This window comes from Larus michahellis, unplaced genomic scaffold, assembly GCF_964199755.1.
Source record: "Larus michahellis unplaced genomic scaffold, bLarMic1.1 SCAFFOLD_34, whole genome shotgun sequence".
NCBI classification, from domain to species: domain Eukaryota; kingdom Metazoa; phylum Chordata; class Aves; order Charadriiformes; family Laridae; genus Larus; species Larus michahellis.
In genome coordinates this window covers 844,577-907,500 of record NW_027436399.1, presented here as the reverse complement: position 1 = coordinate 907,500, position 62,924 = coordinate 844,577, and the positions used below count along the sequence as shown (strand labels likewise).

The 62,924-nt window shown below is 52.4% G+C and overlaps 2 protein-coding genes across 2 annotated transcripts; one reads left to right on the top strand and one right to left on the bottom strand.

Moving 5' to 3' along the window:
• Window positions 1–4,529: 4,529 nt before the first annotated feature.
• On the bottom strand, window positions 4,530–6,064 carry LOC141737370 (olfactory receptor 14A16-like). Its single transcript, XM_074572057.1, has one exon. It carries the CDS (start codon window positions 6,062–6,064, stop codon window positions 5,054–5,056), a length of 1,011 nt encoding a protein of 336 aa, XP_074428158.1. The 3' UTR covers window positions 4,530–5,053.
• Window positions 6,065–37,468: 31,404 nt separating this feature from the next.
• On the top strand, window positions 37,469–38,437 carry LOC141737350 (olfactory receptor 14A16-like). Its single transcript, XM_074572035.1, has one exon. It carries the CDS (start codon window positions 37,469–37,471, stop codon window positions 38,435–38,437), a length of 969 nt encoding a protein of 322 aa, XP_074428136.1.
• Window positions 38,438–62,924: the final 24,487 nt, after the last annotated feature.

Below are 62,924 nucleotides of genomic sequence, written 5' to 3'. Positions count from 1 at the left end.
CTTATCACTTCCCACAGTTTTTTTCCAACAGCCTCCCATATTTCTGGTTTAAAAGCTGTCTGGGGCTCTGGTGCGAATCCGTTCTCTCTGCACCAGGTTAACAACCTTCGGAGCATACGCTCATCGTATTTCACCCTTCTCTTAGAGAGGATATGCAGGAGAAGTCTTAATATAGCCCCTTCTTCTTTTGTTACTTTTTGTCCCATCTCCTGCCCCGGCTTAATCAGTTTGAGCAACAGTTTCGCTGGTGTTTCAATCCCTCTCTTGGAGAGGATCCCAGCGAGTAGCGTGGCCGCAGCTTCTGTTTCCATAGCTGCACCTGGGAGGTGAGGAGCGACCTCACGCCGTTGTCTGCTCCCGCTGATGCGCCCAAGCAGCACGTCTCCCAGCCGAAGTTTCCCACTCCCCTCCTCTAGCTGCTTACCACAGTCTCGGAGAACTCAGTTGCGCTGAACCATCCTCTGCTACCAGATGTCGGAGGATGTCGGAGTGGGAGACGGACCCGGAGTAACGATGGAATCTCAATATGAGTATGATCGTTCTCCCTTTATTCAACTTTTCACAGAGTATATATAGACAGGCAATAAGAGCACGCGCTAGCAGCAGCTATATGATTGGCTTACAGTCTCTGTTCACGCACTGTCCATGCAGTTCATTCACAGACCAGATTGGTTACAAGAATTCACATAGTAAATTACTTAGTCATTAGCACAACATGTTTTCTACCTTCTCAGTTCCTGTTTTTACCATGTACTAATTCCATCTTCTACCACCTGTTTTGCTCTTAATCTAATCTCTCATAGTAGGGAGGCTGGCTCACGTGATCATTTTCTCTCAGACACATTCCTACAGGGACACACTGTGGCCCCTCAGTCACCACAGCTGGGGCACCTCCTGCAGCCACCAGCCGGCAGCTGTTGGGCTGCCCCAGGCACTGCTGGCCAAGGGCTGCTCATCTGCCCACAGAGCTCCCACCTCTGCCTGGAGCCGCACCAGCCCCAGGAATAAAAACCTGCCCAGGGCTGTCAGCGAGCCCCTTCACAGCTTTGGCTGGCACAGTCGGGGGGCTGAGGGCTTTATTTTCCACTCTTCCCAGGTACAGGACTGTGTCTGTGAGACTCCTGCAGCAAAGCACCTGGTGTCTGACAGGTTCAGAACTTCTTGACTTCAAGGGTGGCAGAGCACGGGGACAGGCTGCCCAGAGAGGTGCTGTAGCCTCTGTATCTGGAGATATTCAAACCCCACCTGGACGCATTCCTGTGCAACCTGCTCTAGCTCAACCTGCTCTGGCAGGGGAGGTGGACTAGATGATTTCCAGAGGTCCCTTACAACCCCTATCATTCCGTGATTCTGTGATTTTATCTACCCCAGAAGATCCAGCCACAGGCTGACTGAAGGAGTGCTACAAAAGCACCACCTTGAGCAACTGCGCTGGGTGTACCTTGGGTGGCTGCCAGGCCCCCACCCAGCTGCTCTCCCACCCTGCAGCTCCAATAGCCATTTGTGGGTGGCTTTTTAGCATCTGGTTTAACCCCACGACCTGCCTGGAGGGCAATGAGTGCTGCCTCTGCCCCAAGAAGGCAGCTGGTTGCTATTCCTGCCCCCCTTGAGCTCACCAGTTGGGCCCCTGCACCGCCTGCGTCCTCTAGTTTTCCCCACTCTTGCTCAGGGCACTGAGTTCCTCCTGCTCATCTCAGGGAAGGGAATTTTTCTCCTGCTCCACTTGGGGAGGCTTTCTTCTTTATATCCTTCCCTTGGGGCATCCAGTGTGGCCTCAGCCTTGCTTGGGTGGCTTCTTTTCATCGTGTCCCCCTCAGGACAGCTGGTTTTTCCCCTCTCTTGCCTGGGGAGGCTCCATTTGCCCCTGCCCTACACCAGGTGCCTGGATTTACTCCTGCCCCGCTCAAGGTGGCTCTTTGTGCCTCTGCTGAAATCGGGGTGACTCGCTTTGCTCCTGCCCCACTTGGGCCATTTAGTTTTTTCCCTCTCCGGCTCAGGGCATCTCCTCCTGCCCCTGCCCCCGCCACGCTCGCAGGGGCCATTAATGTCCTGGCCACAGCAGGACCACTGGGGCTCCAGCGCCATTTGCCTGGGACCAGCCCCTGGTCAAGTGCTGCCCTGAATTGTCACATCACAACCACGCTTTTGCTTCCCAGCCTCCCCTAGCACCGCTCCTCCAGCTGGCATCTGACATTGAAAAAAAAGCCTGAGCCCTGTGATCCCTCAGCTTTTATACTGAGCAAGATGCAGGTGGGATGGAGTACTCTGTTAGTCAGCTTTGGGTCACCTCTCCTGTCCACTCCTCCCCAAAGGTGCCATCCCTCTGCGCTTCTCCCTTCTGACCCTCCGTGCCCTGCCATGTTTAACCCACCACAGTCATCCTTCCCAACTCTCCTGCCACCAACAGTGCTAACAGGGTGGGATTCCTCAAGGGCTCCCCCAGCTTGGCATCATCTACAAAGGAGGTGAAAGTGCATTGTCTGCCATCATACGGAGAGGTAATAATGTTCCATAGTAGTTGTCAAGGGCTGGTCTTTGATGGATGCCACTAGTAAGTGGGTTCCAGAAGGACTTTGTACCACAGATGATGTCCCTCCGTCATTGCTCAGACAGCTTTCCACCAACCACATCGTCCACTTCTTCAGCCCGGCTGTCAACAACCTGGCCATAAGGAGACTACAGGAGACCATGTCAAAGGCCTTGCTAAAGTCCGGGTACACAACATCCCCTTCTTTTCCCTCCCACATGTCTTCTGCCATCCCTTTCTTGTTCTTCAAACGCCTGCAGATGGCTGCAGGAGGACTTGTCATATCCCCTGCCCTGGTGAGGCTGGCCAGTCTGTCATTGTCCCAATCCTCCTTCCTGCTTTTTTGAAAACTGGTTTCATTTCTGCTTTTTCCAAGGCTCTCAGATGGCTCTGGCCTTTCCAAGGTGTTGGAGAGAGGTCTCACAATGGCACTGGACAGCCTTCTCCATCTCCATGACACCAAAAGCCTTCTCACTATGACACGCTGCCAGAGGAGTGCCCAGGACACAATACTCGCTGTCCAGATCCTTGGGGGCCGCTTCAGAAGAAAACCAGAAGTGATTTCTTCCTACAAGCCCACGACTCCAACGGGATCTCTCTGCAGCCGACAGCTTTCCTAAGCTGTTTCTGTCAGTTCCTCCCAACCCCCATCCTTCCTTCTCCTCAGGCTGTAGATGAGAGGATCGAGCAGGGGTGAGGTGCGTGTTGAAACAGGGCTTTGTTAAACTCTCTCAGGAGGGCTGTTCTGGGCATCCCACTGACAGTGGTGGGGGTGCCATAGAAAGGAGTGGCTCCAGGGAGGGCAGAGGAGCCGGTGGAGAAGGCCTTCTGCCTGCCCATGCTGGGCAGGAGAGCTGCCCCCAAGTGCAGCTCTGCTGCACGCACAGGATTCCAGCATGAACAGGAAGGGGAAGAATGGGTCTAAAAAGAGGTTATGAAAACAAAGTCCATGATGAATGTAATGGTTTCACGTCAGGAGAGTTTCAGCATTGGTGCAAACAGCCCAGCCCACCTATTTCTGAAGACATTTGCTTCTCTGTCAGGTGCTTAAAAAATCGTGAAGGATGTTCAGAGAGGTGAAACATGGAGAGTGTGTGCCTCTCACTGCATTCCTACTCCCTAGACGTGCTCTGTGAGAGGTGAGAGGTGAGAAATGCCATCTTCTAGAGGGCAATGCCGCTCACGCCTGCAGAACCTTTTCGGACTGCACAGGGGAGATGCTCCACAGAGGTGCTTCTGTCACACTGTGTAATCAAAGGGACAGGCCATGAAGAGAGGGGAGGGTGAGGTAGCACACAGGCTGTTCCTGGAGACACACACGGCACTGTCAGGGCGCTGGCAGGGCTGTTCAGAGACACGAGTCCTTCCCTGGCACGGGCAGAGGCCCTGCAGCAGACTCCATGGCCTCCTGTTGCCACTCCCAGAGGCCGGCAGCACCTCAGCCCCGCGCTGTGTCTCCCTGCTCGGCACCTCTCTGAGATGCCCCACGGCGTGAGGAATGGACACAGGGACCTGGGGTCAAGGAAGCCCATCCCAGTGCTGCATTCAGGGGGTTTCCCAGGGGACGTTACTCTCCAATGAAGGGACACTGCCTGTCCCACAGCACTTTTGGGCATTTCTAAGAACAGCTGCTGGTGTTTGTGCTCTCTCGGGTTCATGTCCCCACATGCACACGGTGTGCATGCCGAAATCTCCTCTGAACCATGCAAACAGGGACTTCTGACCTCGTTATTCGGTGTCTCTCCACAGGCAGACAAACATCCTCTCTGGGTTTGCGTAGGCGTCCAGTTCTGCAAATGGTGGTTTCAGGTGTCTGTTCTGTGACGATTGCCCTGGGACAGCTTCCCCGGGGTGTCCAGCAAACAAAGGCACAGACCAGACCCCGCTCTGCTGGTCCTTCAGTTCTGTCCCTGGAGGTGTGGCTGTGCAAGGACACTGTTGTGTGTGCCCTCACCCTGCACACGCACACTCTTTACCTCTTTACTGGGCATCCCTCACCAGGGCACGTTTGAAGGAACGCTCTTGACAGCAACTGTGGAAGAAGACCTGATCCTTCCTGCGCTGCCCTGAGCAGATCCCCTTTCATGGTGGAAACTCTGTTATGCAGACGAGCTTTTTCTCAGAGGTGCCCATTGCTTCTCCTTGCCTGTGATCACAGAGCTGCTACACAGCAGCACCATGACCAAGCTGCCAGAGCACTCAGGCCTTAGATCAACACAGGGGCTCAGAAGGCGAGTGTGGAAGTGAAAATAGAGCAGCCCCGCAAAGAACAAGTGCTGGTGCTCTGCAAGTACTGGGATTCTTTCCCCTCCTCCTCGGCGCTCAGGCTCTACCCCTGCAGCTCCAGAAAAGGCCTGAGAAGAAGGATTTTGGGCATGACTCTGTGAGTCTCAGAAATTTGGATAGATAGGTAGTAAAAAAAAAATCACAAATAATGACATTTATTTGAGGACAAAAGTATATAATTTAAAAAAAAAAAAAGGTAAGAAAAGCCAAAACCCTCAACCAAACCTAACACACAGTTACCTAACCCCTAACCAAAGCTACAGAAGACGGGCTTGGCGTATAATGAATTACATTATGAGTGATTTGCAGGAGACAGTTTATTGCTGCAGAAAATAACCTGGTCATTAATTTCCAGAGGGCATCCTTGAGCTCCTGGTTCCTCATGCTGTAGATGAGGGGGTTCATGGCTGGAGGCACCACGGAGTACAGCACAGCCACCACCACATCCAGCGATGGGGAGGAGATGGAGGGGGGCTTCACGTAGGCAAACACGGCAGTGCTGACAAACAGGGAGACCACGGCCAGGTGAGGGAGGCACGTGGAAAAGGCTTTGTGCCGTCCCTGCTCAGAGGGGATCCTCAGCACAGCCCTGAAGATCTGCACATAGGACAGCAGGATGAACACAAAACACAGAAAAGCTAAAAAACACCCTAATACAAGAAGCCCAACTTCCCTGAGGTAGGAGTCTGAGCAGGAGAGCTTGAGGATCTGGGGGATTTCACAGAAGAACTGGTCCAGGGCATTGCCCTGGCAGAGGGGCAGGGAAAATGTATTGGCCGTGTGCAGGAGAGCATGGAGAAACCCACTGCCCCAGGCAGCTGCTGCCATGTGGACACAAGCTCTGCTGCCCAGGAGGGTCCCGTAGTGCAGGGGTTTGCAGATGGCAACGTAGCGGTCATAGGACATGATGGTGAGAAGATAAAACTCTGCTACAGCACAGAAAAAGAAAAAAAAGACTTGTGCAACACATCCCAAGTAGGAAATGGCCCTGGTGTCCCAGAGGGAATTGGCCATGGATTTGGGAAGAGTAGTAGAGATGGAGCCCAGGTCAAGGAGGGAGAGGTTGAGGAGGAAGAAGTACATGGGGGTGTGGAGGCGGTGGTCACAGGCGATGGTGGTGATGATGAGGCCGTTGCCCAGGAGGGCAGCCAGGTAGATGCCCAGGAAGAGCCCGAAGTGCAAGAGCTGCAGCTCCCGTGTGTCTGCGAATGCCAGGAGGAGGAACTGGGTGATGGAGCTGCTGTTGGACATTTGCTCTTTCTTAGCATGGGGGCCTTGTCCAAAGGAGGAAAAAAACAGAAAAAAAATTAGGACAGACGCCTTATAGCAAAGACAGTCTCCTTTTCTGTGTGTTTTTGATTTTCTACCATCACGTCTGGTAACTGTTCTTTTTAGGGGAAGAAATCCTCATTTTTATGACTGAAAATGTGGAAAATGTGGAGTCTTAAGACAGGACAGGACACAGGGCTCTAATCTCTGTGGTTTAGTGCAGAGTCAGGAGAGCTGCAGTGTCCCTCAGTCTTTTTTCCGTCTGCCCTGCGCTTCTGCTTGTGCTGCCTTGAAGATGACTTCACACACAAATTCCTCTTAAAAAACAAACCCAAACAAATAACTGAACTCATATGGGAACAGCGGAGCACTGTTTGAACGGACAAATATACAAATTCTTCTCTTTCCCAAACCAGAGTTAGAGCTGTGATGGAGAGAGCAGGACACAACCCCTCACAGAGACAATCAAAGGACTCTGCGAGGAGAGTGCCGACCCCCAGGGAAAGGCTCAGCCCTCCCTAGGATCCCACAGGAGAGCTCTGCCTTTCTGGGGGCAGCTGGCAAGCCCAGCAGGACAGGCAAAGCAGAGAGTCTGGGGTCCCGGAGACGAGGTGTTCTGAGGGGAGAGTCAGCTCATTGCCCACCAAAGAACACCCAGAAGACGTCTCCAGTGAAGGACCAACAGAGAGATGCCTGAACGCCCCCTCCCCAGTGCGTGTTGGCAGTTTCCCCCAGCCCTTGCCCATGTCTCTGCTGCCTGGAGCTGCCCCTGCCAGGAGCTGCTGCTCTGTGCCCACGTCTCCTCCCTGTCCCTGCTCCCACAGCCCATCCCACCCGCTGGGGGCTCAGCTCTGCCCTGCAGACCCCTCCTGGCAGCAGGGCACTGCCCAGGGCCATCTCCCTCTTTGTGGCTCCTCAGGAGGAGAGGAGAGAAAGCCTGATGCTGGAAGCAAAGGTGCTGCTGGTGCTGTGTGTAGGGAGAGGAGGGGCTGAAGGCACTTTGTGAGCTTTCTGGCAGATCTGCTGATCCCTCAGTGGACCAGTGACAGCTCCTTTCCCTCAGGAGACAGCTGAGAGCACAGACCCTGCAATGTCTTCATCTTCCAGGCAGCCCCTGCCTTGTCTTTCCTCTGGAAATGCTGCCTCTGCCAGTGCTCTGGGGGAGATCTGCAGCTGTGGGCAGCCCTGACCCACACAGCACACACTCGAAAAAGAGCCAAAGGACCCTGCCCTGAGGGGAGTCTCTCCTTTTCCCCACAGCTTCTCCCCACAGACGCTCGGGGGGGAACTCCTTGGGCAGGCTGAGAGCTGACCCTGGCAAGCAGCAGAGTCCCTGCCCCGGCACACAGAGCCCTGGGCTGCAGGGACCCTGCTCTCAAGGACAGCCCTGGGCACCCCTGCCTGCACACCCACCTGTCTTCAAAACCCTGCCACAGTCCCTCACAGAAGGCAGCCCTCCTTCCTTGTCGCTGCGATGGTGCAGCAGGGCATCCCTGCTCGGAAGCACGGCCTCCTTCTCCACACCAGAGAAGCCAGGAGAGAACGAGCTCAGAACTCTCCTCCCACTCCCAGCTGCCTTTATCCTCTCTGTGCCTGGCTCCTCTCGGGTGCCTGCAGGCAGTGCCCTCAGCCCTGCTGCGCTTGGCAGAGGAGCTGCTCCTGGGCAGAGCTGTCTCTCTGCAGCGCTGCCCGCTTGCCATCAGCTCCCTCCATGCCAGGAGCCCAGCCCAGCTCAGCAGCAGAGGACCAGCCCAAGGCAGCCCTTTCTCTGCCCCCTCGGGGCTCCCTCCAGGTGTCCCTGGGGCTCCAGGGGAACCTGCTGGGAAACAGGATGAAGTCACCACTGAGGTTCCCTCCCTCAGCTGGGCAGAGACACTTCTTTCCAGAACTTTTAATTCTCCTCTCAAAGTTACATCAAAATATCACCTTTTTTGGTCTTATTATTAGATAACCGCAAGCTCTGCTGGAGCCGTTCATAGAGACAGGGCATCGTCTCAGGGATCCTGAATGAGCCTGGTGGGAAAGCCCTTTGGCCAAGTGAAATGACAGCTGATGCCTAAACAAGGGCCATAAGAATCTTCTCCTCTTTGTGTTCATGGCAGTTTTTAGAGGAATTCCTATGTACAACTGCCGTCCTGGGCCATAGGGAGAGCTTGGTCTCTCTCTTTTCCATCAGCTCAATTTACCAGATCTCCAGTGCCTCTAATGGCATCGCAGAGAGTGCAGCTGGGTGTCTGTTCCCTTCACTGGTGCCTTCAGTCAGAGGCATCAGTCATCAGGTGTCATCAGAGAGGCGAGGGCTGTCCCTTCTCCACACAACAGCTGCAGGCATTGCATGGACATGGAGCACGTCACACGGGGATCTTTACTCACTGCCCTGATGATACAATCAATGAAAAGACCAATAGATTTCACAGTGTCCCTGGATACATCTTGTCCTCAAGGGCAGCATCCCTCAGATCCAGCAGTGGTGCATATCAAAACTCAACTGAAACTCAAATAGGAATTCCAGGGCACCGAGATGAGCTTTAGGTAATTCAGGAACAGTTAAACGAAGAAAAGGGAATAATGTAGGAGCACTGTCGAATTTAGTAGGAGTAGGACTAGATCTGAGATATTCAATGTCCTCTTTGCCTCAGTTACCAGCAGCGAGGTCTCCCAGGCCTTGGTGCTTTGAGGCAGGACTCTGGAGGAGAACAACCAGCAGTGGGTGGGGATCAAGCCAAGGGTTACTGGAGCAAACTACACCCTTATCAGTCCTTGGGTCCAGAGGTTTGCATCCAGGGGTGCTGAGAGAGTGATTTTTCACTAGGAAGTGTTGGTCTGTTATGACCCCAGTAAGAAAGGCACTCCCACTTCATAATGTATGTTTTGAAACACTGTTCATGTGGTCTAGCACTGTACAGAGAGTATCCCAGGGGCAATCCTATGACATTTTAGCTGGTGGGAACTCCAGGATGTGTGCATTAAATGGGCCTTTGAACTGAACACAGCACACCATGCAGACCCCATCCACAGAAGACAGTCTCCTGTTTTTCTCTTTCAAGCTACTGTAGGATTTTCTTACAGGGAACAACACTATTCACCATCTCTACACTCAAACAGAAAGGAAGTTTCCATGAGAACCTCCTGCTGCAGGGTCGCATACAGGCAAGGCCTCGCAGGAGGCGTAATGTCCGGTAGAGAGTGGGACCTGTCTGCGGGCTCCTGTGTGACAACATGCTGCTGAGGTTGTCCTGCAGCCAAGGGACCTGTGCAGCACAGCCGGGGTGTGAAGGCCACACTGTACGTGCAGCACAGCCCAGCCCAGCACAAACTGCTCGATGGACAATGGTTGTTCTGGTCAGGATCGGTGCTCAGGTTTCCCTGTGAGGAGTCTGCGCTCCACCCTGGTGCCACAGCTGAGCTGCTGCCGCCCAATTGTGCCCTTCCAGGAGGTTCCCCGTGTCTTGTCCCAGCCCTGTGATGATTTTGGATTCAATGAGATGTGGTGGCACAGCTTGCTGAGCTGTGGTGCTGCAATGGAAGGACACGGGCTCTGCTGGAAGGAGAGGCAGGGAGGATGAGGATGGGGGGATGCCGCCTGTGTGAAGGAGCAGCTCAGATCTATGGAGCTCCTCTATGAGATGGGCAATAGGGTGAGTAGCTTGTGTGAGTGAGGATGGGAGGAGAAGCCAGCAAGGGTGACCCTGTCTTGCCAGTTATAAACTACTTGATCAGGCACAGTAGGCAGAACAAGTCTTAAATAGGAATGCGAAGAAGTCTCCAGGTAAATGAGGAGATTCCTGTGGGGAACAGTAATTGCCCAGGCATTCACTGGCCAGGCAGAGAAACAAGGTGCCAGCAGCCTGGAGCATCTTGAGACGACTTCTTAGCAGAGCTGCCTGGTGGGCCAGGAAGGGCGATGCTCACCTAGACCTGGTCCTGGCCAACAAGGAACAGCTGGTCAGGGATGTGACAATTAGTGTCAGCCTTGCTGGAGTGACCAGGAAATAGCGGGGTCCCAGAGGCCAAAGAGGAGTGAGGAAGGCCAGCAGAGGAACACACGTGGGTGGCTCCAGAGGAGAAGACTTTGATGTACTCGGGGGACTGATGCAAGTGGTGTCATGGCAAGGAGTTTTGAAGGGGGAAGGAGCTCGGGAAATCATATAGGCATTATGGCACAGCCTCCTCCAAGCACAGGAATGATGTCTTGGAATACCATGAAGAGAAACATCTCAGGAGGCTGCTGGTATAAACGGACTGGGCTGCAGGGCAAAAAGGCAGCACACAGGAGGTGGAAGGCGGGGAAGCTGCAGAGGAGGCATTTAGAAACCTGGCCCCAGGATGTCGGGAGGATGCCAAAGCCAAAGCTCCCAGAGGCTTGAGAGTTGCAGGGATGCGGAGAGGAAGCACAATGAGCTGACAGAGGCTCAGAGGGTCATGTGGAATGAGTCACACTCTGCCTGGAGGCCTGTAACAAGTGGGCACTGCAGAGGTTTGCATGTTGACTGCGTGCCTCAGCCTAGGAGATGGGGATTCCCCCTGCTGGGGGTGGCTGTGCCAGTCCATCCACATGGGTCTAGATGGGGCAGACTCTTCCCGAAGACATTTCTGTTACCCAAATGTGTTGGGATTAATGCAGAACTGGCTCTTCAAAATCAAGCGTTAAATTGACTTGGCCTCTTTGCTTGGACATCTTTTCATTTTGACTGCACTCCTGAAATCCCTCTAATGAGCCAGAGAAGAGCTGAAGACTAAAGGAAACTTATGCCCAGACTTGGCGCCTTCGTGTGTTTTTTGTGGTAATGAGCGCTCTGGTGCCGAGTTCCTGAAGTGCAGATCCTGAAAGATTGACTAGTCCTCTTGAGAAGTAAAAGCAGCAAACCCCCAGGTTTCTGAGGGTGTTATCAGACCCTGCTGAAGTCCCTCACTGCAGAGACCATGCAGGGAAGGAGCCGACAAAGTTCCTGTCCCTGTGGTGTGGTGAAGCAGGAAGTCGGAGACACATGGGCCGGGAAGAAATTTAAATGTGGAAATCACTGTGAAAGGCCTTGATGTGCTTCACCAAACAGGATGGCCAAGCCTGGACTCGCATCCCCTGGGGAGGGATGTCCATTGCCTCTTGAGATGCTCTGGGCTCTGTTTGGGTGATGTGGCAGTGATGAGGTGCCAGGTGCAGGTCAGCAGTAGGAACCTCCCAGGCTCTGGGGAGGGTGGGTGAGGAGGCAACAAGGCGCTGGAGCTGTAAGGACTTGGTGTCCTCTCATTGAGCTCAATGGAAGAGACAGAAGCCACAGCTGAGCAGACAAGGGTCTCCATTCTCTTGGGGTGTCAAAGCCCCACCAAGGCCCTTGGCCATCCCCAAAACCCAGCTACACTCTCCTGTGCCTGGGTCTGCTCCCTTGCTTCCAACACCAAGCTGTGGGTTTCTGAGGATTTGCCAGTGCCTGTGAGCTCCCCACAACCCATTCGGTTTCTTCCAAAGCCTTGCTAATGCTCACTTATTATGCAAGATTTCCAAGCCCCAGAGTTCCTGGAATCCCGTATGTAGCTCCACATCCCAGCACCAAACAGCACATCCCCTTTCTTCTTAATGATGGTTCATGCGAGAGGAGGTAGACACAGCGGGTGTTGGTGGGCACCGGTCAGCGGCACGGTGCCGAGGGCTGGGGCTTCCCTTGCGGCATCTCGGGGAGGGGAGGCACCCAATGTAGAAGTGAGGGCTGTGCTGCTGGGACGCGTGGTGTGGCAGGGAAAGGACGACTGGGCCGCCAGCAGAGCTAGCGCAGAGAGCAGGGTGGGCATGGGCAGAAAGGTCACCTGCAAGCACGCGGGGTCCCGAGGGAAGCATTTCTCTCCTGCCCTCGTCGCTAGGCTGGGCCTGCGGGACGCCTCAGCATGCAGGGGCGTGAGCGCTTGTCCAGACAACAGTGAACGCCAAACCGGTGTTACCTTTCAGAAAAAGCTCTGGCAAGACCCGGCCAAATTAGACGATGCCCCTGAACTGCCGGGAAGGATTGACGTTTCTTGCCTGTGAGAGTGGCTGCTGCAGGAGGAGAGAAAGAGTTTGCCAGGTGGAGAGAGGAGGAGGAAGCAGAGGTGAGAAAAGGCCAAGTAACGCTTGCTCTTGAAGGGGGCCCGTGGTCCCCAAGAGAAGTCCTGGAGCCTCATGGCCCAGTGAACAGACAAAGCCCGGCGGTGGAAGGAGCCGGTGCCGGATGCAAACACGTTGGCACAGTCTGTCTTTGGAGCCTTGGGCAGGCAGCTGGAAGCTGCTGCCGGGGCTCCTGGAGCAAAGCAGCTGGGAGCAGGATGACGGGAGCGGCTGAGCGGAAAACAGCCTGGCCCAGATGGACAGAGCGGCTCCTTCTCAGCTGCCTTCCTTTCTCTTGACAGGCACCTCACGGTGATCAAGCAGCGGATTGAAAGACTGGAGGCTCTTCAAAAAGAGCAAGACCTCCTCCAGCAGGCCAAGAGCCAACAGCAGCACAGATGCCACACACACAGATGCAGCTCCTTGGGGAGGAGATGGGGAGAGCACCTTGGGGTGTGGGGACACTGCGGGGAGGGGGACACACGTGCCACATTCAGCCCCCTGACTTCCCCGTGTGGGAGCGCAGAGGAGAGGCAGGTGTACAACCTGCAGCTGACCCTATCCCTGACCCAGTGTCATCCCTGAAGATGCCATGTCCCCATCGCTGTCCCCACAGGTGTCCTGGCCACACCACTGTCCCCAGCCCTGTCTCTGTCCCTCCAGGTCTCTGGTCCCCCTCCCTGTCCCCACACCCCAAGGTGTGGGGCCTCTTGCTCCAGAGGCACCCAGCTGCGGCCACCACAGCCAGTCTCCCAGCAAGCGGCTCTAGAGAGCAGACGCACATTGTTGCATCGTCACGTTGCCGCGACACCGCACTGCACATCGTCATGTTGCCACGCCGCTGCCCGGCTGCTGCCCAGCCACCCCGGGGCCCACCTGGAGGCCCGTCTGGACACGCGTGTCGGCCACGCGCTCTCGCTTTGGACAGTCACGATGTGGCTTGGTCTCTAAAAATGACTGGCTGGATCCTAAAAATGCTTGTTTAGAGCTTGACAATGGGTCTTTGAATCTTAAAATGGGCTTTGGAACTTGTAAATGAGGGTTTGTACCTAAAAATGAGGCTTTGGGTTCAAAAGCATGATAATTTGGTCCCTAAAAGAGGGGTTTGGACCATAAAAATTAGGGTTTTGATATTCAAGATGCATCTTGGACCCTAAAACTGACTGGCTTAACCTTAAAAATGCCTTTTTGGAGCCTGAAATAGAAGCTTTGGAAACAAAAAATGCGTTTTTGTACTCTTGAAAGGAGACTTTACAAAACACAACTGAGCCTGGGGGCCCCTCTCCAGCCCCCAGTGTGGTCGACAGTGTCCCCTGGTCTCACTGTGACACAGAGGTGGACAAAACTGATGCTGCCATGGAACCAGCCCAGCAGGCGTCCGTGTGTCCGGGTGCTGGGGCAATGTGCCCTTCTGGCTCATCCAGCAGCATCGGGCTGGGCTCCTGGGCACACTTGAGGGAGAATCATAGAATCATAGAATTGCCTAGCTTGGAAGGGATATTTCAGATCGTCTAGTCCAACCATCAGCCTCACTCTGACAAAAACCATCATTAAACCAAAGGTCTCTCAGCACTCTGTCTACCCGTCTTTTAATTACCTCCAGGGATGGTGCCTCAGCCACTTCCCTGTGCAGCCTGTTCCAATGCCTGAAAAACCTTTCAGGGGAAAGATTGTTCCTAATATCCAGTCTAAACCTCTGCTGGGGCAACTCGCGGCCATTTCCTCTTCTCCTGTTGCTTGTTTCCTGGGAGAAGAGACCGACCCCCACCTCTGTACACCCTCCTTTCAGGGAGTTGCAGAGAGCGAGAAGGTCTCCCCTCAGCCTCCTTTTCTCCAGGCTAAACAGCCCCAGCTCCCTCAGCTGCTCCTCATCAGACTTGTTCTCCAGACTCCTCACCAGCTTCATTGCTCTTCTCTGGACCTGCTCCAGCCCCTCAGTGTCTTTTTTGTGGTGAGGGGCGCAAAACTGGACACGGCAATCAAGGTGGGCCAAGTGCAAGGTCCTACACTTGGGTCAGGACAACCCTCGTTACCAATACAGGCCGGGGGATGACTTGATAGAGAGCAGCCCTGTGGAAAAGGACTTGGGGGTCCTGGTGGATGAAAAGCTGGACATGAGCTAACAGTGTGCTCATATAAGGCTCCGGGGAGATCTTATAGTGGCCTTCCAGTACCTGAAGGGGCCCTGTCAGAAAGCTGTTGCAAGGCTGTTTGCAAGGGCATGTAGCCTTAGGACGAGGGACAATGGTTTTAAACTAGAGCAGGGCAGGTTTAGATTAGAGTTTAGGAAGAAGTTCTTTCCACTGAGGGTGGTGAGACAGTGGCACAGGTTGCCCAGAGACGGGATGGAGGCCCCATCCCTGGAGACATTCAAGGCCAGGTTTGATGAGCCTCTGAGCAACCTGATCTAGTTGTCGGTGTCCCTGCTTACTGCAGGGGGGTTGGACTAGATGACCTTTCAAGGTCCCTTCCAACCCCACACATTCTATCATTCTGTTATTCCATGATTTGTCCAAAAGCTTGTTGCTGCTCAGGGCCCCCTTTAGGCAGATTTGTGTGTTCAAAAGACCATTTGATTTTCTTTGTCTCTTTGCTTCTCTCTGCGAATCGAGGGAGCTCGTGACGTGAGTGTAAGCCTCACTGCCTGCAAAGAACAATTATGGACAAAGAAAGAAAGTCCAGGACAGGGAATCTTTTGGGAAGTCTTGGGATCTGTGATTTAACAAAAATTATGTTTTCTGTTGGTCTAAGGTTAGCCACTGTAGGAAGCAGATTTCGGTGGGGGTAATGTGGACTTTACACATTGCTGAGGAATGTCTCGTTTTTTTACTGAACTATGCACTCCTTTGTTTCCATTTGTTGGCAAGTGACAAACACCCTTCTGTGTCCGTGTGCTGCTCGTTCTCCAAGTAACCCAGGTGGGAACCGGTGCCAATGGGCTGAACCGTGCAGCTTCAGTGGAGGAAGCTCAGATTTGAACAGGGCTGCTGTAAGTCCCAGGGGGCTGATGAGAGAAATGCTGGGTTGGGGGCAGGATGAAGACTGGCCATAGGTTGTGGAACACAAAGGGTCTTGATTTTCATATCTGTTCAGGCTGCATTAGCAGACGCTCAGGATCAGTATCACGTAGAGACTGCTGATTTCCATTCATGTATAAGCAGAAAAATAAAGTAGGAAAAAGAAAAAAGAAACCCTTTCTTCTTGTTGTTTAGTAATCATATTATTTCACTTTGATTACATTCCTGAAACTTCTCTAATTAAGCACATGAGAATTGAAGACTTTAAGGAAAAATATGCCCAGAGACTTGACTTGTTAGGGCGTTTTGCATGTTAATGAGCCCTCTGGTGCCAAGTGCCTGAACTGCAGATCCTGAAAGACTGAACAAGCCTCAAGACAAGTAAAAGTCAGCAGCAAACCTCCAAGAGTTTCCGAGAGTCCTTGGAGGCTGGTGAAGCAGGAAGTCAGAGGTGCTGCTTCGAGGTGGAAAATCAAACGTGGCATGTGGTTGTGAAAGCCCTTGATGTGTGTCACCAAGCAGGACAGCCAAGCCCTGACCCCATCTGCTGGGAAAGGGGATCCGTCAACTCACGGGATGCTCACACCTCAAGCCCTGCTCCCCCGGACACTGCTTCAAGGCTTCTAACAGAGATGCAGACTGCTGCATTGGACATATGTATGTTTATATTTTTTTTAATAGGTACTGATACTCCTTGGGAAATCAAACAAACTCCTGAAGGAGTACTGAAGGATTCTTGATATGGTCAGGGCTGTATAAGGGCACATGTAAAGCATCCCTGCACCTGATGCGAATTAATTCGGTGGCCATGGAAGCTCTGATGCACACACAAGATGCCGGTGTGACCAGGAAGGGGAAGACTGGATCTAAACAGCACGTTTCCAAAGCTGAGAGCATGAGCGTCATGGTGTCACTGCAGGAGAGCTCCAGCCTTGGGGCAAAATCACAAAAGTGGTCTAGTACATCAGGGCCAGCAAATGTGTCTGGGACAAGAAGGAAATGATTACTGCAGATGACAGAAATCCCCCCAGCCAAGGTGCAGCTGTCTTCTAGCGACAACCCTTCCAGTTCAGGAGTCTTGCAGAGAGCAGGGGGTGGCACAGAGCCAAGTACTGTTCATAGCATGTGGCCACCAGCAGGAGCCACTCTGTACCTGCCAAAGGTGCAGGAAATAGCCCTAAGAGCGCTGTGAGCAGAGATGGTGCTGTGCCCAGTGGGAGGACAGTCAGGGTGGCGGAGCTGTAGCAGGTTTCCAGGTTTTCCACCAGCAGCCCTGACCTACTTGAAGATGTCCCTGCCGATGGCGGCCCCACCACTGCGGGCAGCACATCAGCGGTTGCCATGCCACCACCGCCAGACACTCAGCGCTGGCCCTGCCACCCTCATGTCACAATGGCTGCCTGACACGCCCATGCAGGGGTAAAAATCAAACCCCAAAATTCCAACCAACAACCCATAATTAAACCCAAAATCCAACCCCAAAACGTGAACCCCAAAAAACAACTTAAATAAATGAAAAAAACAACCCCAAAAATCTAACACGAACAATCCAACCCAAAGAATCCAGTCCAGGAAACTCAACATCCAATCCAAAAGCCAAATCCAAAAACCCAAAATCCACCCCAAACTCCAACCCAACAAACCCAGAATCCCGGGGCACAAGGCCAGGTTGGACTAACAGCGTTCTGACCTCTATCAGGAACAGTGGGGCCAGCAGGACTAGAGAAGTGACCGTCCCCCTGTACTGGGCACTGGTGAGGCCCCACCTCGAGTGCTGTGTCCAGTTTTGCGCCCCTCACCACAAAAAAGACACTGAGGGGCTGGAGCAGGTCCAGAGAAGAGCAATGAAGCTGGTGAGGAGTCTGGAGAACAAGTCTGATGAGGAGCAGCTGAGGGAGCTGGGGCTGTTTAGCCTGGAGAAAAGGAGGCTGAGGGGAGACCTTCTTGCTCTCTACAACTCCCTGAAAGGAGGGTGTACAGAGGTGGGGGTCGGTCTCTTCTCCCAAGAAACAAGCAACAGGAGAAGAGGAAACGGCCGCAAGATGCCCCAGCAGAGGTTTAGACTGGATATTAGGAACAATCTTTCCCCTGAAAGGTTTTTCAGGCATTGGAACAGGCTGCACAGGGAAGTGTCCGAGGCACCATCCCTGGAGGTAATTAAAAGACGGGTAGACAGAGTGCTGAGAGACCTTTGGTTTAATGATGGTTCATGCGAGAGGAGGCAGACACAGCGGGGTGTTGGTGGGCACCGGTCAGCGGCACGGTGCCGAGGGCTGGGGCTTCCCTTGCGGCATCTCGGGGAGGGGAGGCACCCAATGCAGAAGTGAGGGCTGTGCTGCTGGGACGCGTGGTGTGGCAGGGAAAGGACGACTGGGCCGCCAGCAGAGCTAGCGCAGAGAGCAGGGTGGGCATGGGCAGAAAGGTCACCTGCAAGCACGCGGGGTCCCGAGGGAAGCATTTCTCTCCTGCCCTCGTCGCTAGGCTGGGCCTGCGGGACGCCTCAGCATGCAGGGGCGTGAGCGCTTGTCCAGGCAACAGTGAACGCCAAACCGGTGTTACCTTTCAGAAAAAGCTCTGGCAAGACCCGGCCAAATTAGACGATGCCCCTGAACTGCCGGGAAGGACTGACGTTTCTTGCCTGTGAGAGTGGCTGCTGCAGGAGGAGAGAAAGAGTTTGCCAGGTGGAGAGAGGAGGAGGAAGCAGAGGTGAGAAAAGGCCAAGTAACGCTTGCTCTTGAAGGGGGCCCGTGGTCCCCAAGAGAAGTCCTGGAGCCTCATGGCCCAGTGAACAGACAAAGCCCGGTGGTGGAAGGAGCCGGTGCCGGATGCAAACACGTTGGCACAGTCTGTCTTTGGAGCCTTGGGCAGGCAGCTGGAAGCTGCTGCCGGGGCTCCTGGAGCAAAGCAGCTGGGAGCAGGATGACGGGAGCGGCTGAGCGGAAAACAGCCCGGCCCAGATGGACAGAGCGGCTCCTTCTCAGCTGCCTTCCTTTCTCTTGACAGGCACCTCACGGTGATCAAGCAGCGGATTGAAAGACTGGAGGCTCTTCAAAAAGAGCAAGACCTCCTCCAGCAGGCCGAGAGCCAACAGCAGCAGCAGCAGCAGCTTGCAAAGAGGAGACAGCCAGGCACCCAGAGCAGCTCCAAAAAGTCCGCTCTCGCAGGGAAGCTGGTGAGTAGGAGCCGCGTGGGTGCTGGGGGCCGCCTCCGCTGTGCGCTAGTGCCTTGGTACCCGGGCCTTGGGAGAGGGTGCTGCCACACACACAGATGCAGCTCCTCGGGGCTTGTGAGCCGTGCTTGGTTGCTGAGGAAGTGGTGCCTGGCTGGTGTGTGTCCTGATGTCGTTTGAAGGTGGCTGTCAGAGACCAAGAAGTGGGCGCTTTCCTTCCCGTGTATCTCGGACAGGAGGCACTAGCCCCTTCTGACACAAAAGTGTGCCTGGGCACTCTCAGTGGCCACTTCTGCGCCTGGACTCGCACATTTAGCACGAACCTGTGAGCTGCACTAAATGGCCGCACGGTTCATGGTGCTGGTTTCGCGTCTGGTTGAAAACCTCTGGTTTTCATCCAAAGATGCAGCGTCCCTGAACCTGACAGTGCCGGTGCTTGGCCATTTGTGGGTTGGTTTTCTCTTCAAGGAGGTCTTTGATTAGCCCAGTTCTCATTAGTAGGGGGCCCATTAAATGCTGCCGGCCTTCCGTCCCCTGCAGCAACCTCTCGGGAAGTGTTTCCGGATAGTGTGGGGTGGTATCTATGCCCGGGTGAAGGGTAAATCTCCCTCGGCCATGGCAGTCAGGCTGTCAAGCTGCCAAAGAGCAAATGACGGGAGACGATGGTTTCAGGCTGTTGCCTGTCTCTGTTCTTGGCTTGCGAGTTCTTCCCCACTTTGCCCGAGGCTGGACTTTCAGACTGCCTCCTGTCCCAAGGACATTTCCTTGGGCTGTCAGACAACAGCCAGGTGCCAAAAGAAAAGGGATTGTTTCCTTTTCTGCTCTCAAAAAAACTCTTCTTGGCATTGGGCCTTGAAAAGGGGCAAACTGGTCCCCTGATACAGGGCAGCAGTGCCCCGTGAGCGGCTGGGACCTGTGGCAGAAGAGACCGGAGCAAGGAGCCTGGTCCAGTACCTTCCACCACTTTCCCTCCGCTCTGCAATGCTGCCCAGCGCCTCCCGCGGCTGGAGCCAATGAGCCCGCTGGAAGTACCAGCCTGTGCGGGGGCTCGCTGTGCCCTGGGGCCTGTCCTCCAGACACGACCTGCGGTACTCAGGCAGCCACTAGCTTGCAGTGGAGGGCCGGCCCGTGGCACCTGGTTCACCGTGCTGAGGTCCAGGGCAGGTACAGTGCCCTTTGCTCTAAGCAACATGGCACCTGCTGGATGCCAAGAAGTGCCCACAACACTTGGCTCGTGGCCACAGGAAGCCAGAAACCTCCCTGTGCCCGCTAGCCTACAGAGAAACCAGAGGATTTCAAGCTGGACTGCTAGGGACTCCTCTGGGCAGGGGTCTTGTGAGGAGGAAGAGGAAGGCAAACCGAGGTGAAGGAACACAGTCCCTCATCATCTGCTCCTCATTCTAGTCTCCAAAGTGTGCCAAAGAAGAAGAAGCGCCTAAAAGCATCCAGCCTACGCTGCTGCAGGCTACGCTGGCCGAAGACCAGGAGGTTAAAGACAAGGCCGAGACCATGGTCGAGGAAGTGCTGGAGCAGGTGAAGGCGCTGGACCAGTCCGTCCACGTCTTAAGGAGGGCTCCCGATGAGGTCAGCGGAAGCTCAGTTGCCAGTGCCAGAGGGGCAGATCCTTTGGACACTTCTTCTTCTTGGGCAAAGCTGCTCATCTTGCAGCCACTGCAAAAGGCTGCTGATGTCTCTCGAGTGAGCCGTGAGACTGCCAAGGAGAGCACGCAAAAAGCCATCTCCAGAATTCAGCAGCTGCGTGCAGAATCAGTCGGGTATGCCAAAACCATTGACCCTGAAGTTGTGGAAACCTTGAAGAAGAAGTCAGAGGAAGAAAGGATGTCAGAGCAGAAATCAGAGAAGCTTCAACCAAGGAAGGTCTTGCCACCTCTCAGCCTCCCTGCAACAGTCCCACCTTCAGAGGAAGCAGGAGAAATCAAAGAGGAGAGCTCACGGACTCTCCTCCCACCCCTCCCCTGAGGCGCTGAGCGAGATGCTTTCCGGCCAACAGAAGACCTTCAGCAGTGCCGGCATTACACCTCTGGAGTCACAGAAGCAACTAACTACTTTAATAAAATATGAATAATAAAATAAAAAGAAAGTATTGAAATCTATACGATATGCACAAAACTGTATCAGACTCCCAGGATGACGATCACGTCACCGGCAGGCACTGGGAAAGTCCCAGACTGGACTCAGCGATGGACGGGAGCTGGATTCCCGATCTGGGTTTGGGAATGCACGGTTCAGGATTAAAGTCAGATGAACTGACAGAGTCCTCCTGGGACGTCGGCCGTCGAAAGAAGAGACTGCCCCATGTGATCCCTCAGCTTTTATACTGAGCGTGGGGCAGGTGGGATGGAATACCCCGTGGGTCAGTTTGGGATCCCCTGTCCTGTCCCCTCCTCCCCGCAGGTGCCGCCCCTCTACGCTTCTCCGCTTCCCCCCCTCCAACGGGGCAAATAACACAGTGAGCTGAGCTTGGCTGTGACAGCAATAAGGATGAGCAGGAGCCTCTCTGCACACCGTTCCTTGGCATAAACTAGAAACAACCAGGTCTTATCACTCTGGGAGCGAACAGCATCTGGACAATACGCTGTTAATGTCAGAGAGTTCAGTTGGTTAGAAGAGGCTTGGCTGCAGAGTAAAATTACTGAACACAAAATTGGTTCTGCTTTACCTCAAACCAGGATGCTCCCAAGGGCTTGCTTGTACCTACAGGAGTCACGCCAGGCCACACCGTGTCTGGGCATTTTCCCTGCAATGTTTTCCCTCGTCTTCCTCCCTCCTACAGCCCTGGTCAGGCTAAGACCCAGTTTTACAGGGAATGTGAAGTAGGGAAGAGAAAAGCAGCCAAGGTTTTAGCCTTGTGTAGGAAGCTTTGCGGCTGGGCTCTCTGAGGGGCTGGTCCAGCCCTGCAAAGCTCTACTCATGCCGCAGGCGAGTCCCATCTGCAGGTGCTGCTGAAGGCTGCGCCTTCTTCTGTGCCTTTATCCTCTGGTCCCCTCAAGAGCCCTGATGGGCCTTTGGGTTCCCACCCAGGGCCCTCGCTGGGCCTTTTGGTGTCCTGCCAATGGATGGGCTTCAGCTTGTTGTCTTTGCCACGGGACCCCTCCTCTTGTCTTCTCAAGGCCTGTTTGCCTTCCCCTGTCCCCCCGGGACCAGTGTGTGGGCCTTTCGGGGCAGCTGAGGGGCCACCAAATGGCCTTTGGCTGCCTCCCAAGGACCTCCATTTCTCTTTGCGTGCTTCCTAAGGCCCTCTGCTTGCCCCTTGGTGCGGCCCTGGGCTCTAGATGTGCCCTTTGCCGCAGCCCAGAGCCCTCTGGCTGCCTCTCGATGCCCACCCCGAGCCCTTGGCGTGCCTCTGGGTACCCACCACGGCCCTCCGTGTGCCCTTGGGTGCCACCCAGAGCCCTCCCGCTGCCTTTCTCTATGCCCAGGGAACTCCTTTTATCCTCTTGTCCCCTCCAGCCTGGCTGGAGTCCTGCCAGAGCAAAAGGAGCAGGGGAGAGGGTTTAGGCTCCAAAGCTACACTTACAGTGTCCAAAGCCTCATTTTTGTTTTCCAAAGTCTTCGTTTGGGCTTCCAAAGCCTCATTGTAGGCTCTAAAGCACCATTTTCATGGTCCAAAGGCTCCGTTTCAGTTTGCAAAAGCTCCTTTTCAGAGTCCAAAGCTGCATCTTGAGTGTCCAAAACATCAATTTCAGGCTCCAAAGCATGGTCTTGACGATCCAGCCAGTCGTTTTTAGGGTCCAAGTTGCACTGTAAGTGTCTAAACCCTCATCTTTATGGGCCAAAGCCTGCCTTTAAAGATCAAAGCCACATTTTTTAGACCCTAAAGCGTCATTTTTAGAGTCCAACACCTTCATTCTAGGGCTGAAAGGCTCCTTTTTTGGGTCCAAACCCTCCCTGTTAGGGTCCAAGACCTCATTTATACTTTCCAAGCCCCACTTTTAGGTCCAATGACTCATCTGAAGGGCCGAGAGCACCATTTTTAAGGCTCAAAGTCTGATTTTGGAGGGCCAAAGCCTCATTTTCAGAATCCAAATTTCATTTCCAGGACCAAATCCTCATTTTTAGCGTCCAATATCTCATTTTCAGGGAGGACAGCCCCCTTTTTAGGATTCAGTCCAGAATTTGGAAGGCCAAAAACCTCATTTTGAGCCTCCCAAGCCCCATTTTTAGGGTGTAAAGCCCCAGGTTTTGGTACCAATGTGTCATTTGAGGGCACAAAACCCGATTTCATGGTTCAAAGCTTCCATTTCATTTCCAACGCCCCATGTTTAAGGCTGAAATCCTCAGTTTTGGGACTAAAACCCATCTTGTCCGACACAGAACATTTCTTCAGGGCCCACAGTTCCAACCTGAGGGTCTGAACCCAAAGGTGCAGCTTGTCGCCTGGCAACGTCCGCCCTCCCCTCTCTGTCCCGCCTATGGGCCCTGAACAGCCAATCGGCTTTGAGGAGGCGGGGGCAAGGCACACGATTGATGTGTAACCAACCAATCAAGCTTCAAGGCCTGCAGGGAAGGTGGGAGAAGTCAAAAAAAATCTCAGCACCCTGTGGGGGCGGGGCATGCAGGTTCCACCAATCACAGCTGGAGTTCGAGCAGCACACAGATGATTGATAAGCGTCTGACCCATCAGTTGATGGGCGGAGCAAGGGCGAAATGCCAGGCAGCCAATAAGAGGAAACATCTTGGGCAGAGTGACAGCCCAGGCAGCCAATCAGAGAGGGCATCATCTCACGTGACCTGTGCCTGGGCAGCGTGACCACCTGGGAGCCAATCAGCAGCCGCCTCCAGGCAGGGCAGGCCCCAACCCAGGGCAGAGTGACAGCTGAGGGGACCAATCGGAGGCAGCATCACCTCAGGGGAAGGGCGGGTGCTGCTGCTGTGCAGCCTGAGCACCCAGGAGGAGGAGGGGGATGCTGGCTGTGGGGCCGCCCGCCATCACCTCACCCACTCCCCTCCCGCCAGCCCAAGCGACGCCGCAGCAGCCTGAAGGCTTGTGAGGAGGGGGAGGACGTGCCCCCGAGACGGTGCGTTGAGCAGGGGGAGATGGCGGTGCTGGGCCCTCCCCCTCAAAGCCGGGGGTGCCCAGGGTTGATGCTCTCCGCCCCCCTCTCCCCACAGCTGCTGCACATCATCTCCTTCCTGACGCTGCCCGACCTGCTGAGCCTGGACCCGACGTGCCGCTGCCTCCCCTCCGCACCCCTCTCCCCCGCCAGCGCCTGGCCCTGCAAGAGGGCCGCCATCCTCAACTGGGAGTCGGCCGTTGCCACGGGGGCGTGGGGGTGGTGGCCCTTTGTCCCACAGCCAGTGACAATGTCCCGGCGTCCCCCCCTCCAGACGCCAAGGGGCTGTACCTGCAGAGCCTGGGCCGCGGCTGGCAGCGAGCACTGATGGCCTCCATCCTGTCTCCCCCCTCTCATGGCTACCACAAGCTGGCGCTTGCCCAGCAGCACCTCTTCCTCCTGGGTTACAGCAGGACCCACCTCTTGCTCCGTGACTCTGGCCGTCACGCCTGCTCCTGCCAGGCCCTCTCCCACGGCGTCAGGGATGTATGCCGACCCCTCACTCCCCCTTCCCCCCCTGCCACCGCCATGCTGGCTGACCGTCCCCTCCTCCCCACAGTGACAGTGGATCCCCGTGGGGAGCCCCGCCACGCCTGCATGCTGACGGAGCAGAAGCAGAGCGACACCCTGGAGGTGTTCGACCCATGCGACATCCAGCACATCTTCTGCATCAGCTTCCCCTCCTCCATCCGCGTCAGACAGGCGGTCGTCACCAGCATGGAGGTGACGTGGAGCCTTCTGCTGCTCACAGGTTTGGGGGGGACACTGAGGAGATGGGGAGAGCACCTTGGGGTGTGGGGACACTGCGGGGAGGGGGACACACGTGCCACATTCAGCCCCCTGACTTCCCCGTGTGGGAGCGCAGAGGAGAGGCAGGTGTACAACCTACAGCTGACCCTATCCCTGACCCCAGTGTCATCCCTGTAGGTGCCATGTCCCCATCGCTGTCCCCACAGGTGTCCTGGCCACACCACGGTCCCCAGCCCTGTCTCTGTCCCTCCAGGTCTCTTTTCCCCCTCCCTGTCCCCACAGGTGCCCTATGCCCAGGGCTGTGGGGACAGCGGCCGCCTGCTGGGCTGGTTCCATGGCAGCATCAGTTTTGTCCACCTCCGTGTCACAGTGAGACCAGGGGACACTGTCGACCCCACTGGGGGCTGGGGAGGGGCCCCCAGGCGCAGCTGTGTGCTCCTTTCAAGAGCACAAAAACGCATTTTTTGTTTCCAAAGCTTCTATTTCAGGCTCCAAAAAGGCATTTTTAAGATTAAGCCAGTCAGTTTTAGGGTCCGAGATGCATCTTGGATGTCAAAACCCTAATTTTTATGGTCCAAACTCCTCTTTTAGGGACCAAATTATCATGCATTTGAACCCAAAGCTTCATTGTTAGGTACAAACCCTCATTTATAAGTTCCAAAGCCCATTTTAAGATTCAAAGACCCATTGTCAAGCTCTAAACAAGTATTTTTAGGATCCAGCCAGTCATTTTTAGAGACCAAGCCACATCTTGACTGTCCAAAGCGAGAGCGCATGGCCCACACGCGTGTCCAGACGGGCCTCCAGGTGGGCCCCGGGGTGGCTGGGCAGCAGCCGGGCAGCGGCGTGGCAACATGACGATGTGCAGTGCGGTGTCGCGGCAACGTGACAATGCAACAATGTGCGTCTGCTCTCTAGAGCCGCTTGCTGGGAGACTGGCTGTGGTGGCCGCAGCTGGGTGCCTCTGGAGCGAGAGGTGCCATCGCTCTGTCTACCCGTCTTTTAATTACCTCCAGGGATGGTGCCTCAGCCACTTCCCTGTGCAGCCTGTTCCAATGCCTGAAAAACCTTTCAGGGGAAAGATTCTTCCTAATATCCAGTCTAAACCTCTGCTGGGGCAACTCGCAGCCGTTTCCTCTTCTCCTGTTGCTTGTTTCTTGGGAGAAGAGACCGACCCCCACCTCTGTACACCCTCCTTTCAGGGAGTTGCAGAGAGCGAGAAGGTCTCCCCTCAGCCTCCTTTTCTCCAGGCTAAACAGCCCCAGCTCCCTCAGCTGCTCCTCATCAGACTTGTTCTCCAGACTCCTCACCAGCTTCATTGCTCTTCTCTGGACCTGCTCCAGCCCCTCAGTGTCTTTTTTGTGGTGAGGGGCGCAAAACTGGACACAGCACTCGAGCTGGGGCCTCACCAGTGCCCAGTACAGGGGGACGGTCACTTCTCTAGTCCTGCTGGCCCCACTGTTCCTGATACAGGTCAGAACGCTGTTAGTTCAACCTGGCCTTGTGCCCCGGGATTCTGGGTTTGTTGGGTTGGAGTTTGGGGTGGATTTTGGGTTATTTGATTTGGCTTTTGGATTGGATGTAGAGTTTCCTGGAATGGATTCTTTGGGTTGGATTTTTCGTGTTGGATTTTTGGGGTTGTTTTTTTCATTTATTTAAGTTGTTTTTTGGGGTTCACGTTTTGGGGTTGGATTTTGGGTTTGATTATGGGTTGGTCGGTTGGAATTTTGGGGTTTGATTTTTACCCCTGGGTGGGCGTGTCAGGCAGCCATTGTGACATGAGGGTGGCAGGGCCAGCGCTGAGTGTCTGGCGGTGGTGGCATGGCAACCACTGATGTGCTGCCCGCAGTGGTGGGGCTGCCATCAGAAGGGACATGTTCAAGCAGGTCAGGTTCCTCCAACGCCATCCAAGCTGGCCTTGAGCCCTGGGATTTTGGGTGGGTTGGGTTGGATTTGGGTTGGTTTTAGTTGCTTTTTTAGGGTTGGATTTTTTGGGTTTGGATTTTTTGGTTGAGTTTTTCGGTTGTGTTTTGGGGCTTTTTGGGGTTGTATTTCTGGGATTGGATTGTTTGGATTGGATTTTTTGTAGGTGGTTTTTTTTTTTTTGGTTGGATTTTGGATCAGATTTTGGGTTTTTCGCATTGGATTTATAAAGTTAGATTTTTTGTGTTGATTGGGTTGAATTTTGGGTTGGGTTTTTTGAGGTTGGGTTTGTTGGGGTTGGGTGTTTCGGTTTGGTTGGGTTGAATTTTGGGTCGGATTTTTTGGGATTGGGTTTTTTGGAGTTGGCTTTTGGATTTTTTTGGGTTCAGTTTTTGGGGTTGGATTTTGGGGTGGTTTTTTTGGATTTAGTTTTTGGCCTTGATTTTTGGCTTTGCGTGGGCGTGTCAGTCAGCCATTGTGACATGAGGGCGGCAGGGCCAGCGCTGAGTGTCTGGCGGTGGTGGCATGGCAACCGCTGATGTGCTGCCCGCAGTGGTGGGGCTGCCATTGGCAGGGACATGTTCAAGCAGGTCAGGTTCCTCCAATGCCATCCAAGCTGGCCTTGAGCCCTGGGATTCTGGGTCGTTTAGGTTGGATTTGGGTTTTTTTGCGGGTTTTTTTAGGGTTGGATTTTTTATGTTGGATTTTTTGGTTGAGTTTTCCATTGAGTATTTGGGTTTTTTGGGGTTGGATTTTTTAGATTGGATTTTTTATGGTTTTTTTGTTGTTGTTGTTGTATTTTGGGTTGGATTTGGGGTTTTTCGGGTTGGATTTTTAAGGTTAGATTTTTTTCCATTAACCGAGCTGAATTTCGGGTTGGATTTTGGGTTGGGTTTTTCATTTTTTTCGGGTTGGATTTTTCGGGTTAGAAATTTTGGGTTGGATTTTTTCGGATTGGATTTTTTGGGTTGGATTGTTGTTTTTTTTCAGTTCGATGTTGGGTCATATTTTGGGTTTTTGGGGTTTGATTTTTCGGGTTAGAAATTTCAAGTGGGTTGGGTTGAATTTAGTGTTGGGTTTTTTGGGGTTGGATTTTTCTGGGTTCAGGTTTTGGATTTTTTTGGGTTTGAATTTTTGCGTTGGATTTTGGGTTGGATTTTTGATTGTATTTCTTGGGTTGGATTTTTGGGGTTAGATTTTCACCCCTGCACGGGCGTGTCAGGCAGCCATTGTGACATGAGGGCGGCAGGGCCAGCGCTGAGTGTCTGGCGGTGGTGGCATGGCAACCGCTGATGTGCTGCCCGCAGTGGTGGAGCTGCCATCGGCAGGGACATGTTCAAGCAGGTCAGGTTCCTCCAACGCCATCCAAGCTGGCCTTGAGCCCTGGGATTTTGGGTGGGTTGGGTTGGATGTTGGGGTGGATTTTGTTTTGTTGGGTTGGATTTTGGATTGGATTTTGGATTTTTTTGGGTTGGATGTTTGGGCTTGGGTTTTTTGGGCTTGGATTTTTTGGGGTGGATTTGGGGTTTTCTTCAGTTAGATTTTGGGTTGGATTTTAGGTTTTTGGGTTGGATTTTTGGGGTTGGACTTTTTGGATTGGATTTTTGCAGTTGGTTGGGTTGAATTTTGGGTTGGGTTTTTTGGGGATTGGGTTGTTTGGAGTTGGGTTTTGGACTTTTTTGGGTTTGATTTTTTGGGTTGGATTTTGGGGTTGGGTTTTTTGGGTTTGATTTTTACCCCTGCATGGGTGTGTCAGGCAGCCATTGTGACATGAGGGCGGCAGGGCCAGCGCTGAGTGTCTGGCGGTGGTGGCATGGCAACCGCTGATGTGCTGCCCGCAGTGGTGGGGCTGCCATCGGCAGGGACATGTTCAAGCAGGTCAGGTTCCTCCAACGCCGTCCAAGCTGGCCTTGAGCCCTGGGATTTTGGGTCGGTTGGGTTTGAAGTTGGAGTGGGTTTTTTTTTAGTGGTTGGATTTTGGCTTGGATTTTGGAATTTTTGGGCTTTACCTTTTTTGGCTTGGATTTTTTGGGCTTGGATTCTTTGGGGTGGATTTTATGTTTTTTGAGTGATATTTTGGGTTGCATTTTGGGTTTTTCAGGTTGGATTTTTCGGGTTGGATTTTTCGGGTTGGTTGGGTTGAATTTTGGGTTGGGTTTTTTTGTTTGGGTTTTTTGGGATTGGGTTTTTGGGGGTTCGGTTTATGGTTTTTTGATTAGATTTTGGGTTTTGGGGACTCGATTTTTGGGGTTGGGCTTTCTGAACCCTGGGATTTTTAGTTGTTTGGAGTGGATTTTGGGGTGGTTTTGGTTGGGTTTTTTTGGGTTGGGGGTGTTTGGGTTCGGTTTTTCTTTTTGGGCTAGATGTTTTGGGGTTGGATTTTTGGACTGGGCTGTCCCCAGGGCCCTCCATCCCCCATGCGTTTAAACTTGGCTGTCTCATACCAACCAAATCCCTTTGATTTGGCTGAAAATAAAAGTATTCCAGTGCTTGACAAACCTTTCAGTGAAGAAATGTTTTTCCTACTATCCAATCTAAACCTTCCCTGGCACAACTCCTGGCCATTTCCTCTTGTCATGTAACTCGTTACTTGGGAGAAGACACCAACAGCCACCTCGCCACTTCCAAGCCTGTAGTGCTGCATTGGGTTTTCGTGACCCAAGTGTAGGACCTGGCACTTGGCTTTGTTGAACCTCAGACCACTGGCCTCTGCCCATCGATCCAGCCTGTCCAGATCCCTCTGCAAAGCCTTTCTTCCCTCAAGCAGGTCGACACTGCCAACCAACCTGGTGTCGTCTGCAAACTTATTGAGGGTGCACTCGATCGCCTCATCCAGATCATTGATAAAGACATTAAAAGGAACTGGCCCCAGTTGTAGGCCCTGGGGAAAACCACTTGTGACCAGCTGCCACCTGCATTAAACTTTGTTCACCACCACTTTGGCCACTCTTTGGCTCAGCCATCCAGCCAGGTTTTCACCTGGCATAGAGTACTCCCGTCCAAGCCACGGGCAGCCAGTTTCTCAGGGAGAATGCTTTGGGAAATGCTGTCAAAGGCGTTTCTAAAGTCCAGGTAAAGAACATCCACAGCCTTTCCCTCATCCACTAAGTGGGTCACCTTCTCATAGAAGGAGATCAGGTTTGTCAAGCAGGACCTGACTTTCATGAACCCATGCTGACGGGGCCTGATCACCTGGTTGTCCTCATGTGCCACATGATGGCACTCAGGATGATCTGTTCCATGATCTTCCCCAGCACCGAGGTCAGACTGACAGGGCGGTAGTTCCCAGGATCCTCCTTCTGGCCGTTTATGTTGATGGGTGTCACCTTTACTAACCTCCAGTTAACTGGCACCTCCCCGCTTTGCCAGGACTGCTGATAAATGATGGAAAGCGGCTTGGTGAGCATCTCCGACAGCTCCCTCAGTACCTGTGGGTGGAACCCATCTGGCCCCATAGATTTGTGTATGTCTAAGTGCTGTAGCAGGTCCCTCACTATTCCCCTTGGATTATGGGGGCTTCATGCTGCTCCCCATCCCTGTCTTCCCGCTCAGGGGCTGAGTACCCAGAGAACTGCTGGTCTTACTAGTAAAGACGGAGGCAAAGAAGGTATTAAGTACCTCAGCCTTTTCCTCATCCTTTGTCACTATGTTTTCTGCCATATCCAATAAAGGATGGGGATTCTCCTTAGCTCTCTTTGTGTTTCTAATGTAATCATAGAAACATGTTTTAGTGTCTGTTATGACATTAGCCAGACAAAGACCTAGTTGGGCATTGGCCTTTCTAATTTTTTCCCTGCATAACCTCACAACATCCTTGTACTCCTCCTGAGTTGCCTCCCCCTTCTTCAAAATGTCATAATCTCCTTTTTTCCCCTGAGTTTGAGACAAAGCTCTCTGTTCGGCCAGGCCAGTCTTCTTTGTCAGCTTGGTTTTAGGCACATGGGGATGGCCTGATCCTGCGCCTTTTAAAATTCCTTCTTGAAAAACGTCCTGCCTTCCTGGACTTCTTTTGCCCTTCAGGACTGCCTCCCAGGGGACTCTGTCAACCAGGCCTCTCAAAAGGGCAAACTAAGATAACCAGGTCCAAAGCCCAGAGAGTTATTGCCATTAGGCACCTCCTGATGGTGGAGGGAGGGGAAGCCCAAAAGAAGGAACTCCGTGACACTGGTATGGTTCAATAGTTTGCATCCAAGCTGCAGTGTTCAAGGGCAGATGGTCAGTGGAGGAAACAATGCTTCAGGAGGTTAAAAGAAGATGAGACAGAGCGAAAGAGTGTAGAAGGACGAGAAAAGAGGTTCATGGGGACATTCGGGCACAGGCTGGAAGGAAAACAGAAGATAGGAGAGGAGAATCATCTGAGAGCAAGAAGACATCCTTTGATGTACAGAGAACAAACTTGCTAAGTGAGTCAGAGTAGGACTGCTCTATAAAATGTATGCCAGTTATTGCATTCGAGCTCTTTACCCAAGAGCCTCTTTACAGTCGATGGAGAAAAAAATTGGTGTTTCTCAGTCGTTCTTACTCTAGTCTATTTAAATATATCTTTTAGGATGGGCTAAAAGGAATTCTACTGAAAGATAAACCACCTCAGCAAAGTAGCTTTAACCTTTGTCTCCTAACCTTAGGAGAGAAACAGAGAAAGCAGCGTGGAGATGGTGACAAATGAGGAGAGATGTGGGAAGTAAAGGTAAGCAGGACAGCCAGAGAAAAGGGGAAGGTTTGGTTTTCAGGGAAAACCAGAGCCAAAGAGGGCAAAGAGGAAAAGCCTGTGTTAAAACTATCCTCTTTTCAGGACTGTCTTTCCATCCATGCTTGAACTTTGCCAGGTAGAACAGAAAGCTTTGTAAACAGACTCCTCCTCAGTCACTGACCACTTTCTGGCTGAAAACCAGTTTTGGTAAATCATTCTGGCTGTGAGGGGGAAAACAAAAGACGATTTCAAAAGCAACACAAAAGAGGGGAAGAACCAAAAGCGATGGCAGGGAGGAAGGCCCCTCCTGTGCAAACCAGGGATGAGAACAGCTGTTTCCAGCTTGTGTGCATGCCTCAGCCTGGCAAATGGGGAATGCCCACGGCTTGGGGTAGCCGTGCCCAAGGAGCTGACCTTGCTTGCCCAGGGAGAGAGCAGTGTAGGGGCAGCAGTGAGGGACTTAAAGGCAGAAAGAAGGAAGGAAATATCAGGGGGTGTCATGCAACAGTGAGCTAAGTTGAGTTTTGATCCTGAGGCAGATGAAGAAGGGGGATGTGCTGTTTGGTGCTGGGATGTGGAGCTACATACGGGATTCTGGGAACTCTGGGGCTTGGAAATCTTGCGCGATAAGTGAGCATTAGCAAGGCTTTGGAAGAAACGGGATGGGTTGTGGGGAGCTCACAGGCACTGGCAAATCCTCAGAAACCCACAGCTTGGTGTTGGAAGCAAGGGAGCAGACCCAGGCACAGGAGAGTGTAGCTGTGTTTTGGGGATGGCCAAGGGCCTTGGTGGGGCTTTGACACCCCAAGAGAACGGAGACCCTTGTCTGCTCAGCTGTGGCTTCTGTCTCTTCCACTGAGCTCAATGAGAGGACACCAAGTCCTTACAGCTCCAACGCCTTGTTGCCTCCTCACCCACCCTCCCCAGAGCCTGGGAGGTTCCTACTGCTGACCTGCACCTGGCACCTCATCACTGCCACATCACCCAAACAGAGCCCAGAGCATCTCAAGAGGCAACGGACATCCCTCCCCAGGGGATGGGAGTCCAGGCTTGGCCATCCTGTTTGGTGAAGCACATCAAGGCCTTTCACAGTGATTTCCACATTTAAATTTCTTCCCGGCCCATGTGTCTCCGACTTCCTGCTTCACCACACCACAGGGACAGGAACTTTGTCTGCTCCTTCCCTCCATGGTCTCTGCAGTGAGGGACTTCAGCAGGGTCTGATAACACCCTCAGAAACCTGGAGGTTAGCTGCTTTTACTTCTCAAGAGGACTAGTCAATCTTTCAGGATCTGCACTTCAGGAACTCGGCACCAGAGCACTCATTACCATAAAAAACACACGAAGGCGCCAAGTCTGGGCATAAGTTTCCTTTAGTCTTCAGCTCTTTTCTGGCTCATTAGAGAGATTTCAGGAGTGCAGTCAAAATGAAAAGATGTCCAAGCAAAGAGGCCAAGTCAATTTAACGGTTGATTTTGAAGAGCCAGTTCTGCATCAATCCCAACACATTTGGGTAACAGAAATGTCTTTGGGAAGAGTCTGCCCCATCTAGACCCATGTGGATGGACTGGCACAGCCACCCCCAGCAGGGGGAATCCCCATCTCCTAGGCTGAGGCACGCAGTCAACATGCAAACCTCTGCAGTGCCCACTTGTTACAGGCCTCCAGGCAGAGTGTGACTCATTCCACCTGACCCTCTGAGCCTCTGTCAGCTCAATGTGCTTCCTCTACCCATCCCTGCAACTCTCAAGCCTCTGGGAGCTTTGGCTTTGGCATCCTCCCGACATCCTGGGGCCAGGTTTCTAAATGCCTCCTCTGCAGCTTCCCCGCCTTCCACCTCCTGTGTGCTGCCTTTTTGCCCTGCAGCCCAGTCCGTTTATACCAGCAGCCTCCTGAGATGTTTCTCTTCATGGTATTCCAAGACATCATTCCTGTGCTTGGAGGAGGCCGTCCTGTGATGCCTATATGATTTCCCGAGCTCCTTCACCTTTCAAAACTCCTTGCCATGACACCACTTGCATCAGTCCCCCGAGTACATCAAAGTCTTCTCCTCGGGAGCCACCCTCGTGTGTTCCTCTGCTGGCCTTCCTCACTCCTCTTTGGCCTCTGGGACCCCGCTATTTCCTGGTCACTCCAGCAAGGCTGACACTAATTGTCACATCCCTGACCAGCTCTTCCTTGTTGGCCAGGACCAGGTCTAGGTGAGCATCGCCCTTCCTGGCCCACCAGGCAGCTCTGCTAAGAAGTCATCTCATGATGCTCCAGGCTGCTGGCACCTTGTTTCTCTGCCTGGCCAGTGAATGCCTGGGCAATTACTGTTCCCCACAGGAATCTCCTCATTTACCTGGAGTCTTCTTTGCGTTCCTATTTAAGACTTGTTCTGCCTACTGTGCCTGATCAAGTAGTTTATAACTGGCAAGACAGGGTCACCCTTACTGGCTTCTCCTCCCATCCTCACTCACACAAGCTACTCACCCTATTGCCCATCTCATAGAGGAGCTCCATAGATCTGAGCTGCTCCTTCACACAGGCGGCATCCCCCCATCCTCATCCTCCCTGCCGCTCCTTCCAGCAGAGCCCGTGTCCTTCCATTGCAGCACCACAGCTCAGCAAGCTGTGCCACCACATCTCATTGAATCCAAAATCATCACAGGGCTGGGACAAGACACGGGGATCCTCCTGGAAGGGCACAACTGGGCGGCAGCAGCTCAGCTGTGGCACCAGGGTGGAGCGCAGACTCCTCACAGGGAAACCTGAGCACCGATCCTGACCAGAACAACCATTGTCCATCGAGCAGTTTGTGCTGGGCTGGGCTGTGCTGCACGTACAGCGTGGCCTTCACACCCGTGCTGTGCTGCACAGGTCCCTTGGCTGCAGGACAACCTCAGCAGCATGTTGTCACACAGGAGCCTGCAGACAGGTCCCACTCTCTGCCGGACATTACGCCTCCTGCGAGGCCTTGCCTGTATGCGACCCTGCAGCAGGAGGTTCTCATGGAAACTTCCTTTCTGTTTGAGTGTAGAGATGGTGAATAGTGTTGTTCCCTGTAAGAAAATCCTACAGTAGCTTGAAAGAGAAAAACAGGAGACTGTCTTCTGTGGATGGGGTCTGCATGGTGTGCTGTGTTCAGTTCAAAGGCCCATTTAATGCACACATCCTGGAGTTCCCACCAGCTAAAATGTCATAGGATTGCCCCTGGGATACTCTCCTTACAGTGCTAGACCACATGAACAGCGTTTCAAAACATACATTATGAAGTGGGAGTGCCTTTCTTACTGGGATCATAACAGACCAACACTTCCTAGTGAAAAATCACTCTCTCAGCACCCCTGGATGCAAACCTCTGGACCCATGGACTGGTAAGGGTGTAGTTTGCTCCAGTAACCCTTGGCTTGATCCCCATCAGAGTCCTGCCTCAAAGCACCAAGGCCTGGGAGACCTCGCTGCTGGTAACTGAGGCAAAGAGGACATTGAATATCTCAGATCTAGTCCTACTCCTACTGAATTCGACAGTGCTCCTACATTATTCCCTTTTCTTCGTTTAACTGTTCCTGAATTACCTAAAGCTCATCTCGGTGCCCTGGAATTCCTATTTGAGTTTCAGTTGAGTTTTGATATGGACCACTGCTGGATCTGGAGGATGCTGCCCTTGAGGACAAGATGTATCCAGGGACACTGTGAAATCTATTGGTCTTTTCATTGATTGTATCATCAGGGCAGTGAGTAAAGATCCCCGTGTGACGTGCTCCATGTCCATGCAATGCCTGCAGCTGTTGTGTGGAGAAGGGACAGCCCTCGCCTCTCTGATGACACCTGATGACTGATGCCTCTGACTGAAGGCACCAGTGAAGGGAACAGACACCCAGCTGCACTCTCTGCGATGCCATTAGAGGCACTGGAGATCTGGTAAATTGAGCTGATGGAAAAGAGAGAGACCAAGCTCTCCCTATGGCCCAGGACGGCAGTTGTACATAGGAATTCCTCTAAAAACTGCCATGAACACAAAGAGGAGAAGATTCTTATGGCCCTTGTTTAGGCATCAGCTGTCATTTCACTTGGCCAAAGGGCTTTCCCACCAGGCTCATTCAGGATCCCTGAGACGATGCCCTGTCTCTATGAACGGCTCCAGCAGAGCTTGCGGTTATCTAATAATAAAAGCAAAAAAGGTGATATTTTGATGTAACTTTGAGAGGAGAAGTAAAAGTTCTGGAAAGAAGTGTCTCTGCCCAGCTGAGGGAGGGAACATCAGTGGTGACTTCATCCTGTTTCCCAGCAGGTTCCCCTGGAGCCCCAGGGACACCTGGAGGGAGCCCCGAGGGGGCAGAGAAAGGGCTGCCTTGGGCTGGTCCTCTGCTGCTGAGCTGGGCTGGGCTCCTGGCATGGAGGGAGCTGATGGCAAGCGGGCAGCGCTGCAGAGAGACAGCTCTGCCCAGGAGCAGCTCCTCTGCCAAGCGCAGCAGGGCTGAGGGCACTGCCTGCAGGCACCCGAGAGGAGCCAGGCACAGAGAGGATAAAGGCAGCTGGGAGTGGGAGGAGAGATCTGAGCTCGTTCTCTCCTGGCTTCTCTGGTGTGGAGAAGGAGGCCGTGCTTCCGAGCAGGGATGCCCTGCTGCACCATCGCAGCGACAGTGAGGGAGGGCTGCCTTCTGCGAGGGACTGTGGCAGGGTTTTGAAGACAGGTGGGTGTGCAGGCAGGGGTGCCCAGGGCTGTCCTTGAGAGCAGGGTCCCTGCAGCCCAGGGCTCTGTGTGCCGGGGCAGGGACTCTGCTGCTTGCCAGGGTCAGCTCTCAGCCTGCCCAAGGAGTTCCCCCCCGAGCGTCTGTGGGGAGAAGCTGTGGGGAAAAGGAGAGACTCCCCTCAGGGCAGGGTCCTTTGGCTCTTTTTCGAGTGTGTGCTGTGTGGGTCAGGGCTGCCCACAGCTGCAGATCTCCCCCAGAGCACTGGCAGAGGCAGCATTTCCAGAGGAAAGACAAGGCAGGGGCTGCCTGGAAGATGAAGACATTGCAGGGTCTGTGCTCTCAGCTGTCTCCTGAGGGAAAGGAGCTGTCACTGTTCCACTGAGGGATCAGCAGATCTGCCAGAAAGCTCACAAAGTGCCTTCAGCCCCTCCTCTCCCTACACACAGCACCAGCAGCACCTTTGCTTCCAGCATCAGGCTTTCTCTCCTCTCCTCCTGAGGAGCCACAAAGAGGGAGATGGCCCTGGGCAGTGCCCTGCTGCCAGGAGGGGTCTGCAGGGCAGAGCTGAGCCCCCAGCGGGTGGGATGGGCTGTGGGAGCAGGGACAGGGAGGAGACGTGGGCACAGAGCAGCAGCTCCTGGCAGGGGCAGCTCCAGGCAGCAGAGACGTGGGAAGGAGAGGGAGCTGCTCTCAGAAATGCCATGGCAGGGGGGATTCAGGTACCTCCCTGCCATCCCCTGCAGAGCAGAAACTTTCCCTGGAGAAAACCCTTGGTCTTTTCTCCCACCTAGCATAGCCTCTGCACTTAGAGCCATGGGGACTCAGTCTCCTCAGTGGCCTCACCCCGGAAGAGGAGAAATTATCAAGTAACCTACTGTCTGTCCCTGTCCCACCTCCATCAGCAGCGGCACTTGGCCTTTGTCAATTTTCCCCCTCCCATCCTTGCTCCTCTTGTTCTTATCACTGTACTAGGATGGGGCGGTGGGACTCAAATGCACTTCAGAGAGAAAACCTGGGGGTCTTGCCGTACAAATTTGTCCATGGGAGTAAAGTGTGCCAGTCCCCTCCCCATCCCAATGCTCCCAGTGAAACAAATGAGATGACTCTCACTTCAGCACACTTTCAAGACATTTTCTTCTTTCCCTTCAGAGTCCTGCTGGGTGGCAGGCTGCCCTCCACAAGGGCACAGCTCTCCTGTTGCATCACTGTGTTATCAAGGACCCCATGAAGAAGACACCTCGGTGATAAGGCCATGGCAATGCTGCTGGGCGGCTGTGCACAGGCAGCTGCAGTGAGCCCACTGAGTCCCTGGCTGGCAGGGCAGAGCTGAGATCCTCCTCTGGTATGATGAGACAGTGAGAGGAGTTTGGAGATCTGCACTTGGAGACTGGATTCCTCTGCTCTCTGCAGTGCCCAGTTCCTTCTCTGTGGAACATCTGTGGGTGATCGTCCTCCAGCTCAACGTGCTGCCAGCACAGGGCAGCTGAGAGCAGGGTTGATGGACAGACGGGCTGTCCTCAGTCTGCCAAAAGACACTGTCTCTTTGCCTCTCAGCACCCACAAGATTGCACTTGGCATGCAGCAGAAATGGCAGTGCCAAAAACACTCCTCAGGTTTGGTGAGGACAGAGTAGAACAAAATACACAAAACAAAATCCCCTCAACTTTGCTCTGCAGTCGGGTGAATGGGGAGTAATCAATGCTGAAAAGCTCTTTGGTGTCACAAGTGGATTTAATCTGAGATCACCCAAGTTCTTATTTACCCACTGCTGTAGAGCAGGACTCACTCCTCCAGAACCCACAGCAGAGCCCCCCTGCTCCCTGGAGCACCCTCAGCCAGCACCAATCAGAGCTCATGAAACGGACCTGCCAAGGCCTTCCTCTTCCGGAGGAGGAGGGTTCAGCAGGATTTCTATGGAAAATGCATCAGGTTTAGCTCAGACGAGTCTCTTCTAACTTGTCACTGTCTTTTCCATCTTCGACAGCCCCCCAAGGCCAGAGGCAGCAGATGTCCAACAGCAGCTCCATCACCCAGTTCCTCCTCCTGCAATTTGCAGACACGCAAGAGCTGCAGCTCTTGCACTTCGGGCTCTTCCTGGGCATCTACCTGGCTGCCCTCCTGGCCAACGGCCTCATCATCACCGCCATCGCCTGTGACCACCGCCTCCACACCCCCATGTACTTCTTCCTCCTCAGCCCCTCTGTTCTTGACCTGGGCTCCATCTCCACCACTGTCCCCAAATCCATGGTGAATTCTCTCTGGGACATGAGGGCCATCTCCTATGCAGGATGTGCTGCACAGGTCTTTCTGTTTGTCTTTTTCATTTCAGCAGAGTATTTTCTTCTCACCGTCATGTCCTATGACCGCTATGTGGCCATCTGCAAACCCCTGCACTATGGGACCCTCCTGGGCAGCAGAGCTTGTGTCCACATGGCAGCAGCTGCCTGGGGCAGTGGGTTTCTCTATGCTCTCCTGCACACGGCCAATACATTTTCCCTGCCCCTCTGCCAGGGCAATGCCCTGGACCAGTTCTTCTGTGAAATCCCCCAGATCCTCAAGCACTCCTGCTCACACTCAGAGTACCTCAGAGAAGGTGGCCTTCTTGTGGTTAGTGGCAGTTTAGTATTTGTTTGCTTTGTTTTCATTGTGCTGTCGTATTTGCAGATCTTCAGGGCCGTGCTGAGGATCCCCTCTGAGCAGGGACGGCACAAAGCCTTCTCCACGTGCCTCCCTCACCTGGCCGTGGTCTCCCTGTTGGTCAGCACTGCCCTGTTTGCCTACCTGAAGCCCCCCTCCATCTCCTCCCCCATTCTAGACCTAGTGCTGGCTGTGCTGTACTCCGTGGTGCCTCCAGCCGTGAACCCCCTCATCTACAGCATGAGGAACCAGGAGCTCAAGGATGCCCTGTGGAAACTGGTGCCTGGATGGTTTTCAGAAGCTGCAGAGTGTTCATGTTCTTCAGCATATGACTCATAATGTAAGTCATTATAGGCCCAGCCTTTCTTTATTAGTTTTTGTTGTTGTCATTGTTGTTGGGTGAGGTTTTTTCTTTTCTTGATTTTTTGCCTGTGATAATGTTGTCCACAAAGAATTGTGGACACCCCACTTTGACTTCATTATAATCTACCTCACCAGTATGACCCAGTGACTATGTGAACAAGGATTTATACTCCTTCTTTAATCAAACAAAAGAAATGTAGTTGCAGTGACTTATCTCTCTGACACCCAAGCATCTAAAACTGAACTAAATGCTGTTCCTCGCAATTTCCCTACCAAGTTAGAGGGGAAAAGAAGGACAGAAAAAATTCCATGGAGAAAGGGCAATAGGACAAGCATGGAGTCTCCCATAGCTATGGAGTGAGGAATGTTGCCAGCCCTTAGACAAATCCCTTCCTCATCTCCCTTATGATCTGCATGGTGTGTGCATTTGGGAAAGCTCTCATCGTCATCATCATCATCACCATGCAGGAAAGCCAGCATCTGCACACTGCCATGGGCTGCTTCTTGAGGCATTTGTCTTCCCTGGAGATGTGCTACTGCACCAGCACCCTGCCACAGCTGATGGCCAGCTTCATGACTAGGGAAAGGACTATCTCTGCTCGTCGTGGCGTTAGTACTGTTTTCTGCACCTTTGCCATGTACGCTGTGTTTGCTACTGGTGACCACATCCTAGGATCAGCATTGGTTTCTGTGCCACCCTCTGCTCTCTGAAAAACTCATTGACTGGCAGGTCGGTCTCCAGAGGGTAGGTGCACCTTCGCTAGGGTGATTTCTGTCATCTGCGGTAATCATTTCAATCGTGTCCCAGATACAGATTTACGGAATTTTCACAGAATTTTCACAGAATTTCCAAGTTGGAAGGGACCTCTAGAGATCATCTAGTCCAACTCCCCTGCTAAAGCAGGATTGCCGAGAGCACATGAGTCAGGACTGCAGGTTCAGGCAGGTCTTGAAAGTCTCCAGAGAAGGGGACTCCACAGCCTCCCTCGACAGCCTGTTCCAGTGCTCTGTCACCCTCACCATAAAGAAGTTTCTTCTCATATTTGATCGGAACTTCCTATGTTCCAGCTTGTGCTCGTTACCCCTCGTCCTGTCACTGGGAACCACTGAAAAGAGTCTGGCTCCATCCTCCTTAAACCCACCCTTTAGATACTTGTCAACATTAATAAGGTCTCCCCTCAGCCTTCTCTTCTCCAGGCTCAAGAGTCCCAGCTCTCTCAGCCGTTCCTCATAAGGGATGTTCTCCAATCCCTCAATCATCTTTGTTGCCCTACGCTGGACTCTCTCCAGTCTCTCTTGAACTGGGGAGCCCAGAACTGGTCACAGTATTCCAGTTGTGGCCTCACCAGTGCAGAGTAGAGGGGGGAAATGACCTCCCTTGACCTGCTGGCCACACTCTTCCCTATGCAGCCCACAATTCCATTGGCCTTCTTGGTGACAATGGCACATTGATTGCTTGTGGATGATTTACTGTCTACCAAGACCCCCAGATCCTTTTCTTCAGAGCTGCTTTCCAGCAGGTCCACCCCTAACCTATACTGGTGCCTGACATTCTTCCTCCCCAGGTGCAGGACCCTACACTTGTCCTTGTTGAACCTCATTAGGTTCTTCTCTGCCCAGCTCTCCAGCCTGTCTAGGTCACGCTGGATGGCAGCACGGCCCTCTGGGCTGTCAGCCACCCCACCCAGCTTGGTATCATCAGCGAACTTGCTGAGCATACACTCTGTCCCCTCGTCCAGGTCCCTGATGAATACATTAAACAATACTGATCCAAGTATTGACACCTGGGGGTCACCACTGGTTACAGGCCTCCAACTCAACCCTGCTCCATTAATCACAATGCTCTGAGTCCTGTCACACAGCCAGCTCTCCATCCACCTCACTGTCACCTTGTCTAGTCCACACTTCCTCAGTTTCCTAAGGAGGATGTTATGAGAGACAGTGCCAAAAGCCTTGCTGAAGTCAAGGTAGATGACGTCTGCTGCTCTGCCCTCATCCAGCCAACCTGTTATAACATCATAGAAGGCTATGAGATTGGCCAAGCATGACCACTTCCAATAACTTCCTGCTCCTTAACGTGCTTGGATATGACATCCAGAACGAGTCGCTCCATTACCTTCCCAGGGATGGAGGTGAGACTAACCGGTCTGTAGTTCCCTGGCTCCTCCTTCTTGCCCTTTTGGAAGACTGGAGTGATATTGGCCTTCCTCCAGTCCGCAGGCACCTCTCCTGTTCTCCATGACCTTTCAAAGATGATGCAGAGCGGCCAAGCACTAATATCTGCCAGCTCTCTCAGCACTCACGGGTGCATCTCATCAGGGCCCATGGACTTATGGATGTCCAGTTTGGCCAAGTGGTCTCTAACCCGATCTTCCTCTACTGGGGAAAACTCTTCCTCTCTCCAGACCTTCCCCCTTGCCTCCAGGGCCTAGTATTCATGAGGGAGAGCTTTAGCAGTGAAGACTGAAGCAAAGAAGGCATTCAGTAGCTCTGCCTTCTCTGTGTCTTCCACCACTAGGGCGCCCATCTCATTCGTTAGTGGGCCTACATTCTCCTTAGTCTTCCTTTTTCTATTGATATACTGGAAGAACCTCTTGTTATCTTTAACCGTGGTGGCCAAGATGAGTTCTCCTTGAGCTTTGGTCCTTCTAATTTTGCCCTGCAGAGCTTCACTACATCTTGGTATTTTGCATCAGTAGCCAAGCCCCTTTTCCAAGGATCATAAACTTTCTTTTTTTTCTTGCGGTCCAGCCAAAGCTCTCTATTTAGCCAGGCTGGTCTTCTTCCCTGTCTGCTTGTTTTTTTGAGACTTGGGGATGGCCTTCTCCCGAGCTTTTAAGAGTTCATCCTTGAAGTAAGACCAGCCTTCCTGGGCACCTTTGCCCTTCAGGACTGTCCCCCAAGGGACACTCTCAATCATGCTCCTAAGCAGGCCAAAGTTTGCCCTTCGGAAACCTAGGGTGGCAGTTCTGCTGGCTCCCCACCTTGCTTCATCAAGAATCGAAAATTCTATCATTTCATGGTCACACTGCCCAAGACGACCTTCAATCTTTACATCCCTTACAAGACCTTCTCTGTTAACAAGCAGCAGGTCCAGTAGGGCACTTTCCCTAGTTGGCTTCCTCACCAGCTGTGTTAGGAAGTTGTCTTCCACACACTCCAGGAACTGCCTGGACTGTGCCCTCTCTGCTGCATGATATTTCCAGCAGACATCTGGGAAGTTGAAGTCCCCCACAAGAATAAGGGCGAGTGATCACAAGACCTATGGCAGCTGCTTATAGAATATTTCATTGGCCTCTACATCCTGGTTGGGGGGTCTATAACAAACTCCCCCCATGATGTCCGGCTTATTGGCCTTCCCCTTGATTCTTATCCATAAACACTCAACAATGTCATCATGCACATTGTTAAGTTCTTGGTTCCTTCGAACAATTCCCCTTGATCCTCTCCTTAGCAACTACTCAGCGACTATCTCCAATCATCCTTAGCGACAGAGCCAGTACATAAAGCTTGATTACCTACGGAGCCATGGTTAACTTTAAATTCAATGATGGATATCAGGGCTTGCGCACAGGTCAGGGATAATCCAAAGCTTCAGAACAGGAACCACTTGCTCGAGTGGAAACAACTGGTGTCTCGTTGCCTGTGGGAGGGATGGGAGATTAAGAGTGCACCCAAACGAACTTTTTGCCGTTAGGGATGGGTCTCTGGAGCTCACAGCCAAAAGATGTTCATTGAGGGTAGTCGTGGCAGCTCGCCTCACCGAGCAACGTGCTGCTGCTGGTTTTGGGGCTAACTATTTCCCAAGTTTGGGTTTATGAAGTGCTTTTTAGTTATTAGTTGATGTCGTGCTTGCACGCAGGTCTGGCCCTGTCCTGTGGGGCCTCGTGCGTTAGGCCCAGGGGACCATCAGCCCTTGGGATGGGGAATTTCTCACGCGCAGCAAATTCTCTAATTCCGTGCGATTTTGGGGAGCCTGGAAATCCCAAGGGAATAGTTAGTGGTGTGCGAGGATGAGGATGGCAAGGAAGGCTAAAGGGCGGTCTCAGCGTAATCATTTTTATCTTGAGCAGTTTTTTTCTATCTTTCAGGCAGTGCGGTGAGGGACTTTGGGTTTTGTCTGATGAAGGATAGCACTAAAATCCGCATGCAGCCATGGGTTGTGGCCCAGCAGTCAGAATAAGAGCAAACACTCAGCAAATGGGGGATGAGGGAACCACAGTTGGGGACTTGGTGGGAGGTTGGTGCAGTGCCTGGGCTGTGCGGGCCCTCGCAGTTGACATTGACTTTCTCCCCATCACTTGGCCAATTCTGCTGAAGTCAACAGCGCGGTTGTTATGGCCAGAGGATGCCCCCGTTTTGGCCAGAAATGCAACAAAATGCCCAGTGAAGCACTGTCTGTGCTTACGTCATAAAGAGTGCTGCCGGCCTCCCGTGTTCTACACAACATTCTGATGCACTTGCTCAGTGGCCGCAGCTCTGGCAGCTCGCTGCTGCTCTGGGAGTGAACCTCGCCAGCTTGGTCAGGTTTTGAGAGAAGAAGGAAAAACTTTCTTGCCTGATGGGCCGCAAAAGGACTCTTGGGGCAGCACGGTGATGTTGGTGGTGCTGGGAAGGGACTGTGGCAGTTGTTAGAGGAGAGCTAGTCATGCTTTGCTGGGAAAGACGTAACTTATTTAGTGCAGCTCCTCACACCTCCCCTCTTCCTAAGTGTCTGCTGATCGTGCTGTATCTGTTCCAAACTTGCCTTCCTCACCTCCTCTTCCTTATGATTTCAGGCACCTCAACATGGGCAGCCATTTTCAGGCAGAGCTCCCAAACCTCCAGGACAGATCCCGTTTGGCCGAAGAGGAAAAGGGAGCATCTCTGGGGTGGAAGCCCTGGGGAGACACAGAGATGAACCCAGAGACACAGGACAAAAGTTTCTCTTAACGCTTTTCTTCCCCAGTTACCCCTGGGATAGTAGGGGTCAAAAACTCCCCATTTTCACAGCACCTTTTTGGGCTCTCGGATTCTCTCCGTTCTCTTCTTGGCCGCCTTCACCCCTGGTAGCGTTAGAGGGAAGGAGATGGCTCAGTTCTGGCAGGACAGTGACCAAATAATAACCTGTGCTGCTCTCGGCAGCATCCTCCATGAGAAATGGGCGTTTGTAGGTGTCACACTTCATCTGCTCAAAGCCCCATCCAACCTGGTCTTGAACACCTCCAGGGATGGAGCCTCCAAAACTCCTCTGGGCAACCCGTTCTTTTCTGGGCTGCTCTCGAGCCATTCTCTGCCCAGCCTTGGTTTGTGCTTGTCCTCTTGCAACTTGAAGCTTCAAACATTTTGTTGGTGTTATCCTCCTTGCTTGGCTTTGTCTTGTTTTAATATACTGATCTCTGGGGGATTATGTGTATTGCTTCCGTTTGCAAAGGCAAGAGATGATAAAATTGGTGTGGGATGCAGTTAGAGGGACACGGGCGTGTGGTGCTAGTGTCGATGCCCTGGGAGCCTCTGCCCAGGCTGCAGCTGCAGCTTCCGAGGGGCTCTGCTCTCCAGCAGGTCCTCTGTGACAGTGGCCAGTCCCAGGCATGTGCTTCAGAGACACTGCGTCCTCTGGAGGTACCGCTGGGCACTGATGGTCAGACTGCAGAGCTCTGCCTAAAGAACTGAGACATTTTGGCACGTGTATGAGCACAATCTCATCAACTAACACAAAATAACTGAAATAATTTAAATATCATGTAATTGTTTTCTGATGAGATCAAAATGAGTGGTTTTCAGGGTGTGCATTAATAGGAAGAGGAGAGCTATTGACCTTCCACTCTGTTTGCATCGTCAGTACTCTCTCGATCAGGCTGTGCCTTTAATCTCCCTCATCTTTCACATATTTCCACACCTCTTTAATAAATAGACCATGTCTGGAGTCACCTTTCCAGCAGCACATCTGAACAGAAGCACATGCGATTGCTCTCTAGATTTGCCCTGCCCTTCCTCTTTGATCACTTAGACACATCTCAAATATTCCAGAAGATGCTTTGAGCTTCAGGGAGTCAAAAGCTTGTCTATATTCCAGTAATGTGTCTAATTCTGGCTGTAGCCAACTCTTTAATTGTGGTTACTTTTTAGTTTGCTTTCTGTGTAAAAGATTTCTTGCATGGTTCTGCCTTGTGGAAGGTGAACCTCATTGGTGGCAGACTGTACTTGGCACACAGTTGAGGAGTGGTTTATTTTAATCCTCGAATTCCAGAATCCCAGAATGGCTGTGGTTGGAATGGTCCTTAAAAATCATCCTCTTCCATTTCACACTTACCCTTGGCTCTACTTAAGATCTGAGCCACACTTTGACTCCAGGTGAACTCTTCTGTCAAAAACAGGAACGTTCTTCCTTTCACACTTGGGTTCGGAGAGGGACTCCCAGACACCTCGGCCACCTTTTTCCTCTACAGCACCGCTTGCTTCCAGAGACTGCTTCCCTGACTGAAGGAAGCTGTGGGTTCTCACTGGTGCCCACCCAATGGCGGCAGCAGCTGAAGAAGTATGTCCTGATCAGCCTGTGCAGGTACAGTCTGGAGAGCCAGGCCGGACAAGGACTTAGAGCCTGTTTTGCCCAGTTGCCCCACACTGTTCCTCCATGAGTTCCTCGACTCTTGCAGCATCGAGGCCTATGGTCAGCAGGACCCCGTGAGTCTTGCGCTGCCAGTGGGCGGGAGGGAGCCAGTCAGCCTCCTCCAGCCCATCAGTCTCTCTAGGAGGAGACCCAGGTCTGCCTTAGGCACTAATTCTCTCCAGCGCCTGGGCCGTGATCCTCATGGTCTCCCCATGGCAGGTACCCAGGCATGGGAGTGCAGGGTGTTTGCAGCCCTGCTCCCGTTGCTGAACACAGACCCCGTAGCCTACTGTTGTGCTGTGGGCTGGGCTGGCCACTGACCACCTACTCACCCATGGTTCCAGCTTGAAGCTCACTGCATTCCCATGGGAGAATGCACCCGCACAGAGGGCAGTTGGGAAGAGGCTCTAATGAGAACCGGGCACAGGCTCGTGCAGGGCTCCATCAGAGCAGCCTGCCGACTGGAAACCTGTTTACACTTACACAGTGCCTTTGTCCCCTTTGCTCTCTTTTCCTGTTTTGTTGCCAAACAGCTTTGTTGCTGATTCTGTTTTCCTTTAGACTCAAGAGGAGTTTTCCGTGACTGCAAGCTCCAGGAACTTAACTGAGTGCCTTAATTTCAGTATTACAAGTAACATACAGATTATGGTGCTGTAGGCATCCTAGTCAAGAGAAGGCTTAAAGGGAAACTGGAAGGAGACCATTGCAATGTCTCTGTGCGTCTGTAGAAGAGATGCTTCCAAAATGATCATAAAATCATAGAATCCTTTAGGCTGGAAAAGGCCCTTAAGATCGTCAAGTCCAACTCTTAACCTAACACTGCCAAGTCCACCAGTTAATTTTGAAGGTGACTCATTTTGGCTAATCTTGGAGGTGGTTAATTTTGAAGGGGGTTGACTGAGCTCAATCCCTTGGTTTCAAGTCAATCCACTGCCTCAGACCAGTCTCTCCTCTCGTGGATGTGCATGATGAGATGGGAGAGTGCCTGGACCAGCCAGGGGATTAATGACCTAAGTGCTCTGGTTGCACACCGGCACGGGCTTGATGCCCAGCTACATCCCGTTAGAAATGGAACATCATTCACACAGCTTTTGCCAGAAATATCAGTTCCCAGCTGGCAGTCCAGAATACCCATGCAAACCAGCCAGGCAGGAGAGGCATTTTCTTTTTCTGAAGAGAAGTGGGTTGGATCAGTACTTTTCATGTCATTGGGTGAAGACACAGAGAAAAGCAGAATCCCTACAGAGCACAATTCTGGTCTCCCATTTCAAGAAGGAAGAGGAAGCCTGACAAAAGGGAAGGAAGGCTGACAAATGTAACAAGATGAATTTCCCCAAGCATGATATTAGTTGCTCTTGTCACACCTTCAACGGACCGGGTACCAAAATGGATCCTCACAGTTCTACTATATCTCTCCTAAAGACTGTCTCAGTCATTCAAGCGTTGAAAATCCTCCTTTTACACTGCTGCTGGTGGTTGATCTGCTCACTGTCATGGGGAATGCAGTCACCATTGCCATCATTTGGCTCCACCACCAATAACGCCCCCACGTATCCCATCCTCAGCACCTTGTCCTTCTTGGATAGTTGGTTCACTTTGGTCATCACCCCTAACGTGTTTGGCAGTCCCATGTTGGAGGTTAAGGTGCTTCTGGGGCTGCTTACAAGTCCTAGACCTTCTGCTCTGACTTCCTGGGCACAGATGAGTTTAACCTTTGTATTGTGATGCGTTTCATTTGCTGCAGGGTCATTTGTAACCCCTCATACTGCGCTGTCCTTATGAACTCCTGGTTGTGCTCCATCCTCATCTTTAGCTGCTGGGGAATGATAACTCTACTTGTGCTCAGCCCCACCATCTCGTATGCCATTAGACCCTCTGTGCCCAAAGTAGTGACTCCTTCTTCTGCGGCATCATCCTTGGCTGAGAGCAGCCTGCGTGGGCACTGGCTACTATGGAACAGGAGCGTTGCTCTCTCCTCTGCTGTGTTGTTGAGCTCATTCACCCTGACTACTGTGGTTTATGCCTACATTACACGCACCACCCTGAGGACAACCTGTGTGCCAAGCCACAATAAGGCCTTCTTCCCCTGGATACGCTTCACCCGCTTATCCTCTATTTCTTCACTCACTATCGCATACGCTAGCTGCAGGTTTGATGATGCAGGGCCTGAGGAGAAGCTGCTTTGCTCTAAGCTGTCTGCAAATTTGCAGGTTCCCCTAAGAAAGAGTTTTCAGAAGAACTAAGTCTTTATACCTATCTGTTTGTACCTATTTCTCATAAGATTATCCCTCGTAGAAAAGCAACCTCATTAGAGGCAGCTTGTACTTAGCATATGGCTGCAGAGGGTGTTTTAGTGTTTCTCAAACATGATTATTCTTTACTTTGCTTTGCTTGCAAAGGGGAAAAATCCTTCTGTGCCTGGGCGCAGCCAGGTCTCCAAGGAGCTCGGGTAGGAGCTGGTGCAATGGAGCTGTAACATCCAGCTGCAGAGATCAGTGGAGAAGTCTGATGGAAGGAAACTGATGTAAATCCCAGTTGGCCAATGACAGAGATGGTGGGGTTGTGGGGGTGAGGAGCAAGGATGTCCATACAATGTCACCTCAAGGGACTGCTTTTCCTAAACATCCAGACCTCCTGAGGAGACCCTCTGGATCAATATCAATTGCAGAAAACTTCTGTCACCTCTTCTGTAAACTGAAAGGTAAATTAAAAAAAAACCCTTTAAAATAATACTAATAAGAAATATTAGGTTCTCTTTGAAATAATTTATTAGGTTCTGATTGAAATCTTCCTTCTTAACTACACTATGAAAGAACTCCAATTCACTGTAGATGTCTTGAAGACTTGAAGGAAATTGAAGGAAGAGAAATAGGTCTTTAGGGCTTTCTGTACTTTAATGAGCCCCGTGGCGTATTTAGCTCTGAGTCCATGAACCTCAGATACTGAGAGAAGATTGAAAACACTGCTCAAGGAGTCAGAAGAAAAACTCAAAGTACCTGGAAGCATTAATGGGCCCCACTGAGGGCCACTACTGACAAAGTCTCCCCATGGACTCGTTAGAGGAGATAGCTGGAGGCTGTGATTGCAGGAAGGCAAAGGCACAGTGCAGGTGGCTGTAAAGCTGTTGCTTTGTTTGATGAAGCAGAAGGGCCAAACCTGACCCTCAGGCCCTGGGAAGGCAGATCCTGCCCCTCAGGTGTGGCTCAGGGCTCTTCCTGGGGGCAGTGGGGTGTGAGGGTGAGCAAGGCCAAGGGTAGGGAGACTGTGCAACACCTCCCGGCTTCCCCATGCAACCGTGAAGCAGAAACCATGTCAAGAGCCTCAAAATAAAGTTTCTTCTGGTAGGCCTTGGTGGCAGAGGCAAGTGCCATAGACAAGGGGACAAAGACCTTGGTGCTGTTGGGCTTTTTACCCTTGCCAGAGCCCTACACCATCTCCGCTGCAGGCTGACCATCACTGTGCCATGCCTGTGCCTCTTTCCTTGTAGGCTGCAGGCACCCGTCGTGCTTTCCCACATCGCTCTCGCCCCGGCATTTCCATATCTTTTCTGATCTCTCTCCACTCTCACCGGCTGTTCCTTGAAACACAAAGCCATGGGCTGATCAAGACTCCCTCTGGGTGACCTCTTGCACCACAGTGCAACCCTTTGGGTGAGATTTCTTTTTCCTCACATGCAGTCCAAACCTTCCAAGCTGCAGATTCTTGAGGTTTCCTTCTCTTCCTACTACCAAGAAAAGCTCCATGATCTCTGAAGCCACCCTTCAAGCAGGTGCAGGCTACTGCTAGAGAGCCCTGGGCCTCCACTTCAAAAGGTACAGAAGCCCAGCTCCCTCAGCTTCTCCACAAAGGCCTCAAACGCCATCCTGGCCAATGTCCTTTGGAGCTTCTCCACTTCCTCCTCCTTCCTTCAGAACAGAGAGCCCCACACACAGACACACTAGACCAGATGTGTCCACAACAGTGCTGGGACAAGGGGGATGATAAGTGCCTTGTCTGGGTGGCCGTGTGCCCCCTAATGCAGCCCTGTGTGCAGCTAGTCCAGTTCACAGTCCGCATGTACCACTGGCTAAAGTTGCATCCCTCGTAATGCCCAGGCCCTTCTCCTCGGGGTCAGTCCTTGGCCAGTCAGGCCACAGCACGCCCTCATCTGTGGGGTGATCCTGCCCCCAGTCAAGGCCTGGCCACTTCTCCTTGTAAAACTGTGTGAGTTTTCCATTTGCTGAATCCCAGAGTTTATCAGGGTCCCCCAGGAATGAAGCTCCATTGGGCCAGTCGTTCATGTGTGCCTGCAGATGGCTCTCCCTGACATGTGCTGCCTCTGACAAGATAACAGCATGAGGAATCGCAGGACACTACAGATAATCAAAGGAGGCACTTGATCAATGCCATTGTTCACCAAGGTACACATTCCCATGGTGAGAAGCTCGGAAACATGAAATGAAAGTACAAAGGAAGCCAAACTAGGACCATGGAGGAAAGGGTAAATAGAGGTGGGCTATTTGCATGGGAGGGTACAGGGATGGTCAAGGGGAAAAACTTTTGAGTGGGAAAAGAGGGAAAAAGAAACAGTGAAACAATGGAAAGGATCAGGGCTGTTTGTGGGGACCTGCCAAGCAGCCCTGCATCTGAGCAACCATGCCTGGAGTGGGAGAAGAAAGTCCCTGATCGTCTGACCACACTTTCTGGTTGACTTCCACGGTCACCAGGAACCTGACTGATTTCCCTCCCCTCATGAAGGAAAGATGGTGGATTGAAACGCAGAATCATTCATGCTGGAAGGAAGCTGAGGAGATCTCTAGACCACCCTCCTGCCCACAGCAGGGTCAGCTACGGGGTCAGACCAGGTTGCTCAGGGCTTCCTTCATTTTGGGCTTGCAAAGCTCCAAGGATGGAGATGACACAAGCTCTCTGGGAAATCTTCTCCAGTGTTTGACTGTCTTGACAGGGAGAAAGTTTTGCTCATTTGTTTCAGCTGATGCCATTGGCCCTCATCCTCCCATCACACACAACAGTGAAGAGCCTTTGTCATGGTGACAGCCAAGAAGATGTGGAAAGGCTGATATTAGGTCTCCCCAAAGCCTTCTCTTCTCCAGGCTTTGCACCTCTGCAGCAAGGTGGCCAATGGCTTTCTGGGCTGCACTGGGAAGAGCACTGCCAGCAGGTCGGTGGAGGTGATCCTTCCTCTCTACTCAGCCCTGCTCCAATTTGTCTTGCCCATTTCCCTCGGTGTTTGCTACCCGACTACCTTCACTTAGAGGTGGTGGTAGGGCTTCAGGTTAGTGGTTGTAAATAGGGTAAAGGCCTCTCATGAATGTTTTCACAGTCAGTGTCACAGAAGTCTAAACATCCTCTGAACAGACCTTACCTCTTCAAACCTTCCAACCCCTACTGTTCTGCGATGCTGATTCTTTGATTCCATTGTCATTGCCCAGAGGGGCTACCACAGATGTAGACTGCTCCAGGGCAGGTATTTATATTTAGGCCGATCAATGATGTTGTTGCTTTAATGTTTTTTTGTTGTGGTATATGCTGCTGTTGTTAGGGAAATCACACAAACACTTGAAGGACAACGGAAGGGCTACCACCTTAGTGGCCCTCCAGTGAGCTGGCTCCTGTTGGCCATTGGCTCACTGTCACTGGGCAGGGTGTGGTGTAAAAGGTGCTGAGCAGAGCAGGACAATCACTTCTCCTGGCTGTGCTCCTGCTCATACAGCCTCAGATGCTGTTGGCCGCCTTTGCTGCTGGCTCTTGTTTGGCCTGATAAAACTCAAGGAGCCGCAGGGCCATTTCCACAGAGCTGCTGCCCAGCCACGCAAAATGATCCAAAACGGATCAGAGCAGCCCTGCTCTGACATCAGCCTGGTCTCTCAACATCCTTGGATTCATCCTGTCTGGTCCAATGGACTACCAAAGGTTGACCTTACCCATGTAGCCCCTGACTTGATCTGCATCCACTGCTGGATTTCGCGTGGGGTTCTGCCCCTTAGGCACATGGAACTGGGAGACCTTGCTGGTGAAGACGCAGGCCAAGAGTACCTCGTACCTATCTACACCTACTCTCTGCAAAGTCAGCCATGACCACACATTACCTTTGTTTATTCTTTAGCTGTTCCTGAAGGAGTAACTGCTCATTGTTGTGCCCTTCAAATCCCTTGCAAGTGTCAACTCTACGGGAGCTTTGGCTTTTCTAAAACCAACCATATTCCTCAATTCCTCCTTTGTTTTCATCCTTGTATCCACCTCTTCATACTTCCTTTTTTCTCTGGGGCTTCCCCATGAGTGTCTTGTTTCCCCCAGCTCTTCTTCTGGTAGCTCTGCCTGTTGTCCTGACTATGGGTATGACCGCACTCTCGTACTTGAAAGACGCTGTCCTTGCAGACCACTGTACTGCAGACCCTCTGCTGCCCTTCTGTGCTGCTCACGTGGGCTCCCCCCAAAAAAGTCAGAAGACTAGGCCAAAGTCTCCTCCTCTGAGGTCTGTCATCTGCATTCTTCTATTCTCCTTCTCCTTGGGAGGTGAGACCCCACTATTTCATGGTCACAACAGCCAAGGCTGGCACTGGTTTTCATATGAAAAAACAACATTTCCATTAGTTGAAAATGTCCATGTCACATCCTTTGCTTCAGGCAGACTGTGATAATTATTGGCATGCCCAAAACTGGACAGAGAAGAGCTTCACGAAGTTCAGCAAAGGGAAAAGCAAGCCCTGGACCCAGGGAGAGATAGTCCCCTGCACCAGTACAGGTTGGGAGCTGAGTGACTGAGAGCTTCTCAACACTTTGGCATAGAAGGACCTTTGTGTTCTGATAGACAAGCAGCTGACCGAGAGCCAGCAGTGTGCCCTTGCAGCAAAGCAGGCTGACAGCCTCCTGGGTGCGTTAGGGAGAGCGGTGCCAGCAGGTCGCGGGAAGCGATCCTTCCTCTCTACTCAACACTGGCGACGCACTTCTGTGGTGGTCAATAATTTTCATTTACTTCCTTAACTGTTCCTCAACTTCATTAACTGTTCTGTAACTCCCCATCCTTGTGCCCTTGAAGTCCAGGGGAGCTCTGGCTTTTCTAAAACCTCCCTTATTTCTCAATTCCTCCTTTAATTCTTCATCGCCCTCTCATATGCTTCCTTTTCCTATGGAGCTTCCCCATGGGGAGACGCCACTATTTCCCAGGTGAGACCCCACGAGTTCATGGTCATGAAAAACAAGGCTGACACTGGTTTTCACATCCATGTCCAGCTCTTCCTTCTTTGAGAGGAACAGCTGCAGATGGGTGTCACCATTGTAGACCACACTGGCAGCTGTGCTATAAAGAGTTGTGTCCCAAGCTGTGCCTTGACCAAGACCTTCCAGAAACATCCAGGACTGTTTGCATGCTGCTGTGGTCCCCCTCCACTGAAAGCCAGGACAATTAAAGTCTACAAGGGGACTTCAATAGGTTCTTTATCTCCTACCACAATGTCACCCTTATTAGTCTCTCCTCTGACACTCACCCACAGGGGCTCACCCAACTCATTCATTCCATAGAGGAGCTCCACACATCTCAGCAGCTCCTTCACACTGAGGGCAAACCCCTCCTGACCTTACTGGCTTCCTGATCTCCTGAGCCCACCCATCACAGCAGCCCAGGTGTGTGAGCTGTCCCAACACCCCTCAGCTGTTCTTCCCTCCAAGTGGAAGGAAGAGGTTGCACACACAGCTCCAGCTCCTCCTCTCTGTGCCACAGGCTGAGGGCATCAGGGGCATGTCTGGGCTGCAGCACCTCAGCTCTGGCACATTTGGGCTGAGAGCAAAATTGCAGTGGGAAAACCTTCTTCCAAGACCTCAAGACCTCAGTTGTGCAAAGGCTTTGCTTCAGAGCAGAGACATGCTGGAGTGGATGGGAGATAGTCGTGTGAAGAAGAAATGAGGTTCTCTCAAAGAGAACAAACCCTGCTTTCCGACGGGCCAGAGAGAAACAGAGCTCAGCAGTCAGTCTGAGCAGGAGAGGGCTTTGCTGTCTGTTGTGTCTCTGCAGCCCTGAGGGCCTGTGCTGGAGGGGAAGCTGATCTCAGGAAGGAAGAGATGATGTTGACAATGTCCTTGAGTGTGGAAATCCTGTGATTGAGGTCCACGGTGAAAATCATTGGCCTGATCCATGACTGTATCATCAAGGGGATGGTTAAACTCTGGAGGAGAGAAGAACCAGCAGAGTGTGAGAGTGAAGGAACACGTGTGGAGACCCTGGTGTGATGTGCTTGGTATTCATGCCCTGCCCGGCATCTACCGTAAAGAGAAGGGACAGCCCTTGCGTCACTGCAGTGGTGGGATTCAGTCAGTGGCCCAAAGGCAGCGTCTCTCTCTGAGATGCCCTGGGGGATGCCTGTCCCACAGCTAGTCTGGATGGGGACGGGGCTCCTGTACAGGACCTGTGCTGTCCATGTCAGCTGCGTGCAGTTGTGCTGGAGAGCCCTGGCACCTCCCACAGCACCACAGGCCTGAATGTGTCAATTAAGTAAGATTCAGCTGCCCTGAATAAAGTTAGGCACATAAGACAATTACCACAATGAGAGAGACTTGTCTTTCCCTGTGCCACATGACTCCGTTTGGTCAGCTGAGTCCCTCCATGGGCTGCCCTGGACATAAGGAAGAGTTACAGGTTCACTTGTCCTATGTGTGGTCGTCTCCTCTCATCGAAGCTGGCCAAAATATTTTCTGACCAGCCTCCAAGAAGATGCCCCCAGATACTGCCCTGTCTCTATGAACTGTTGCATTAGAGCTTGCGGTGACCAGCATGCATCTTGGTCACCTCTGGCACCAAATGTGTCCCCAGGTGTCTGTGTCAGCACATCTGACTCCTGCCCTCCATCTCCATTCCTTAGCAAGGGAGCTGAGACAAGGAGCTCACATACAGGAGCCTATTTGGGGCACATCTGAAGTGAGACAAGAGGAATCCCACCTCCACCTGGGTTTGTGGCATGCTCCTCTTTTAGCCCAGAGGCCTCCAAGCCCAGGATGAGGACCCTCCATTGACTTGGCTGAATCGCTTTTCTCAGAACAGTTAAAGCAGATTCTTCCCCAGCACTGTCTGAGTGTCCTATTAAAGAATGAAAGAAAAAAGGTATTCTTGGACTTATATCTGCCTAATTGAGAAATGACAGTGCTGGAAAGAAGTGTCTCTGCCCAGCTGAGGGACGAACATCAGCGGTGACTTCATCCTGTTTCCCAGCAGGTTCCCCTGGAGCCCCAGGGACAGCTGGAGGGAGCCCCGAGGGGGCAGAGAAAGGGCTGCCTTGGGCTGGTCCTCTGCTGCTGAGCTGGGCTGGGCTCCTGGCATGGAGGGAGCTGATGGCAAGCGGGCAGCGCTGCAGAGAGACAGCTCTGCCCAGGAGCAGCTCCTCTGCCAAGCGCAGCAGGGCTGAGGGCACTGCCTGCAGGCACCCGAGAGGAGCCAGGCACAGAGAGGATAAAGGCAGCTGGGAGTGGGAGGAGAGATCTGAGCTCGTTCTCTCCTGGCTTCTCTGGTGTGGAGAAGGAGGCCGTGCTTCCGAGCAGGGATGCCCTGCTGCACCATGGCAGCGACAGTGAAGGAGGGCTGCCTTCTGCGAGGGACTGTGGCAGGGTTTTGAAGACAGGTGGGTGTGCAGGCAGGGGTGCCCAGGGCTGTCCTTGAGAGCAGGGTCCCTGCAGCCCAGGGCTCTGTGTGCCGGGGCAGGGACTCTGCTGCTTGCCAGGGTCAGCTCTCAGCCTGCCCAAGGAGTTCCCCCCCGAGCGTCTGTGGGGAGAAGCTGTGGGGAAAAGGAGAGACTCCCCTCAGGGCAGGGTCCTTTGGCTCTTTTTCGAGTGTGTGCTGTGTGGGTCAGGGCTGCCCACAGCTGCAGATCTCCCCCAGAGCACTGGCAGAGGCAGCATTTACAGAGGAAAGACAAGGCAGGGGCTGCCTGGAAGATGAAGACATTGCAGGGTCTGTGCTCTCAGCTGTCTCCTGAGGGAAAGGAGCTGTCACTGGTCCACTGAGGGATCAGTAGATCTGCCAGAAAGCTCACAAAGTGCCTTCAGCCCCTCCTCTCCCTACACACAGCACCAGCAGCACCTTTGCTTCCAGCATCAGGCTTTCTCTCCTCTCCTCCTGAGGAGCCACAAAGAGGGAGATGGCCCTGGGCAGTGCCCTGCTGCCAGGAGGGGTCTGCAGGGCAGAGCTGAGCCCCCAGCGGGTGGGATGGGCTGTGGGAGCAGGGACAGGGAGGAGACGTGGGCACAGAGCAGCAGCTCCTGGCAGGGGCAGCTCCAGGCAGCAGAGAGCCACTCCACCCGGCTGCATCCCTCTCTGCTCCGCTGCACAGGGACAGAGAAACCAGACGGGAGAAACCGACTTTGAAACTGGAGGTTTACGGTTGGACTCAGTGATCTTGAAGGTCCCTTCCAACCTAAATGATTCTATGAGTCTATGACTCTTTAAACCTTCCACGCTCACATAAGGCGAATTTCATCTTCAAGTACGTTGTCAGGGAGACCATTCTTACAGGGAGAGCAGTGCAAGCACAGGAGAGCTGGGTGGTGCCCAGCAGGTCACTGGTGAGCAGAGCAGCTCTCCTGACTCTGCACTAGGGCACAGAGAGCCCTTTTGTCCCTCAGGGCTCAGCAGTGTTCAGGCTAAAGGCAATGGGAAAGAGAAGGATTTCTGCCCCTGCAAAGAAAGTGCCCTCAGCAGCACACACCTGATCTCACAAAAAGCAGCTGAATGAAATTATTCCAAAGGAAGAGAAGTCATTTTGCAGGGATTTTTTGGGAAAGAGAATAGGATTGGCTCAACGAAGCCTTTCTTATCTTGTCAACTGCTCTTTCTTGTCATGCTCAGAGTGAACAAATGTCCAACAGCAGCTCCATCACCCAGTTCCTCCTCCTGGCATTCGCAGACACACGGGAGCTGCAGCTCTTGCACTTCGGGCTCTTCCTGGGCATCTACCTGGCTGCCCTCCTGGCCAACGGCCTCATCATCACCGCCATCGCCTGTGACCACCGCCTCCACACCCCCATGTACTTCTTCCTCCTCAGCCTCTCTGTTCTTGACCTGGGCTCCCTGTCCACCATTGTCCCCAAAGCCATGGCCAATTCCCTCTGGGACACCAGGGACATCTCCTATGCAGGATGTGCTGCTCAGCTCTTCTTTTATATCTTCTTTCTCACAGCAGAGTTCTGTCTTCTCACCATTATGGCCTATGACCGCTATGTGGCCATCTGCAAACCCCTGCACCACGGGACCCTCCTGGGCAGCAGAGCTTGTGTCCACATGGCAGCAGCTGCCTGGGCCTTTGTTTTCCTCTACGCTCTGCTGCACACAGCCAATACATTTTCCCTACCCCTCTGCCAGGGCAATGCCCTGGACCAGTTCTTCTGTGAAATCCCCCAGATCCTCAAGCTCTCCTGCTCACACTCAGACTCCCTCCGGGAAATTGGGCTTCTCATGGTTAGTGCCTTGGTTGCTTTTGTTTTTTTTGTGTTCATCGTGCTGTCCTATGTGCAGATCTTCAGGGCCGTGCTGAGGATCCCCTCTGAGCAGGGACGGCACAAAGCCTTTTCCACGTGCCTCCCTCACCTGCCCGTGGTCTCCCTGTTTCTCAGCAGTGTCATGTTTGCCTACCTGAAGCCCCCCTCCATCTCCTCTGCAGTTCTAGATCTGGTGGTGGCTGTTCTGTACTCAGTCATTCCTCCAGCCGTGAACCCCCTCATCTACAGCATAAGGAACCAGGAGCTCAAGGATGCCCTGTGGAAACTGATGACCAGATGATTTTCAGAAGCAATAAACAGTCATCTTCTGCAAATCTCTCATCATGTTTCTCATTGCCAGCGAAGCCCATCTCGGCTTGGCAAGCAAAGTTATTGTAATGTTCGGTTTTGGTTTGTGGTTTGGGTTTTGGTTGTTTTGTTGTGGTTTTTTTTTTTCTTTTCTTTGTTTGCTTTGTATAAATCTGTCTACAAAGAAATATTGTCATTTGTGCTGCTTCTAATTATGCATTTTTGCCAAATTTTTGAGTCCCACAGTCTCTGTAAATGAGGCCCCGCGCTCTCTGTGTTTTTAAAAAAAGAAAGAATGAACCTTCCAGCGACTTGTTTGCTCCAGATCCTCCGTTTGAAGGCCTCTCTGGAGCTGCAGGGCATGCCTGTGTGCAGAGGTGGAGGGGAAAGAACAGGACAGAGGAGGGGGAAGAAGAGGAGGGAGAACCAGCCTTGGTCTTCTCAGAGCTGCTCTCTTCCCATTTCCACATTCTCCATTCTGATCCCTTGCGCTGTTGGAAGGCCTGATTGCTCTGGCAGCTCTCTCCTACTGCTGTGGTGTGGCAGCGCTGTGAGCACAGGCAGGGGCAGGGACAGGTCAGTTCTCTGACAGAGCTGGCCTCCCTAACAGCACCTCCATCGCAGCAGGGAATGTCCTCAGGCAGTGCCTGAAGGCCTTCAGGCAAAAACACCTTTGGAAGGTCGTCTCCCAATGTTGCTGTCAAGAACATGCCCAGCAAAGTTCCCCACAAATGGCACCACCAGCGTAGAACTTAATTGTGTAAAGTGTGCAGGGGGGGACAAGCAGCAGGTCCCTCGCCCAGCCAGGGCTCCTGGGAAAGACATGAAGGACCAGCAGAACAGGTTCTTGTCAGGTCCTGTGTGTGCAGGACACCCCAGGGAAGCTGCCACAGTGCAATAGTCGCACACCTGGGCAGTAACAACCACAGGCCTGATCATAATGTGTGTGTGGTGAGATTAACCTGAGTGAGAACAAACACCATCCGCTGTTCCTGGGGGTTCCATTAAGGGCTGTGGGACAGACAGTGTCTGGAGGTCACTTCACTTGGAGAGTAACGTCCCCTGGGAAACCCCCTGAATGCAGCACTGGGATGGGCTTCCTTGACCCCAGGTCCCTGTGTCCATTCCTCACGCCGTGGGGCATCTCAGAGAGGTGCCGAGCAGGGAGACACAGCGCGGGGCTGAGGTGCTGCCGGCGTCTGGGAGTGGCAACAGGAGGCCATGGAGTCTGCTGCAGGGCCTCTGCCCGTGCCAGGGAAGGACTCGTGTCTCTGAACAGCCCTGCCAGCGCCCTGACAGTGCTGGGTGTGATGCCAGGAACAGCCTGTGTGCTTCTCAGCAAGAGACGAAGACAAAATAAGGTGAAAAAACTAATAGGTCAAAATAAAAGTAAGTAGAAGGAGGGAAAAATCATCTAATAAAAAACATTTAAAAAAAAAGAAAAAGCTTAAAAGCAAAGGCCACATGCAGAAGAAAAGGCAAACCGAGGAAGATTTTTTTCTCTATTTCCCATCAGCAGACAACGTCAAGTCACCTCCTGGGAGGCAAGGATTCAGTACATGTAGTGGTTTTTATGGAAGACAAATGTGTTAATAGCGAATGTCCTCCCAATTCCTTTCTCTCAGCTTTTATGGCTGAGAATGTTGCCACATTGCATGGAATATCCCTTTGGTCAATTCAGTAAAGCTGTCCCATCTATGGCCCATCCCAACCACTTGCCCACCCCGAGTGTACTACCTTTAGAGGAGGTTGGAGGGACAGCCTTCATGCAGTGCGAGCGCTGCTCAGCGATAGCCAAAACACTGGTGCGGGATCAACACCATTCTAGGCACGAGTAGGAAGCACAGCAGGGTATGGCTGCTATGGGGAAAGTTAACTCCATCCCAGCCAGACCCGGTACAAGGGTGTTCAGGGGTCTCTTCCAACCTGAACCATTCCAGGGTTCAATGAATCTCTCCTTGGAGAGCTCTTTGAAGACAGAATAGAGAGAGGAAGAAGAAGAAACAGAGCGGCAGAAGTAGAGATACCAAATGCACCATTCTAAATATAGAAGTTCCTCTGAGGAACATTTCTCCCCTCAAAATATTGGTAGGAAATCTGTGAGAGAAATTTGATGAAAGAAGCACCCTTTTTTCTGCTCAGGGACTGGGCGACAAGGAGGGTGATGGGTGGGTATGGACTCATAGAATCACAGACTCATAGAATGATAGAATGTATTGGGTTGGAAGGGACCTTGAAAGGTTATCTAGTCCAAGCCCCCTGCAGTGAGCAGGGACATCTTCAACTAGATCAGGTTCCTTAGAGCCTCATCCAGCCTGGCCTTGAATGTCTCCAGGGATAGGGCCTCCATCCCCTCTCTGGGCAACCTGGGCCACTGTCTCACCACCCTTAGTGGAAAGAACTTCTTCCTAATGTCTAATCTAAACCTGCCCTGCACTAGTTTAAAACCATTGCCCCTCTTCCTATTGCTACATACCCTTGCAAATGTCGAGCCATTGACCACTGCCCTCTGGATGCCATCATCCAACCAATTCCACATCCACTGAACAGTCCATCCATTCAATCCATATCTCTCCCATTTAGAGAGAAGGATGTTGTGGGGGACCGTTTCAAAGGCCCTATGAAGCCCCGATATACAACATCTGTAGCTCTTCCGCTGTCGACTGATGTGGTCACTCCATTGTAGAAGGCCACTAGATTGGTCAGGCAGGACTTGCCCTTGGTGACGCCATGCTGGCTGTCTCGAATCACCTTGCTGTCCTCCATGTGCCTTAGCATAGCCTCTAGGAGGATCTGTTCCATGATCTTGCCAGGCACAGAGGTGAGGCTGACAGGGCCGTAGTACGCAGGGTCCTCCTTTCTACCCTTTTTAAAAATGGATCTCATGGTAACAGCATCAGAAAAAAAAATCCAAACAAAACAAAACAGAAAAAAAACAACAACACAAATTTGAACATCGTGGGAGCACAACTGGGATGGACAGACTAGCACACTGATATCACCCTCAGGGACTGAGCAGCTGCCTTCTGCTTCCTCATCATCTGGAGGCACTACTGTGTGTCACCCAAGTCAGACCCTTGGGTCACATGAACCATTTTTCAGTTCTGATAGACTATACTCATTATTTCTCCATCGACTCTGACAAGAGCCGAGTTACCCAGATATCCAGGCTGTGGACGGCATATTTCTCGTGCAGTGACCGCTTGGAGTAGCTCTACTGACCTCTCTCCATATTTGCCATTCTACAGCTTTGAGAGGAGGAAATCACCCTGCAGCGCCTGGCCCTGGCCATGGCTACTCCAAGCCATAGCACTGATTCCTCACAGCCTTTATGACTTTGGTCTTTCGGTCCTGGTGGGAGATGATATTATTGTCTTAATCCTGATTTTGTTGGGTAACCCAAAAGGAGAGACTGGAGGCTGTTGGGTTACATGTAGGGCTTCAGAGAAATCAGGGAGTGCATTAACCTCACACAAGGGCAGGAGATACTTCCCGCTGGAGGGGGTTATTTGTGCTATTGGCCACACAGCCACCCAAGGCAGCTGGGGTAAGAATCACTCAACCAGGTTTTAGGCATTGGGGTGAAATGAATCTGCACAAATACAGAGATTTGCAGTGTAGTGACGTGACCCCGTCCTTTTTTCCTTCTCATGCACGCAGCTCAAATACAAGCTTTGTCTCCAGGCCCCTTCTGGATGTGAACCGTCATGCAGACAACAGAAACAGTGTGAGTTCAGCCTCTCGGGGCAAACTTTGTCTAACATGGGGATAACGTGGGGCACAGGCCCAGGTTTGAACGCAGAGAGGTGGAGGTGCGGAGAAGCCTTTTCTGTTGCTGCACCGTTGAGGTAAACCCAGATTGAACAGGTTTCTTTTCTGCTTCCCTGGGTTTTTTGGGGTTTTGTTTTTTATTCCCCTTCCATGAGTTTAGCAGTTTCCCTTTGAGCAGCTAAATCTCATTTTTCAGTTTCTCCACTTTTTAAAGACATAGATGAGTCATGACTGACATCTCATGGTGGATGAGGGAAATGTCTCAGCCTGCAACTGGAAATAGGTGAAGTTGTGAGGAGATAAATGTGTTGCTTCAGACAACAACTGGTATGAATACAGCAAAAACAGAGAGTGAAGGTGAATGAGCAGGAAAAAAAGGAAACCTGCCCAGTCCATAGAGCTCTGCAGAAGGGGGCTGGAGCTGTACATAACATGAGGTGATACAAGTGGGATCACGACTTAGAGAAAATTTTTCAGCAAGGCTGTGTGAGAGAGGACCAGATAAACAAGAGACTCCACAGTGTGCGGAAGTGATGGGAAAAAAGGTCTTGGGGTAAAAGCGTGAGAAACAACGGGAGAGATTTGGGTTGCAGAGATTTGAAGTAGTCCTGTCCAGGTCTGAGAGGCTGAGTTTCAGAGACAAGGGAAAAGAGAGAAACTCTCAAGCATGTTTTGGAATTCGTGGTACTATCACTAACAACAGAGAGGACGTTGCTGCAAGGCAACTCTTATTCTTCATGATGATGCACTAAAGCTCTTTTATTTCCTTCCCAACACTTACTGTTACTTGTCAAAGTAGCTGTAATTTTCAGTAATTAGCCTCTGGCACAAAGTTCTCAGGACAGTGTTTTTGCTCTCGCTGCTATCTCTTTGTCACCATTTAAAGATGACACCTCGTAGACAGAATTGCCCTGAATTCATGCCCGCTTTGTGTATTTTCTCCCTGGTTCCAGTAAGAGGTGGAGGGTGGGAATAGGGAAGTTGGTCCAGGCCAAGGTACAGATCCCAGATTTCTGGAAAGGCACAAAGGAAGGCAAATTTTTCATGTGGTGGTGTGACCGGCATCCACTGCTCCTGACCCCTGGAGTACCCTGACACAACACCGTGACCTGCATTTCCAGTCTGCTGAGTCCTAACTGTGCAGCAGAGATCCTAGAAGCTCTGAACTGCCTTCGTCTGCCCTGCGTTTCAGCACGTCAAATGAAAGTAACCGAGTCAAAGAGTTGGTTTTGAGCTTCTTCACAGCCTAAAGCACCGCATGGGTAAGGAGACTGGCCAGGAAATGTAAATAATCAAAGGTAGGATGAGACACCTACAGAGCACAAGACAATGCCACCCTGAATTGTCCCAGGAGCTGAAGAAACCCTCACCTGTAGCTGACTCTCTTCTCCTGGGGCACACTGCAAGGCACAGGCTCATGGAAGGGTTTTTGGGAAAGGGGTTGATGGGGGATCCTCTGGTCCAGCCTCTCACCAAAAGGTAGGGTTGTCAATCCCCAGGTCAGGTTGGGTGACATTCTGGGGAGCTGAAAACCTCCAAAGATGGAGATAACAGAGAGTCGATGGGTGTCCTGCTGCAGGGCAACGTCCGCCTAGTCCGTGTTTCCTAATGCTCAGTATAATCTTCATGGAGGATGCTTGCCGCTGTTGTCTCTGCCAAACATCCTGGAGGTGGATTGTCTCCACCTTCCTCTCTCGAGGAAGATGTCACCTGCTCTTAGACTGCCCTGTGCCTCCCCTTCAGCAGACTGAAGAGGCCCAGTTGTCTCAGCCTCTCCACACAGCTCATGTGCTTCAGGCCCCTAACCCCATCCTCACAGATTTCCTCTGGACTTTCTCCAGTTTCTCCATCCTCCTTTCACAATGGGATCCATATATGGCATCCACCATAACTCCCACACCCTTCTCCCCAGGACACTCCTCAGCCCGTCGGGTCACAGCCTGTCCCAGTGCACGGGCTTTGTTCTGCCCCCAGTGCACACCTTGCCCCCTTTGCCTTATGAAAATTCACTTCAGGAGGTTTCATTTGGCCAAGTCCCCAGGTGCGTCAAGGGCCCTCTGGACTGAAAGGCCAAATCATCAGCATTTAAGGTTTGATGGACAGTGCCTCAAACCAGATAAGCATATGGGGAATTGCAGGATGCTACAGGTCATGAAAGAGAATGATTTGCTTTATGGATTTGCCACCCAAGTTTGAAAATCAGCACACCAACCATCTCAGATATACCCCAAGGTTGTAACAAAATGAAAAGCATGGCCAAGGGGGAATGGATGGACAGGGAAACCGTTCATTTTGGAGGGTAGTTGGATAAAAAAAGAGAAGCAATTGTCGTTT

Bases quoted from the DNA above. Each gene is read 5' to 3' on its own strand.
- LOC141737370 (XM_074572057.1), bottom strand. From the start codon at position 6,064: ATGTCCAACAGCAGCTCCATCACCCAGTTCCTCCTCCTGGCATTCGCA.
- LOC141737350 (XM_074572035.1), top strand. From the start codon at position 37,469: ATGTCCAACAGCAGCTCCATCACCCAGTTCCTCCTCCTGCAATTTGCA.